General features: G+C 41.2%; 1 protein-coding gene across 1 annotated transcript; it reads right to left on the bottom strand.

The window, feature by feature from the left end:
* Positions 1-28068: 28068 nt before the first annotated feature.
* Positions 28069-60141, bottom strand: LOC124264908. Its single transcript, XM_046699689.1, has 12 exons — positions 59808-60141; positions 43009-43158; positions 42463-42587; positions 41887-42016; positions 40039-40250; positions 38922-39002; positions 37868-37991; positions 34229-34279; positions 32965-33042; positions 32375-32500; positions 31650-31718; positions 28069-30961 (listed from the first exon to the last, which is right to left on the bottom strand). Exons 1-12 carry the CDS (start codon positions 60139-60141, stop codon positions 29925-29927), a joined length of 2517 nt encoding a protein of 838 aa, XP_046555645.1. The 3' UTR covers positions 28069-29924.
* Positions 60142-69584: the final 9443 nt, after the last annotated feature.

Consider the following 69584-nt stretch of genomic DNA (forward strand, 5'->3'; position numbering starts at 1 on the left):
CAGTTTTTGGCCTAGTAACGTTTTTGTAACATTTGTAATTTGAACATCAAATACAAATTTCAAGATTATACTTTACATTTGCCCGGCAGATTAAAATCCTTGTCGGAACCGCCACATTTTGCGACTAATTGGAGTGAGAGAGTCTATTTTTTCGCCGCACTCAGCAATATTCCAGATATATGGCGGCGGTCTGTAAACAATCGAGTCTGGACCAGACAATCAACTGATCAACAGCATGAGCATCGATCTACGCAATTGGGAACCGATGACATGTGTCAACCAAGTCAGCGAGCCTGACCATCCCATCCCGGCGACTAACTGGACATGAGATGGGTAGGCAGCATGTCATAGACAGTTACTCACAATATAATCACTGGATTATGTGGTCCCGATATGTCTTGCGTTCCGCCGTTTTACAGTAAACTATATTCAGTGAGTGAGTGAATGATTTTACGCCTATTTTAGCAATATTCCAGCAATGTCACGGCGGGGGACACCAGCAATTGGCTTCACATATTGTACCCATGTAGGGAATCGAACCCGGGTCTTCGGCGTGACGAGCGAACGCTTTAACCACTAGGCTACCATCCCGTCCCAAACTACATTCAGAATGAACGCGCTTAAAACGAACGGTCGGATATAAGGAGCTGTTGTTTGTCTCGACCAGTTGGTGCATGGACCAATTTCAGACGAAATGCGGAGAACGAAATTCGGTTATAAGGAACTGGTCCTTTCGAGTTCGGTATAACCGAAGTTTATTGTATAACAGGAAGGAAGTGCGATTTGGTGTGTGACGAATATTAAGTTAAATGTCAAACTGTGTCAGTCACAAATGACACACACAAGGCCGTTGTCAGTCAACGATATCCCTGGTGACCCACTGTGAGTACTTTACGTCAAAATGGCGCCCATCCTTCGCGTAAATAGAGGAGTTGTCAGCTCGTATATTTTTTTCAATATCTAAATTGCTTTGAAGATGTAAAGAAATAAGAATTCGATGTTTAATTACTGTGCTGAACTTAATCATGAACTCAATAAAAATTAAAAGACATATTTATAGCACCTCCTTTAGCCATAAATACATCGAAAATCAGTAGGATTTCACAAGCTGAGAAGATCTCAAGCCGTGGACAGAGCGTCATCAGAAGAAACAGCATCATGAAATTCTCACTCGTGTTTGTCGTCCTGCTGGTCGTCTTTACATCATATACATCTGCTCAAGGTAATTCGTTATCAAGAACTTCAGCTAATACTGACTGAGTTTGGTTTTACGCCGCTTTTAGCAATATTCCAGCAACATCACGGCGGGGGACACCAGAAATGGGCGTCACACATTGTACCCATGTGGGGATTCGAATCCGGGTCTTCGGCGTGACGAGCCAACGCTTTGACCACCAGGCTACCCCACCGCCCCCTCAGCTAATAATGATTTCATATTTTAGATGCTTTTCATATGTCTTCCTTCTGCCTGAATAATGCTTGCGATGAAACCACGTTACTTGGAGGGCAACGTTTCCGGTGAAATCTTTCTGGCGAATGTCACCCGTGAAGGTCCGGGTTAGAATGAACCTTCAGTAAACCATGCTCGTCGTAGGAGGCGACTAACGGGATCGGGTGGTCAGGCTCGCTGGCTTGGTTGACATATGTCATCGGTTCCCAATTGCGCAGATCGATGCTCATGTTGTTGATCACTGGATTGTCTGGTACAGACCGCCGCCATATTGCTGGAATATTGCTGAGTGCGGCGTAAAACTAAACTCACTCACTCTGGCGAATGTCCTGTTAACGAATCATGGACATTTTGTCATAGCGATTAGTTTTAAATCCGTTTACACTGATCGATGCTCATGATGACTTTCACTCGATTGTTTGCTCCAAACCGTTTGAAGATAACTGTCACCTAGCATGAATAGAACATATTTAAAATGTGTTTATGAAAAAAACCCTATTTGATTGCAAGATATAATGTGTGGTTGGATCATATATTCGCTGAACCCTTTAAACAGAAATTGCATGTCTTTAAACACAAACCGGTATTTTTATGAACATATCATGCCTGTACCAGAATATCTATTAGTCAGCTTGATGTATTTACAGAATGTATATGTCCTTTTTCCAGGTCTGAGTCGGCTCACGGCTCTGTTTGCTCTTGGAGGAGGAGGGAGTGGTGGCTTAGGGGGAACTGGCGGGCAGACCAGCGCATTAGGAGGTCTCTTCGGGAATACACGTAAATCTTTAATGATATACTATGAAAATATCAAACCCATATCAAAATGACAAACCCATTAAAATCCAGGAATCGAGTTTATCGTAAGCGGCGGCTTTCGGGATCGGGTAGTCAGGCTCGGTTGATACATGTAGATTGTGTGGATCGATGCTCATGATGTTGATCACCGGATTGTCTAGTCCAGACTCGATTATTTACAGACCGCCGTCATATTGCTGGAATATTGCTGAGTGCGGCGCTAAACAACAAACGAAAAACCAATTATTACGTTGCCGGAGTAAACAATGTGAATTACTACTTATATTCGTTCCTATTACTTTAGGGGCGGTGGGGTAGCCTAGTGGTTAAAGCGTTCGCTTGTCACGCCAAAAACCCGGGTTCGATTCCCCACATGGCTATAATCTTTGTAACCCATTTCTGATGTCCCTCGCCGTGATATTGCTGGAAAATTGCTAAAAGCGGCGTAAGACCTAACTCACTCACTCTTATGACTTTAAATCCTTTCTACATGCACACACACACAGAAATGAGTAATTATGTATTAGAAAATACACACCATGAGCCATCGATTGTTTTACTGTTTATAACAAAACCTACAAAGGTAATGCATCAAAATCATGTCTGTATCAGATATCAAATTTTGTTTTCAAATGTTAAAAGTTTCGTACGTCTCTCGCAATTGAGTTTTTATTTATAGTAGGTAATTATAGTAGCTTATTACTAATTTCTGTCAAAACATTACAAATTATGCTTTAACCAAACTGAAATACTTTATTTATAAGAAAGTTATCGTAAGCAGTATTTATTACTAGTTATTGTCTTAAAATATGATTTTGCAAAACTGAAATAGATATTCCTTGTTTGATCGCGTGATCATTGTCATTATACTAAACTGAAGAGCAAAAGAAACTAAGCCAGGCAGTTGATTTTATCATATGTTCTTTTTTTCAAGTTGAACATATCTTGCGTTATCGATGATATATCTGTAAAATGAATTGCACTTTTGCTTAGTCAGCATTCGAAGCACACTGTATTTTCTAATACAATTTGATATGTAAAATTAACGGAATTACAACAAAAATGTCTTCGCGTAATATACATCTGCTGATCTTATTCATATATCTTTGAAAATCAGTAAATTTCCCTTTTTTACCACATATTTACAACGTTTCACACATGTTAGGTGCTGCGTGATTGCAAATTCATTTCATGAGCCTTTTTAATTAATGATTATTAAAGCGCACAATCTGATTATTATTACCTCGGGTAACCCACCGGGTACCCATTTTCTGCTTAACCAATATACATTTTCGCCAAATTACTCAGCCAACCATAACTATTTATAAATGGTTGCATGAGTGAGTAATTGCTATAATACGTAATTAAGTTTGATGTCATTCCGTTAGAATGTTCAGTAACATACAAAAACATGTACTCGGTATACTTTCTTTTCACCGCGTATTATCATTTATAATAGTTAATGCGTTGGAAGGACAAGAGCTCCTTGAGCATTTTTCGTCGATGCTTCTTTCATACGTACCATAAACTTTAATCGAATTGTTTTTAATATTTCATAAGAAAATATTCAGGTATACGTGAAAGTAGGGCTGTGTATTGCCACAAATTTCGGATTGCGATATATTGCGATACACTCTTCTGTATTGCGATACGTATTGCAATATATTGTGAAAGAACAGATATTGAGATCTGTCTACTTGGTAATATTGTTTTACCTTCAAATTGAATCACAGTATGTGTGAGAAACCATTGTGCATTGTATAGCTTCTTTCAAAGTGAAAAAAGGGAAATCCAGAAAATTCCTCTGTTTATATTTTTATTTTAAAACAGCAGAGATCGACACTCACTTAAAATTTAAACTGGCCCTCCGGGCTAGAGAATTTTGTATGTCACTAGTCCTTTCCCAAAAATACTAACCCTACGCTTTACTATGAAAAAACAACTTTCAACAAGTCTTTCTTTTAATTAACTGCTGTCCAATGGAAAGTTAACGCAGATAAATGTATGATTTCTCATTTCATATACTAGTATATGACAAATTCAACTGAAACTAGCTTACACCATGTCCTCCATCGACCCACCCATACTAGTTATATACTTTAACTTCTTTAAACAGCAAAGGATGTTGAATTTCAAATAGTTTAAAGAGTTAAAGAATTTACTGTACACATCTGTATTACTCAAGAAGAATTTAATTGAAGTCACAATCATGTGACATGATCTTGAAGTGCACATTCTAATCAAAACGATGATTTATGCACCTTTGTCTTTGAATAAAAGTAGAATTAACATTTCCTATTTCATGAATGACGTTTGGTTCATATTCACACAAAGAAATGATTTAACAAAACACTCACGATGGGCAAAAATCACTCTGTGTCAGGTAAAGTACACTTTCTTTAGACTGAATAGAATAATGAAAAAAATGAAACATGAGAAACAGAGACTTATAATAAGATAAAAGCCTTCGTTTATCAAGGAAAATATCAGCTCCTGAAGCATTATTGCTATGTCATACATCATTTAATTTTTTTAGGTCTAATCCAACTGTTCATAAATACCAAAGGTATGTTTATCATAATATTCAAATAATACAACTTCAACTTAGATAAATTTATTTCTAATAGTAATACAAATTTACACACTTAAAATGTCCATATAAACCACGAAGGTGACGTAAACTCATCTATTTTAATCCATTTGTAAGATGCCATAATATCATCTTACCTATTTCCTTTATATTTTCAATTTTACGTAATCAGAAAATTATTATATAAAGATTAATTAAATAATATGTATGGACGCGTATTTCCCGATAACCGTGGCTTTTCGCCCAGTAACTGAACACAACATTGGGAAATATTACCTGAATATATCTTTTTCCTCACCATTAAAGTTAAGGGGGTATACGGGCGGAAGTCTTATGTGCGGTGTTGAATGGGTTTAAATTGAACAAGTAAATCTTTGGCGGTTTACCGGTACGTCATAAACGTATCGCGATACGTAATTGTTACACTTTCGTATTGCGGTTTACCGTTATACCGGTAATACTTTGCAGCCCTACGTTAAAGTATGTACAAAACACAGTACCGATGATAACATAATGTTTACTCTTTCTCTTTATTGACAGCTATCGGAAATCAGCTGCTGCGGTGTCGAGTACTGAGCCGGATCTTTCCACTAGAAGCTTAACAGATTCTCGAACCGAATACAACGAACTGAACACATTGGACACATGATAGATGGAATTGATTTTTTATTTTTTTAACACATTATATACTTTATAAATAAACTTAGAAGTTTAGTTTGTTTTATTCATTTCGCTTGAAAAGAATACATCTGTTCTCTTTGAGACGAGCAAACATATATCCTCATAGCATGAAACACCACACTTATACTTATACTGGACTTGTGAATTATTGTCATATCGGTATTACACCTAAAGAAAGGGTTCGTGGTGTTAAACGCTGCAGTAACAGCAAGGCTGTGATAGGTTTATGGTTTATCGATTTTTATGGACAAAAAATGATGGGTGAAACAAAGAACCACGTGCATGACACTATACAACTCCTACATGTGTAGATTCCTCCATCGACTGTTCTTAATAACGTGCATGCAAAGTTCAGCGCAAGCTCTGCTGTACACTCTGACGCAATACAAAGCAAGAGAGGTGTTGTCAAGTTTGAGATACGAAGGACAGCAACGCCGGTGTGAGTGAAAGTGTACCAGCCACAGGCTGGACGGATGTCGGGTTCAGTGACACGCATTCTTTATCTCCAGGTAACGTGTTCGTTGTATTCGGGAGTACATTATTACAAGAAAACAACTGGAAATACTGTTATGTTAACAAATTGTACACTCTTAAATTTTATTTTTTTTAATAAAATATAAAAAAATAAATAAGAAAGAAACGCATAAGCCAATTTTAATAGAATTTATTGCGTTAGATTTGCGTTAGCAGTCATTTCATGTAATTTCAATGGTTAATTCACACGCCAGACAGAGAGTTCGCGAACACAACAGAAGCTTTATATTAGTGTTTCCACAGGAGTCCACAAGATGGCTTTGTATGACCACCATTGGCAGCAATTGTAAGCTGTTTACAATCACACAAAGATGACGTTTTGGAAAGAAATAGTATGTTCAGAAATAGTATAGTTTTTTCCGGCAGCTACATGAGTGAAATATTCTCAAAACCGCTATGCGTTTCTTTTCTTGAAGAGTATATATGTCATAAATCTACATACTGATGCTGTATATGACTGAGGCATTATAATAAAAACATTTCCAAGAGGACAAGAAATATCTGCTAAAAGAAGCGTTGTATAATTCCAATTGCCACCTGTGTTTGTGAATCACTGTCAGGTGGGTGAGATGGGGTTTAGCGTCGTACTTAAGAATATTTCGCTTATATGACGACGTGCATGCGTTTGTACGTGTGGCAGCGTGTACTAGCCCAGACTGTAATATTTTCAAGTCATTCATATTTTCATGCGAGCATATGAAAGAATGAGTGAGTTACTTTGGTGTAAGGCCACGTTGACCATGTCACAACATGATGCTGGTCGCATCACTGGGATTCCTGGTTGAACTGGACCCCCCCTCTCTCTCTCTCTCTATCCCTCTCTCTCTCTTTCTCCTCTCTGTTTCTCTTTCTTACTCTCCCTCTCTCTTTCTCTCCCTCTCCCTTTCTCTCTCTCCCTCTCTCACACACTCTCCCCTCTCTCCTGCCTCTCCCTCTCTCTTTCTCCCCTCTCTCTTTCAATCTCTCCTCTCTCTCTCTCCCTCTCTCTCTGTCACACACACACGCACACACACAAACAAACACACAGACACACAGAGACCCTAAAACACCATTTCAACTGAACTTCGTGTCAGCTGAAAAACACAGTGTAGGTCTCCGATGCTACCACGGAAATAAGGTTGTGGTGCCACAAACCAAACCCAAGATCACGATCTGAGTGTTTAAGATGACATGTGCTGGGTCAATGACAGGTAAGGGACAGGAATTTCAAGGACACTGACCGTTTGCTGGTGCTTCACAGAATGATTTACCTTTGTGGCACATTTGTCGTTTAAGAAGACAAGCAAAATCTTGATTAAATCCCTTTCTGACGCTTGTTATTGTCCGCAATATACTCTTCGAACAATAGACACTGTCCGGGTGGCCTGACATTAGAAACCCTATCCCTGATTACTAATTGTAGTTTTATTGGGTTTGTGTGGTTCTATACGATTGAAAATTTGAATTATCTTTTTGTGATATATGTTTTATAGCTGGAGAGTTGTATTTTTCAAATCTTACGCAAAAAGTGTATAACTTCTATTCACCAACAGTGAGCGAGTTGAGTGAGTTGTTTTTTACGCCGCTTTTAGCAATAATCCAGCAATTTCATGGCGGGGGACACCATAAATGGGCTTCACACAATCGCCCATGTGGGGAATCGAACCCGGGTCATTGGCGTGACCACTCGTAGGATGAGATAGTCATATGACTGTTAACCTCCTAGCGCCACAACTTGGGCTGTAGTGTACACTGATGCTTGAACTGGGTTGATAATGTTAGCGCCCTTTGCGTACACCTTGTGTATCGAAGTTAGCGCAATATAAGTACACACATTATATATTACTGTATCAGACAGTGGATAAAGGAGAATAAACAAAAGAAATATCATCAATACAATAGACAAATTGATTTAGCATGAAATACAAGCACTGCCTGCAGCAAATACAAAAGCCACATTTGTAACGGGGATGGCTCTTTCACAACGACACAACTCCGTTGAGGCTGCAAGTTCCTTGTTTATTACTGTAGTTTGTATAAATAATACAAGTCTGGAAACAATGTATATGAATAAACAAAATATCATCAAAATATCTATTCCATCACATTCATTTCATTGCACATTGTTAAGATAATTAACAATTACAGTACTACCACTGAACATATAAAAGGAGCTCAAACAAATGGACATCACACAATTATTAGTTCAGTTACATATTGAGATCCTTAGGAATTATGGAACACATTTGGCATCTTCAAAACAACAATGAAACATCAACGTGTCTTACCATCTATGGGACAATTTGTTTCAAACTGGCCACATGTTGTGAGGCACCAACAAGGACCTTAAATATGTATGTTTAATTAGTATGGAAATGCTAATTCTCACCAGTAAAGTAAACGTACAATCTGTTTGGACTCAAACATTAATCTTAATCAATTGTAAGTGAAATTATTGACACCAACAATTTCTAACCATAGGTCAAAATATACCTCCACCAAATGCATAAATTCAGCTACAATAAATACTGAATTAACCTTTCAACAATTTAACATATTTTTGTATTTGTTACACAGTTGTATTTGTTACACATTTGTTTTGTACTTGTTACACATTATTCACCAGTTTCATTTCAAGACAAATTGATTTCGACTGAACTGCAAGCACTGCCGGCAGCACATACAAGTGCCATCTTATTATGAGCATTAATTCTGTTTGGGTTAGACATAATCTCTACACAAGGAGTAAGAACGATTTGGTAGAAGACAGAACATCTTAAACATCAGCTGCGGTCATGACCAAACTCGTTTTAGTTTAAATGTATCGAGATGAGATGCAAGTATTGCCTGCAAAAGAAGACGATTAATATGAACCGTTGTTGATCACAAACACATTTAAAAGATATACAATGAAGTGAAGTATTATTGTGAGTGTTGATTTGATTTAAACATTCTACATTCATATAAAGTAAAACAGATTTGGTACAGGTTAAAGCAGCTGAACGTGTCCTCTTGGGTCATGTGGGTTCAACTGAAGACACTACACACTTGTGAGATACATATAGTCTACTTGTCCTCAATGGTGGTCACCAAAGGACAACGTTTGGCGTCTTTGAAAGTTGAACTCTTCACACAACAAACGCCAATAAAACAACATTCTCTTTGTCTCATAAATATGTGCACTCGTAAAGAGATTATCACGTTGTCATCGTGACATTGACATACACCATAAAGGGCGTTCGCCCCCAAAAAACTCCACTAAAGACGTTGTCAATGTGACCTTGCGATACACTGTGAGGGCCATAAGCATACAGAACTCCAATGGACTGGATGTTGGGGTGGGATCTCTATAAATACGAAGGAACGCTGCTTCTTAGCATCAACCCATCCTGACTTTCACACAGAACAGTCGTGTTACCAACTCTCTTGCTTCAACCATGAATTCTTCAGTTTTGATTGTTGTCCTTGTCGCCGTCTTTGTGGCAACAGCGTCAGCTCAAGGTAAATACACATTAGTGTTTAAAGTTGTATTGTTTATAACTGAACTGAATAGAGAGTATGTTCTGCAGTCTGAAAACTAGAATCTTTCTCTCTTTTCACTGGGTATGGATATTCTTTAATGATAGCCTTCTTTTCTCAACCTCTGATGAGAACGAAACCATACATATTCGTATGAATGATACCCACGCTAATACCAATACTGACAACTTTTGTTTTCTACACTGTCGACAAACAAATTCAAATTTGATTTTTACTGAGTTGTCAATGTATTCATTTCATAAATGGTTATATCTAAATATATTTTGTGTCTTCGATCTATGTAGATGACTGGTAAAGTGGTAACGAAAGTAGGATTTGATCACCCTCACTCATCGTACATTACATGTCTGTAATGTTCATGATTCCTGGAACATTTGAACATAATTGCTATTACACTTTGTGAGGAAAGTACAGATTCTCGCACTTCCAGGATTTGAACCCACACTTAGCCAGAAACCTAACCAACAGCACACCCAATCAGTCTTAATCAGAAGAGTACAACATTTCCAACCGACATCTTTGGGATTCCAATACTTAGCATTCATGCTGTGATTCATGTGAATTTCAAGACAGTGTTAAACCATGAGTTGAGTTTTGTCCAATACGTGGCATGCATACTGTGATGTATCTGCATTTCAAAGCAATGTTAAACCATACCACTCAATCATTACATTAACTCTCACCTCTGTTACAGGACTTGCACAACTCCTGGCCCTGAGTGGAGCTTTTGGTGGCACAGGCAGCACAGGCAGCACAGGTACCACAGGTGGCACAAGCGGACTGTTTGGCAGCAGTTCAGGTAACTATTAGGGCTCTTTCTGAAAACATTATAGCGATTCCCAAAGACAGGAGGAACTAAAGTACATGCCAGTGGTATGTCCTCAGCATGACACCTTAACAAAACAACAATGTGTATAAAGCATGCATTTTTGTTACAAATCGGATGATACTCATTGCTTGTTATATTTTATAAAGCAACGCATGGAATGAACATATGGTGACTACCTCTAAATACAGCAATTAAGGTAATGCAGGATAGAATGGTATCGATCGACGTGATGTATTAATGAAGATAACAGAGGTTTAACACGCGGTCTTTATGCTCATATATTGAGAACTAGGAAATCATCACCAGTGCCATAAACCTATAATCAATAGCAAATGCTAGGTCATGTCTTGTTGGTCAAAATACGAGAGAAAGCAATCGTCAAAAGTATGAAATATCTCATGACATGGAACACCTGAAAAACATGTACATCGAATTCTACTTTTATACTGCAATATCTGTGTGTTTCTTTCTAACGTTTCTTACTCCAGTCAGTGCAAAGATCTCTGTATTTGTATGGCGGTGCTGTATCTATTTCTAACCATACAACCTACATACACAACAACCACTTTCTATATGTATGGGTGAGGCAGGATATGCTAACGTTTCGTGCATGACCACCTGTTATCATCAAAATCTGATAGTTATTCATAAGCACATCTTCATCGAAATTGTCGTCGAAATGATACATTCGACTCTGCTCATGTGTGCTTTAGGTGCCAGTGTTAAGCACATTAGGAAACGAATGACTATTACTATCGAGATGATTTTTAACTGGGTGGTTGTATCATGGTTACAACCACAATCCCGCAATATTCGAATATCCTACTTCTGTACTGAATACATGTACCGAAGAGTGTCTTGGTCATATCGATACTCCTTTTCGGTATAGGTTTCTACCTATATTTACACACACGACATGGATGACTTGGTCCATATGGGTGCTGTAATGAGTGAGTTTATTTTTACGCCGCACTCAGCAATATGTCAGCTATATGGCGGGTGTTGTAATGAACAGGTGCAGTTTATCATAGCAAGTGTTTTGCCTAAATATGTGCTTTATATGTGTTTTCTTTCAACAAGCTGTCATTATAAGGCTGTTCGGAAATGGTACTATTTATTTTATCACATCCTCTTGCATTTGACAGGTCTCAGCCAACAGCTGTATCAATGCCGAATCCTGACCCGATTGCTCCAGATAGAACTGTGAAGTAGTTCCTAAAAGTTCTGGAAATGGTTAAATGACAATGATTTAACACGGGTTGCCGAAATTGTAAAATTGTATAAAATATTTACCAATAAACAAAGTATTCGTTAATACCTGCTGTGTTTACTCGTCATTCTTGCACTACTTGTTTGGGTGGGTACTGAGCAGGCTATGTCTTCTATGCAGGTAGACTAATTTAGCAGGAAAGGCTCAACTGGCCATGTCCTTATTTAATGTTTGTCGTGGCAAAATATGCAAGTAATGTTCCTTACGCCATGTTGTTTAAAGAAACAACACACATTCTGTTCATGGTGACAGGTCTTGACAAGACAAGACAAACACATTCAGGTCCTTATGAGAGGTTTGATTTGACAAAATATATATATTAACTAACAGTGCGGCATAAATGTAAACTGGAAACCGATGGATTTTGTGACTTTGATGTATATATTTCGCAAGGCTTGGTTAAAGCGTTGTCTCGTCACGCCGAAGACCCGGGTTTTGTCTTCTAAAGAGGTATTCAGTTAATGTATACGTCTGCGTGTAATATACATGTGATGATGTAAGGAAAAATGTTTGATTACAAACACACACACACACACACACACATGTAAAAATTAGTGATTTCGACTTGGTATCGTTTCTTTTGCCCGTTAGTTTATGACGATATGAACCACACATAAAATGAATAAAACAACATGATAACAAGAGACGATGACTGACGTGTGCAACTCCTTTATATGGAAGATTAGGACCTTTATGTAAACCAAAGGAGCAGAACACAGATATGACGCCTGCATCCCGTGGATCCTTCGGTCAGACTCGGTGACTTTGGTTGATGTCATCCCATTGTGTATCAAGATGGCAATGGCTGTATTATCTTGTACAACCTTGATAAATCATATGGAATGATTACGTCATAAAACAAATAAAAATAAGGCAGTGAATCAGTGAAAGTGAACGACCTTTCCAATTTCAGGATCACCCTTGAAAATTCAGGCAAGAATTGGTTTTCAGGGACATACGCTTGTTGAAATATGTGGCTAACGCGATCGGTCACAATTGCTGACATGGTCGATAAGTCATCGTTTTCTAATTGAGTAGACTGACTCTCATGATGTCAATCACTTGATTGTCTGGTTCAGACTAGATGTTTCTACAGCCTGACGTCATATAGCTCGAATACTGCTGAGAACAGCGTTAAACAACACACAAGCAACGATCTTTCAAACCCTCGATCACACATATTTCTGAAATAAATCTGGAGCATGGCACGCTTTTTTTCTAACACCTGCAATTTCAATATGGAAATACCAGCTAACACAATATGACATGGAAGGCATCGCGGATTAAGAGGAAGGCAAAGGAAAGCATCGTGGATTAAGAGGGAGAACAAAGGGAAGCATCAAGGATTAAGAATGATTCAGTACTGGTTCATTGAATCCCTACCTGTTTGGGACGCACCTCCGTCATGATCAGACATGTCAAGGTTTGTGTCCGGTCAGTTGAGGACACTCACAAGACCATGATGACCCGACCGTGACCTGCATGCCATCTATAGTAAGAGTACAACACGTTCGTGGTGACATCTTGTTTCAAGAAGGTTTTAGTAGGCAAAATATTTTCTCGTTGACGTTTCCGGTCAGGTTTGAAGAAGAACAGCAACAAATATATACAGTATACTGAGTCAAAAAAGAAACTTCACAAAATGTAATTTGAAAAATATCTTTCGACTCTAGAAAAACGTTAGCAAACCACTCAAACCCATCCATTCGTCGTGCAAATGACGTTAGTGCCAAATCAGGTTTTGCACGTGCAGTCTATCACGTGATCTTCACAACGAAGTTTTCTTTATATGCACGTGTTTGCATTGGCCTCAAGAATTGAAAAAACACTTTGAAACCACAGTTCTAACAGTACTTGAAATGCCACGATTGTCAAATGTGCAACGTGAACGTGCCGTTGGCATGTTGCAAGCGGGAAGATCAGTTATGGACGTCGCAAGAGCAACGGGATGCAGCCGTCGTACTGTGTATGACTTGCGAGGTCGTCTACAACAAACTGGCACCACTTCTGATCGCCCAAGGTCGGGTCGTCCACGTGTGATGTCACGAGCAGAACACCGTCAAATCCTCCTACGTCACCTACGTGACAGATTTCTGCCGGCTACACGAACCAGGGCTGAGATGTTTAGAGGTTGACTGTCCTCACAGACCATTCGAAATCGGTTGCGGGCTGCCAATCTCCATTCTCGACGTCCATATTGTGGGCCAATATTGACGCCGTTTCATCAACGTCAACGTCTGCTGTGGGCCCAACGTCACCTCCGATGGACCCAGACAGATTGGTATCGAGTCGTCTTTAGCGATGAATCCAGGTTTACCCTCAGATTCGCGGACGGCAGGCATAGAGTCTGGAGACGACGTCGTGAACGGTATGCCCAATGTTGTGTACAGGAAGTCGACAGATTCGGGGGCGGAAGTTGCATGTTGTGGGGTGCTTTCTGTGGGAACAACCGTTCCCGACTTCTGGTCATCCGTGGAAACCTCACAGCTGCTGCTTACCGCGACCAGGTGCTCACCCCTGAACTCGTTCCTTTCATGGCGGCTCATGGCCCAGGTCTACAGTTCCAGCATGATAATGCTCGGCCACATACCGCGATGTTGACACGACATTTCCTTCAAAACGCTGGAATCAACGTCATGGACTGGCCATCGAGGTCCCCTGACCTTAATCCAATAGAGCACGTTTGGGATGCACTTGGGAGAAGACTTCGTGGTCTTAGGAACCAACCTCAGAATTTGCAGGAACTTGGTCTTGCAAGAGCAATGGCGCAGAATCCCCAATCACGTGTTCACAAGCATCAGGCAGTCGATGAGGAGACGGTGTTTGGCAGTGGTGAATGCGCGGGGCGGCCATACACGATATTGAACTGAGAAATTTCACATTTTTATTCTTGTGACTTGACATTCTGTATACCCATGTTTTGGAACGGCGGTGTAGCCTAATGGAACTGATTATGGCACTGTCAGTGTATCGAGTACATCACACAGATCTCAGCAATGAAATAATAACAATTTAACCATCTTACCATCTCTTGTTCTTTTATAGTGCCCTGAAGAAAGAATGTGAAGTTTCTTTTTTGACTCAGTATATTATGAAAGGATTACACAAATACAGCCGTGTGTTAGTTATGATAAACGTGTTATTGTGAACTTCAGTGACGGTATCTCGACATACTTATTCCTACAGTTTGACCGAAGCATGAAAGCTGATACGAGCATGTCACGAATCTATACGTGACACGTGCATGATTTGACCAACATGGAATATACACATAACCGTACATATAGATAATGAATTGCATTTTGGACTTGTTAGCTTAAGAGATACTTAATCCGGGTTTTTTGTCTTTGCCTGTCACGGCATATTGTACTGACAATGTAATAGCTGGCATTAATATTTCATAATTATATATATGATTGGCGATTGTTGTTTGTTGTTTACCGTGACTTTCTGCAATATTCAAGTTATATGACGGCGGGCTGTAGTGAGTGAGTGAGTGAGTGAGTGATTGATTGATTGAGTGAGTGAGTGAGTTACTATTTAAAGTCACATCGGCAGTATTTCAGCCATATCTTGACTAAGAAAGTTGTAAAGTTATAAATGAATAAAAATAAAGTTATTAAACTAACCTGTCTGCAAAGGACAGTAAAACAACTAGATTATTACAGAAATAATAAAATTAAAACTAGTAATCAAATCTAAAATATTTTAACTATAAATGACAAATAAATACAATATACAGGCTATAACGACTGAAGGTAGATCACCATCCTAGGGCCCGGCGGGTTGTAAAATGTCATGTCTGAACAAGACTATCAAGAGACTGAAATCATGAGCATCAATCTACGTAATTAGAAATCGATGACATACATTGACCAAATCAGCGATTCCGACCACCCGATACCGTTAGCCGCCTCAAAGGGCAAGCGTGCGTTCCTGAAAGCCAAACTAACGCGGATTTTCAAGGGTGGTTTTGAAAGAAGAAAGGCTGTTCAGTTTCACAGATTTTCCATATTGTTCTATCGAGGTTGCACAAGACATCTTTACACAGAATGATATTCGATGACATCGAGGTTGCACAAGACATCTTTACGCAGAATGATATCCTTTGACATCAGCCAAATCACCAAGCCTGACGCCGAAGGCCCGGGTCCGATTTTATGGATAGAACAGAATGCTGTCACGCCGAATTTCAAGGTTCCCCGCCGTGATGTTGGGGAACATTGCTGAAGCCCGGCGTGGTGTCCCCCTCCGTCTCACTAAAACGGCGTAAAACCAAACTCTCACTCACTCACTCACTCACAGAATGCTGGCTATCTAAACTGTCAAGTTAAAAACATATACACCCATGTGTGACCGCTGCTAAAATGATACTAACTACGATGGTTAATCTGTGGTGATGAATCTGATGCCGGCATCCTATGTGAGTTATGGACTTCACGCTTTCCAAATGTCTTATTCTACCTTAAATTGGTATTACACACGTCAGTAATCGTCTCTAGATGTTATTGGTTTGTGGTAGTCGTTCTTATTTAAGCAATCATCGGATTTAAATTATACTGAACAGCCTAAGAAACGCAACGGTAACGTGACAAAAAGCCAGACTTGCGTTTCTTTTGCTGTTCAGTATATTTTGGGCATCGGTCTTTCATCCGTTCGTTTCCCTACATTTTACGTGTGTGTATGTGCGTGTATGTGTGTGTGTTTAACTCAAACAATGTTACTTACTTCATAATCTATAACTACAAACGTCTATAGCACAAATACTTTGGAAGTAAACATACCTCTTAAGCAGACGAAGCGAGCCTTGCAAAATATATGTCAGTCACAAAACTCTGATCTCATTCTCTGTAAAATTTATGTTGTATTATAAGTTTATGTCTATATTCTGTCTACATCTGGCCTAGGTGAACCGAATGTGTCTATTTTGTCAAAAAACATATTAGAGAACAGAATGTGTTACTTTCTTAAAACAAATATGGCGTATAGGTCCTGGTCAGTTTAGCCTTTCCTGCTAAACTAGTCTACCTGTATAGAAGGCATAGCCTGCTCAGAACCAATGCAAACATGTAATGCAATTATTAAAGAACAATGAGAAAACAACAAGTATTAATGAATTCTTTGTTTATTGGTAAATATTTGTTGTTTTTTTGCAACCCTTGTTAAATCATTGTCATCTAACCATCTCCAGAACTGTCAGGAACAACTTCACAGTTCTATCTGGAGCAATCGGGTCAGGATTCGGCATTGATAAAGCTGCTGGCTGAGACCTGTCAAATGCAAGAGGGTGACGATAGGTTAAACAGCATAATTTGACAGCAACCATATAATGACTGGGCACTACATGCCTGCGATGATAATGATGATGATAGCTAGAAATATATATAGCACCGACACATGAAATCTTTCTATTTTTATGAATCATATCCTATATTTAGCGAATTTAAAAGGGTATGAAGTAGCATACAAATATTGAAATTTAAAAGTATAATTCGATGTTTAACACGTTTTGCAGCTGGCCCGTGTCATCAGCTATTTGATAGTACCATTTCGATTTATCTGTCTAATCCTTTGACCAACGAGACATGACCTAACATCTGCTATGTTAGACATTTCTCGAGATGAAGTTAGTAACACTGGTGATGATTTCAATGTTCCCGATATATGGAAGTAATGGGAATTAATGGGAAACTAATATTATCAACAAGAAAATGATTCGATGTTAGAGATGACCAGACCATTCTTTACTGCATTACTTTAATTGCTTTTTAGAGGCAATCATCAAGCGCTCATCCCAAGCGCTGTTTTATAAAATATCATGCGATTTGTAACAAAAAAATGCATGTTTTATACACATGGTTGGTTTTGCTAAAATGGCGTGTTGAGCAAGGAAATGCCACTGGCATGAACATTAGATTTTCCTTTCTTTGCAAATAGATTCATTGTGTTGATTAAGGGCCCTAATAATTACCTGAACTGCTGCCAAACAGTCCGCTAGTGCCACCTGTGGTACCTGTGGTACCTGTGCCACCAAAACCTCCACTCAGGGCCAGGAGTTGTGCAAGTCCTGTAAGAGAGGTGAGAGTTAATGTACTGAGTGTGTGGTATGGTTTAACATTGCTTTGAAATTCACATGCATCACAGCATGCATGCTAAGTATTGGACAAAAGCGATGTTAGTTAGAGTTCCTCTGATCAAGACTGATTTTGTGTGCTGTTGGTTAGGTTCCTGGCTTTACCGACAAAGTTTAATCCAAAATTGTTCCAAATGTCACATGAACACAATAAGGATGCTCGTGTCAAGGCAAAGGGTCATGGCCGGAGATATGAGCACAGCCATTGCAGTTGAATGACATAATACCACTCTGCCGTCACACTAATCTACGTTAAACAGGAACTAAACGAATGGGACAGTACCAGTGAGACCATGAGTGAGTGAGCGGGTTTGAATGTGTGACTGAGTGAATTAACGTCGTATCAGCAGTATCGGGAATCAATACAGACATATGATGTACGGTGAGTCACTGTACGTGTGATTAAATCCTCCTTTCATTAAAACTTTACAAGTCATTTTCAATAAAAGAAGAAATTTATGAGCTTAGCATTGTGTAACGGATACATTGATAACTCAGTAAAAACTATTTGAATAAAAATAATGTTTATCGACATTGTAAAAAACCAAGGTTGCAAGTGTTTTCTGCAACACTCTCTCCCTAAGTGTTATTTTATAGAAATGACGTTGATCTTGAATGCATTGACGTAACGCTGGTATATTTTGGCGTTATGATGAAATGGATGTCAAAAGACTCACTGACATTGCCCCTGCCTGTTGTCTAAATCGAAGATTGTCCTATGAATGTTGAGCGGCGGTGGGGTAGCCTAGTGGTTAAAGCGTTGGCTCGTCATACCGATCCCAACATGGGTACAATGTGTGAACCCCATTCCTGCTGGGTGTCAATATAAATATTAATCGCCGTGAAATTGTTGCATTAGAGTGGGCATCATTGTGAAATTGTAAGGTTTCATTTTCAATCAAGGTTGAGAAAAATGGTAACGCATGATTAAAGAATATCTATATAAGGACAACAATCAAAACTGAAGAGTTCATGGAAAGATTCTAGTTTTCAGAGTGCAGAACATACTCTCTATTCAAGTTATAAACAATACAACTTTAAACACTAATGTGTATTTACCTTGAGCTGACGCTGTTGCCACAAAGACGGCGACAAGGACAACAATCAAAACTGAAGAATTCATGGTTGAAGAAAGAGAGTTGGTAACACAACCGTTCTGTGTGAATGTCAGGATGGGTTAATGCAAAGAAGCAGTTTTCCTTCATATTTATAGAGATTCCACCCCAACATCCAATCCTTTGGAGTTCTTTATGCTGATGGCCCTCACAGTGTATCACAGTGCTGATGGCCCCGCAAGGTCACAGTGACAAAGTGGGGTTGAACGGCCTTACGGTGTATGTCAATGTCACAATGACAACGTGTTAATCTCTTTACGATTGCACATGTTTATGAGACGAAAGAGAATGTTGTTTTATTGGCGTGTGTTGTGTGAAGAGATCAACAAACCGTCAAACATTGTCCTAAGGTGACCCCACCATTAAGGATGTATCTTGCAAGTTTGAACATGGTGCCTGTCGTTGAACCAACATGACCCAAGAGGACACTTTCATTTGTTATTACTTGTACCGAATATGTCTTACTCTGTGCGAATATAGCTCAGAGTACAGGTTAAATAAAATCAAATCAACACTCAAAATGATATTTCACTTCAAGTAATATCTTTTTACATGCCTCTGCAGGCAGGCAATACATGTATCTCATAGCGGGAAATTTCATCATCGTCATCTTTGTTGTTTTCAAATGACCCATTATACATACAAATATGTACAGAAAGACATGCATATGCACGTTACAATTGTTGTAGATGAATCTTTAAAATGTTATATAAGTATTTACCTGACATAAAGTATTTGTATCATTTGAATTCAGTACATTTTTTAAATTATTCGGACGTATGTTACATTGTAAAGAGACAGTTAATTCCATACGGAGACTAATATATAATAGACACTGATAAAATATTTGTTTCTCGTCTTCTAATACATTACATAGGGGCATTTAGCATCATCATTTCAGCATTACAAAAACATTTCTAACGTTTCGTACTCTTAAACGATTAAAATTTGTTCTAAATATATTCATGGAAACGAATAAGGGAACACATGAAAGTACAAGTGTTCCTTTATTTATTTCCAGAATTTCACCCATAGTGCAATACATACCTTGTGAAGAAACCTGGAAAAGAATAAGCGAACAACTGTACTTTCATGTGTTCCCTTATTCTTTTCCATGAGTATATATAGAAGTAATGACCTTCTGAATTTTTGGTTCTTCACAGCATAAATATACAACTCTAAATACAGTTTTAATGGATGAATAAAAGCACAAAGATTTCTTTTCTAATAATTCAGAAAGCCTGTTTTAATTCGCACAGTCGATGACTCTTTGAGTAAACATTTTTATAAATTTCATATATTATACAGAAACAATTTTGGCCATGAGTGCAACTGATTTCTATGATGTTATAACACCATGATGTGAATTATTGCCAAAGTCAAAATGTAGTGTGTGTGCGTGTGCGTTTGCGTGTGAGTGTGCGTGTGTGTGTGAGAGAGATACAGAGAGGGGTTGTCTAATCTCCACAAATCCAATGAGTGAGTGAGTTTAGTTTTACGCCACTTTTAGCAATATTACAGCAATATCACGGCGGGTGACAACCGAAATGGGCTTGACACATTGTACCCATGTGGCAAATCGAACCCATTTCTTTGGCGTGACGAGCGAACGCTCTAAAGACTAGGCTATCCCACCGTCCCCAAAATCCAATGACTGAGGCGGTTATTTCTAAATTTCACAATGTGACTTGGAAGGCTAAGGGAAGCATTAATTTTTCTCACTAACAGCTGGAATTTCAAATGTACAGGCAAGCTAGTAAATCTCCATTACAACAAGACATTGGAGGGCAAAGTGAGGCATCATGGATTAAGAATGGTTCAGTAATGGTTCTCCGAATCCCTACACGTATCTGTGTGTGACACACCTCCATCATGATGGACATGTCAAGGTCTGTGTCCGGTCAGTTGAGGACACTCACAAGACCATGATGACCCAGCCCTGAACTGCATAGTGAGAATACTACATATTCTTGGTGACATCCTCAAGAAGGTTTGAGTCGGCAGAGTATTTTCTCGTTTAGTTCAGGATCCGGTTTGGAAGAAGATTTCCTCGTCAATGGTCGTAGGTCAGACAGATATTGGTGTCGTAGATGTAACGCAATGACGTTTTAAAGAATTTCTGAATTAAAACAAACTATAGACCTCCCCAATAGTATGTATTTTGCATAAGATTGCATTTTTTTTCTCTTACATGTACAAGAGCAGACAGGCAAAATATACATCTTTGAACAAGTATTGACCACACAATGAATACAGCTATACATTTGGCGTCAAAACAAACAATGTGTGTGAATATCCGGAATGCTTAAGTACTTACTCACTAATAGGTACAAAAACATGCACAAAACACATAAGCACAGACAAATCACGGTGACAATAGAAAGGCTACTGATGAACTTTCACCGGAATCAAACTTACTTTCAATAGTCAATGCCAAAGACTGCTTCATATCAGTGTTTACCCAAACCTATGCTGCAGGTACATGGACCTGTCTATGCTGCAGGTGCATGGACCTGTCTATGCTGCAGGTACATGGACCTGTCTATGCTGCAGGTGCATGGACCTGTCTATGCTGCAGGTTCATGGACCTGTCTATGCTGCAGGTGCATGGATCCTGCAGGTGCATGGTCCTGTCTATGCTCTATGCTGCAGGTGCTATGGCAGGTGCATGGACCTGTCTATGCTGCAGGTCCATGGACATGTTTCAAGCATGAGAAACTGCAAAACCTACACGAAATGTTATAAAAGTTATTGTCTGTCATACAATGTGTATATAATTTATTAACTAGAAATGAACACTGAAGATTTGGTGCAATTTAATTCTGCCATGATGATAACATTTTAACCACTCACATACATCGGGTGAATGAATCTGATGGAGCAAGAACTAGCTCTGAAACGTTGTTATAAAGAATAAAAAGAAGTTGTTATACATAAAACGTGTCATGTTTTCATTTTCATCAAGCTTCTAAATGCCTTTCAATAATTTCATCCGCACATACATGGGTGTTAATTGCTTTACTCAAAGTAGGATAAAGTTTAGGTTGTTTATTTGCAAATAAAATCATTCTCATAAACCGTCAGTACAGGCATATGTTGCCGGGCAAAAGTAAATATACACCCATCTTTGATGGTGATGAAAATAGAACAAACAAGAAATGGTTATTAGGAGGTAATGAGTTTTGGACCGTACGTTTATATTGTATCGTGACTGTTTTCAGCTCCAATAGTGTGTACAGCAATGCCTGAAACTCATCCCCAAATCGTTTTCATATATAATATCAAATTTTCCGTTATGACATGCAAGTATTGCCTGCAGGGAATACGATGACCTTATGGTTCACTTATGCATTAAAAACATGTATATGCCTTGAATTGAATTATTCTTTTGAGTGTTGTATTGATTTGATTTAAACACGTTCTATTCAGCCAAAGTATGGCAGACTTAGTACACGCTATAGCAACTAACGTGTCCTCTTTGGTCATGTGAGTTCAACATTCGGCACCATGACATACACATGATCTACTTGTCCTTAATGATGGGGTCGCCTAAGGACAACGACTGACGTCTCGGTAAGATGAACTCTTCACACATCAAGGCATCTTTCTCTTTGTCTAAAAATCATGTGCCATCACAAACAGATTATCACTAAAGACGTAGTCACTGTGACCTTGCGATACACTGTGAGGGCCATCAGCATAAAAATCTCCAAAGGACTGGGTGTTGGGGTGGGATCTCTATAAATATGAAGGAAAGCTGCTTCTTAGCATCAACCATCCTGACTTTCACACAGAACAGTCGTGTTACCAACCCTCTTGCTTCAGCCATGAATTCTTCAGTTTTGATTGTTGTCCTTATCGCCGTCTTTGTGGCAACAGCGTCAGCTCAAGGTAAATACACATTCGTATTTCAGTTGGTATTGTTTATAAGTGAATTAAATAGACAGTGAACTCTGCAATCTGAAAACTGAAATCTTCCACGAATCGTTTCGCATGAAATTATTTTGATACGTGACTTTTTCTATATCCCAAATGTGAATGAAAACCTAGCAATCGGTTTAGCACAATGACAAAGACAATATTTTGAAAAAAATATTTAATTTGATATTTCATTTGATATAAATATTTAGATTTTTCGGGTTCATAAATCAGTGAGGTTTACGACATACATTTTATCATCCAAAACTGTGTTCCACAGGAGATATCGCTTGTGTGAGATCAAACGATATCTCCTAGGAGATATCGTTTTGACAGTAGATTTTGTACAATGCCCTGACAATGCTATGACGTCATGTACTTGATGACGTCACAATGCTATGACATCGCTGCACTGCAAGTCTAATGGCAGTATCATGTTCAGAGATGTACATTTTTCATTGAAAATTAATGAAGAGTGATTTTTAATGATAAGTAGAATCTCACCCTCGTGTCTACTGATACCAAATATATCAACACTCATTGATAAAGTAAAAATATCCTTCGGCAAGCCTCGGATATTTGTAACTTTATCAACTCGTGTTGATATAATTGATATCAGAAGACACTTGGGTGAGATTCTCTATGTATCACGACACGAATGTATTCCACGTCACTAGGTTCAAGGTTATATCAATGTTATATCTGGTAGAGGTCACTGTGTGAAAGGGAGATACAGAAACGTACAACGTGTGTATTCTGCAATGATTGAATTGTCATTGCATTCAATGCATAACCTTTATGTCATTTTCACTGCACATGTTAAATCATTGTGACTCATCGTACATTACATACATGTCATGATCACGAGGCTTGATGTGGCAGAGACACTGCTGATGTGACTGTAACATTTAATTCACTCGCTCATATTCACGAAAATGTCATTAGCCCTGTTGTAATGGCTTCTGTTTCTGTACGAGCGTTACAGGCAATTGTTCCAAGTAGTTCATGTTTAAGATATTTTTGCTGGTGGCATAGTGGACACAGACCCTTCAAGTGCCAGGTTCAAACCTTCGATTAGGATCCATGGTCTGTCATCAGACTACAGATATTGTAAATTTATTCAGACATCGCTTTGAGTTTGTCCCCATGCGGAGCATGAATACTGTACTTAATCTAAATGACCCGTGAAGATCCGGGTTAGAATTGATCTTCAGTAACCCATTCTTGTCGTAAGAGGCGACTAACGCGGGATCGGGTGGTCATACTCGCTGACTTAGTTGACACATGTCATCGGTTCCCACTTACGCAGATCGATGCTCATGCTGTTGATCACTTGATTGTCTGGTCCAGACTCGATTATTTACAGACCGCCGCCATACAGCTGGAATATTGCTGAGTGCGGCGTAAAACTAAACTCACTCATTCACTTAATCTACATTTCAAAGCAATGTTAAACTATATCACTCACTGAGTACATTAAAGATTCCATCTGTTACAGGACTTGCACAACTCCTGGCCCTGAGTGGAGGTTTTGGTAGCACAGGTAGCACAGGTACCACAGGTGGCACTAGCGGACTGTTTGGCAGCAGTTCAGGTAATTATTAATAATGTATTTTCATATTTCAAGAACTTGGAAATATCCACCAATAACATTAACTTTATATCGCAACATGTCTAAGATAGAGCACCGACACCTGCTGTCACGTCACGCCACGTCACACTACGTGACGTCATACCACGTCACTGAAAGAACGAGATAAAGCAACTGAAGTATCAAACAACTGTGGCATTTTGGCCTGTAACATGTTAAATGTTACATAGTTTCTACAATCCAATGTGTGTGTGCTGCTTCACATTGTGAAATAAAGCCAAAAGGAAATAATATTTTTAAATTGGCAATGATACGTTTATAAATGATACTTTTCAACTTATCGTCCTCCTCTTGCATTTGACAGGTCTCAGCCAGCAGCTGTACCAATGCCGAATCCTGACCCGACTGCTCCAGATAGAGCTGTGAAGCTGTAAATGCTTAAATGGCAGCTGTTAACATAGATAGTCAAAAGGAAATATTTATTAATAAACAAACTATTCGTTAACCACCAGTGTGTTTTCTTCTCATTATCTGATACGGGGACAACAGGTTAGAATTGGCCCTGTCCAACACATGCCTGAGTCGACTTAATGTACATTGACTAGTTTTATGAAGGAGGAAGGGTTGACTGATGCGTGTCTTTCACGTCTACCTCTTTGTAGAAACCCACAAGAATGGATATGTGCCTGACAGCGTATGCGTGATGCCAGCTGTACGTGTTACATTTACACTTAGAGAAAGTTGAACTCGTGAGCATCCGGGTTACAACTGGTCTTCAGCAACCCATGCTTGTAAGAGACGACTAACAGAATCGGGTGGCCAGGCTCGCTGACTTGGTTGACACATGTCATCGTATCCTAGTTGAGTAGATCAATGCTTATGATGTTGATCACTGGATTGACTGGTCCAGACTCGATTATTGACAGACCGCCGCCATATAGATGGTATACTGCTGAGTGCGGCGTTAAACAACAACCAACCAGCCAACAGTTGACCAGTATAATCTTCACCTTCGCCGGTAACGTTCACGCTGGTCCACGGACAGTATATCGTTTCCCTGAAACGGCTGAAATAGTTGTTCCATGATTCCTTGATAATCAGATATGACCATGATTGCCTATACTGCAATAGTGAATCACCTCGAAGCGTGGAATCAGCTGATCGTTCATTTCAGGCCATGTTTTGTCGTTTTGTTGACGTTTTGGAATGTAAGTAATTCAAGTCTTGTACTAGATGTCTAGATATTACACTGTTAAACCTGGAGTGTATTTTCATATTATACGTACTCATACTCTTTCATTTTATGACTGATGAGGCTATAGGCATGGAATTCAGTGGTTAGCTGTTGCGAAATGTGAAGGTCTTGTGTTCAACGTGTGGATTTCGTACATACTGGGATTCTTCACAACACACATATTCAGCAGGTATATAACAGAAAGTTGAATAACAAGTGTTCAGGATACTGTATAATAGACAATCATAGACGAATTATGTCAATCATTATCTACCTATTATACAATTTCAACACCGTGGAAATCACTGACATGAGTTTATTGTGTATGGTATATAAAAGGATTGTATGGATGAATAGTGGAGATCCGTTGAACAACTTTACAATGACTGCATTTCATTTATGATAAATTGAGGATATATATTTAAAATTTAGAATAGAGTGAGTGAGTTTAGTTTTACGCCGCACTCAGCAAATATTTCAGCTATATGGCGGCGGTCTGTAAATAATTGAGTCTGGACCAGACAATCCAGTGATCAACAGCATGAGCAGCGATCTGCGCAATGGGGAACCGATGACATGTGTCAACCAAGTCAGCGAGCCTGACCACCGATCCCGTTAGTCGCCCCTTACGACAAGCATGGGTTACTGAAGGCACATTCTAACCCGGACCTTCACGGGTCATTTAGAATAGAAGAAAAGGCTATACTAATCTAAATACATATTCAAGGTTACTTACCAACTTCAGGATTTCATCATATAAATCAACAACAATATATTTCATATTTTATTTCAAAATCTATAATGACACTGTTCAGTGTTGTGAACATCAAATAGTTTATATTTTACTGACCATCACTTGCAGTGTATGCATGCAATTTGCCTTCACAATGATAAGATCAGTATAATTGGCTGGACAAAACCCAAATTTATTTTTAGACTATGTATGTTTCTTTGCTGCAAACTCATTTTTCAAATTCTCACTCAAACAAATCTGTAATGTCAATCTTTTCTCCGTCTTTACATGAATAGATATCTGCATTGTACAATGTTGTAATTTTATTTGATATTTCTACACGCATGTGTACTTACACATTTCAAGACAGTGCTCGACCTTTTAGCAGTCATTATACATATTATTTGTTGAACGTGAAATTGTAAATATATGTATAAAACACACCTGCATAGCATGACTATGGGATTAAATTCGAATTTATGTCATCATAACAATATTGGATCTTAAAACAAATTCCCTGACATATCAATTCCAAAACGGACATAATCCTACAGCTGTGTTTGAGTACTGTTGAATGAAACCGCAATATAAAGCTGTAGAGGTGGTTTGTAAGGGAAAATATAATGCCAATTACATGTTATCCTAACAAAACAATACACATGTTTTTTATGTATCATACACACCCAATGGTGTAGTCAGTATGATATATTCTTTGTTGAGACAGACCTGTGTAAATTTATTATTTATTCTAAGACGTTTAGTTCAGTTTCAGCAAAGGTTGACAGTCCGTTTGATATCATTTGAGACCGATGAATTGCTCACTAACACAAAATCTAATAAATGCAACAAAACCAATTTTTGCATAGTCACATGAAATCGACAGACCAACTCTGTTGCTAATTACCTGGCTGTTCTACCAGCAAGTGGTCCACCTTCGTAAAACATAGCGAAAAGTGGCAACAAAATAATGATCGTTTTTTATTTTATACAACTTTTTATTCAGGTGTCCAAAATTATGAGACAAATCATCAGAGTTGGTCTGTCGATTCCATGTGACTGTGCAAACTTTGGTTTTGTTACAATTATAAGATTCGTTCTATGTTGCTGGTTCAAAGGGGACTCTTAAACCTTTTGTCAAGGCAAATCATTAACCGTAACACTTGATGACACCAGGTGTTCACCGAAAGGTGACCGGTTCCTCACAACATGATAATGTGACAAATGGTCGAAATGTCAATGTGACCAGTGTGACACTTTTTTGCTTGCTTTCGACACCCCACTCAGATTTTTGGCTCCAAGCCGACTGACCAGCAACGAAAGCTGTATTGAAAACCAAAAACTGTTTTATTTCGAAATAGCATCTAATTACATTAATTACATTAATCAATCCCGCTGGGTTTCTGGTTGAGGAGAAAGCCCCGAGGACAGTTCTTGCCTAGTAAGACTGAATTTAGTTTAATGCTGCTTTTCAGCAATATTCCAGCAATATCACGACGGGGGACAACAGAAATGGGCTTCACGCATTGTACCTATGTGGGGGATCGAACCCGGGCGTGACGAGCGAACGCTCTAACCACAAGGCTACCCCACCACCCCTTGCCACATAAGAATAATTGAGTGAGTGAGTTTAGTTGTATGTCTCTTTTTGGGAAAAACAACAGACTGTGGGAAGGTAACAGTGATAATTTATTACATCACGTCATTCATACACTGAAGGCAAAGTGTTAAATGTATGTTTTTGCAGAAGATTTAGTATGTACAAGAACAAAACATTTAAAAAATATAAGATATGCTTTATACAAAGGTTCACAGGATGGAGGGAGTATTGCAGCCCTTACTGACGACACATTCATAAAGGTGAGTGAGTGAGTTTAGTTTTACGCCGCACTCGGCAATATTCGAGCTGTATTCGAGCTGTATGCAAATAATACAGTGATCAACAGCATGAACATCGATCAACGCAACTGGGATACGGTGACATGTGTCAACCAAGTCAGTGAGCCTGACCACCAGATCTCGTTAGTCACCTCTTACGACAAGCATGGGTTGTTGAAGACCAATTCTAACCCGGATCTTCAGGGGTGCTGTGCGATAAGTATAAGGTTTTACATAAAAGGAACCGCTTAACAGTGAATTCCTTTGTTGTGGATATTATGTGACGTCACAGCGATAGGCACCAGACACACAAACCATCTCCTCGATACAATTTATATCCAGTATCTTATGTTCAAATTTATACGAAATGATAAAATTGCACACACGCCCTACTCACATCATACACTTGTGTTCGGTTTTGGCAACCCGTTCGGTCGCTTTCATTATTGCACGAGGCTCCTGAAATTGTAAACTCCCACACACGTCCATCCACCCGTATGGCAAGCCGTTTTCACATATATTAAAAATACGCATGTCTTAAATTGTTTTAAAGATGTCTTGAATGTATATAGAGATATCTTGAATTTAAGTAAAGATATCTCGTATTTAGATAATTATTGATATCTGTATTGAAATTCATGATATCGTGAAAAAAAGTAAGGATATAACGAAGCATAATAATGATATGTTGGAAAGAATAATATTGCTGATATCTTGAAATGAATTGGAGATATCTTTAATTGGATTGGAGATGTCTTGAAATGAATTAAAGATACTGTGAACAGATATTTTTTGCCGTTCGTTCCTGTTACTTGTATTATAGATATCAATAATAGATTTAAGGATATCTTCAAAATTAGTATTGATATCTTTAATTTGATGTTAGATGGCAGTAATGGCCAGAATTGAAGATATTTCTAATTGAATTGAAGATATCTCTAATTGAGTGACACATATCTGTAATGTGTTTGTGGATATGAATAAATTATTTCAGGATATCTTGAATTGAACGGAAGATATCTTGAATTAATTTCTAATACAATTATGTACACTATGATCGTAATTATCTTTAAAGGTATCTTTCATTTCTTAATAAATGTGAAATCGGTGTGCCATACACCAACACTAGAAGAACCCTCCAATATCTTCCAGTACCCTAGCTTTCACAGCCATTCCGCATCCGCTGGACAAAATGTGTAATTTGTAATTTAAGCCTTGAGAAGTGAATACAAATATGACATTTCAGGAATGAGTGCTATTAGCCAAATATGCAATGGCAGTATGAACAATTTTATATTTGGCAACTTTGCTAAGGGATATTAAAAGACTCCAATTTACACCTGCTTATCTCAAAAAGGTGCACATGAGCATGGTATGAACAATGTTTATATGTGGATGACTTTGTAGAAGAGATATTAAAAGCTCCAATTTACACCTGCATATGTGAAATAAGAATCAAATGAACATGATATGAACAATGTTTATAAGTGAATGTCTTTATGAAGTGATATTAACAGGCTCCAATTTACACCTGCATATCTCAAAGCAGAATCACATGGACATAATATGAACAATGTTTATATGTGGATGACATTGCGAAGTGATATTTAAAGGCTCCAGTATGGATTTACAAAACAGCTGCACATGAATAGGATTTTCAAACGTCTCTGCCTGTAATCTTCATGTCCAGTGAACTGTCCAGTCGGAAATAGACGTCCACATCTTCATCCCCGATGCTGTCGACGTCGACGGCGATATCCGTCCGTGTAGTTGACTCACTGGGTGGAGTGAAGCCATAGCTCTCGTATTGCAGCCAGGGGGACGTGCTGCTCACACCTCCGTTGTCCATGTTGATACGCTGAAGTTGCATATTGATGAAGTTTGTTGACGTGTCAGTTGGAACCTCGCTAGGAGCAGCCATATCTTCGAGGTGAGCTGTGGCATAGGCCGTATTATAGGTGACAGCACTCTTTACTTCATCATCATGGTCATATCCTTCGTTGGCATAAACAGGTCTTTGTTTCCAAGAAACAGAGTCCTCTACTTCATCTTCATGTTGGGAGCCGTAAGCTGAATCTTGTCGTTGGAACCTTTTACAAAACCAATCTGGATCCGATGTCTCGAAGTGTTTGGCTTTGGTTACAGCTTCTAAGACGTTGCGGCCTCCTGTTGTGGCTTGTAGGTTGTCCATACCTTCAATCTGTCTCCTGTTCATGGCATTGACCTCATGGATGTGGCACATCAGCTCCTTAAAGTGTTTAGGCAATTTGTACTGAAGACCTGGGCTTATCTCCTTTAGGACGAAATCCTCATTGGTGTACTCAAAGTATACCAGAATGGTCTTCTTGAAGAAGCCAGGTTCTGCTGATTTGGCCATTACATGGGTCATTGCAGGGGAGAAGGTGTCACCTTCAGGGCCTTCGTCGTCGGCCCTGTAGGTGGTGCTGGTGCTCCTGGTATCGAACAGATTGTACGCCGCCTCCGAGCTGATGAGGATCACGTAGTCCGACTGGTCGATATGGGTCATGATCCATTGGTAGACGCCCGTTGTCTGGATGGTGCCGCGGAACCACGGCAGGAAGAACACCTCGCACTTGCAGTGGTCTTTCAGGTAGATGGCCAGATTGGTGATCACATTAATGTGATCTTTGTGATCTTCGGCATACAACAAGTATACCTTCTTCACGGGATGAGCTGGAAGACATGGACGTGAGTGAATGGGTGAGTGAGTGAGTGAATGAGTGAGTAGTGAGTAGACTACCCGACCGCCCTTGGATTAATCGACTGAGAGATACATATATAGAGAGTAGGCTGCCTATTGAATTAACTGCTCTAAAATGAATTAAGAACAGTGTATGCCGTTTAACCTTACTGATTGTATGTAAAAGTCATCGAGATATGTTTCCGCGTTTTTTCGTCTGTTTTGCTGTTTCGTAATAGTTTAATGTGCATCAAAAGGAATTATACTCTGTCAGAATATGAATACGTTTTAATACATAGATAAATTGACAACCAGATTGGATACACAAGGGTTAGAATTGGTCTTAAGCACCGGTATCGGGTGATTTGGTTGACATATGTCATCGTATCCCATTTGTGTATATCGATGCGCATGTTGCTCATCACTGGATTGTCTGGTCCCGATTATTTCCAGACCACCGCCATATAACTGGAATTTAGCTGAATGCGGGGTTAAACAACAAACAAACAAACAAACAAACAAACAAACAGGCTACGGAGCGATATATAACATGTTACCACTCCACAGGAGGACCCCTAAAACATATGGATGTCCCCAGACGGAAGCCAACGCCCTACAGAACAGTCACCAGCCAACTCACTCATTCACTCAGTGTCTTATTCAGTAACGTTTCAAGCATACCATGAGAGTGGTTTTGTTGATTGAGATAGTTCTGGCCGGGCTTCGTGTTGACCTCAAAATTGTTTCCGGCTGAAAATATACAAAATAATTAAATAGCAAACAAATAGTATTCTACTCGACATCTATTCCTTTACATGGAATAAAAACAGTAAGGCCCAGCTTCTACGATAATGAATTGTGATACATGAATGTGTGTGAATGAATCTTTTTCATTGATGTGTGCAGTAACGAAGTTCCTACATATGGCTAGGGATAGTCGCCCACAGTCCTCGCAACTTTAAAGAGTGAGTGAGTGAGTGAGTTTAGTTTTGACGCCGCTTTGCCAACATTCCAGAAATATCCCGGCGGGGGGACATGTATATGTGTGTGTGTGTGTGTGTGTGTGTGTGTGTGTGTGTGTGTGTGTGTGTGTGTGTGTGTGTGTGTGTGTGTGTGTGTGTGTGTGTGTGTGTGTGTGAGTGTGTGTGTGTGAGTGAGTGAGAGAGAGAGAGAATTGACCGGAAGAGATGCATGTCGGAAGAGATGACTAACGGCATCGGGTGGTCAGGCTCCCGCGTAGATCGATGTTCATGATGTTGATCACTGGTATAGACTCGACTATTTACAGACCGCTGCCATATAGATGGAACATTGCTTAGTGCGGCGTAACAAACAAACAAAACCACCGAGTATATCGTTTAGTCGGTCCGGGTCCATTGGACCCATTCTGCAATACATCTGCATACCTGAACGATGTTTTCTCCAGAGCAGGACCACCACCAGAGATACACACACAATGCCGACCAGGCCTCCAGCAAGCGCTGCAACAACCGTGATCACATCCTCTGACGTCAGAAAATCTGCAGCTGCAGCTGAAACATTTGGTCCGGGATCATAATTAGAGAGGTTTCTGACAGGCCGAAGCGAAGCAACTCTCACCACTGCAAATGGAGATGCAGCAGGCGACGTAGACAACCCAGTTATCTCCCTTTTCCGCTTGAAATAATACATTCAATATTCAGTGTTAGCAACGTGTTGCTTTAGACATGTCAGAAAAACTCAATACATCTCCAAACACTTTAGAGTTTTCTCCCTTTGCGCTGGGAATACGTTTTCAGTAATAATGAATTTCATTTCAAATGCTTTCAATAAAATATCATATGGACGTTTTCGGTTTATCTTATACTGACCAGCAATTCAAGAACTCAAAATAATTGTGTTAAAGTATGAAATCCAAACTCCAAAAAAGTATAATTTTCATGAATTCTGAGTTGCGTTTTTATTGCTGGTCGGTATATATACAAGGCCCCAATCTCAGATCCTATCTACACCTTACTTGATGGAGACACAGAATGACTGTCTTGGGTGCCTGTTGTTGTGCCCGTTGTCCCCGTGGGCGCTGTTGGCGATGCTCCTGGATTGTAAAGATACGGAACTTTAGGACAGCTAATAAAATTTACAATGTCATTATCATCAAATGTTATAGTCCCCTCTCTTCCCTAAACCTACATGGATCATGGATCATGGATCATGGATCATTCAAATCTGACAAGCATATTAGATTTCTTCAACTCCAAAATGAAATAGAACGAGTATTTCCGAATGCAAATGATTGAGGCACACGATCTATTGTTATTAATGTTTAATACGCACCGAAACTTCTGAACTGTGCTTTTAACGTTCTGTGATTGAAGAGTTAACAGACGCAACTATTATATGTACCTTAATCGTGTCTTGTAAATATATTGTTGGTTGTATATGTTAGAGGGCTGGGCCTATATCATAGCAGAGGATCATTCAATGCTGTTTAAAGCGGCAGCGAAAACCGACAGTATCGTAGCTTTGATTGGCATTGTGACTAGACAATAGGCAGTAGGCAGTAGGAAGATATGGAGTGCTGTACACTACAGTTCTAGCAGATTAAGCATTTTAAAAATATTGTGTTTAACTTATTTTGAGCAGTATATATTGAATTAGTGGTCGGGCTCCAGTCTTGGCTGATAGTGCTACATCGTATCTGGGTAGCTGGAATCTTTGCTCGTGACTAAACAATTTAACAAGTCATGATCCGGGTTAGAATCGGTCTTCAGTAACCCATGCTTGTCGGGTGGTCAGTCTCTCTGACTTGGTTGACACATGTCATAGTATCCCAGTTGTGGAGATCGATGGCCATGCTGTTGATCACTGGATTGTCTGGTCCAGACTCGACTATTGACAGACCGCCGTCATATAGCTGGAATATTGCTGAGTGGGGCGTTAACCAACACATAAACAGACAAATGAAACAAGTCTCCATGGAAACGCTGTAGGGTAAAAACCATTCACTTCGTCTTCGCCTGATCAAACGTAACAGGTTCTGACCTGTTTGTCCTTGAAATGGATATTTACAGGCCGCTCTAGCAACCCTGAAAAGCTGCCGACTGCGGCTCAAAACTCAATTCACCCACTAAAACACACTAGCAGCCTTAGATAGACCAGGCGTATCATGCTGTGGATTGTTTGTCATTTACAGGCCGATCTGGCAGGGTCCAAATGGTGCCAAAGCGGTCTAAACTACCATTCACTCGCTCACGTAAATAAATACCCATACTCAACCTTACCTGGCTCAGTCGTACGAGGCATTGTTGTTGAGCTTTCGTCTTGTGACCCGCCTTAAAAGGAAGACAGCTTGATCAGTCAACAGCAATCCACTGTACTATACATTGGCCACAGGTAACTCATGTTGAACGCGACTCTGATTGACAGTTAAGTCATATAGTCACATGGACACCTAATGACAAATTCCTACTTGCTTGCTGAGTGAGTCAGTGAGTTTGGTCTTATACCGTTTTTAGCAGAATTCCAGCAATATCACGGCGGCGGGCACCAGAAATAGGTTTCACACATTGTACCCATGTGGTGAATCGAACCCGGGTTTGTGGCGTGACGAGCGAACGCTTTAACCACTACGCTACCTCAGAGGATACTCAGGGTGCTATAAAGCCAATTATCTTGGGACAAATGCCAGATTCGAATTCACGACCATCCTGTCGTGGCTCAAACTAAAGCAGTGGTCGACTTGTGTCCTTAATAACTTAGAACAAATAATTGATTTATGTTCCAAAATTAAATGGTGAGATGAAATAATAACACATAAAAGTTCTCAAAGTGATGTTGAAATGTAATAGTACTGTTACAATTAACGAATTACAATTACATTAAATCACATAATCACACACAATCCCAATTAAAACGAAGATAAACAAGTTATGTAAATAAAAAATAGTTAACGAAAGCAGGGTACACACGGCATGATTGATATGACGAGGAATATGAAAATATGAAATGGTACTGAAACGAACAATATGAAATAACATTCAACAGAAATCTGACGGAAATCACCAGTGATACGAGGATACATGCCCAAGGTGGGAGATTACAAAAGTTGGAACAGGTGCTTCATTTACGGACAGGGATTAATAGAACTGTGATATGTTGGCATGTGAGTATCAGATACAGTCAGATCCCGGGCGGTTCCCGCTAAAAACAAATTTCTAAATTGGCGAATCATCTCTGGACTGTTATTAATATACAGATATCCAAAATAGTCACCTGGATATAAGGGTTTCCAGCTTAACGGGGTCCAAATTAATGAGTTTGACTAATGATGATGATGATGATGAAGATGATGATGATGGGTGAAATGAAAACACGGAAAATACGAAACAGAAACAAATAAACACAGAAATATGAAACAAGACACAACAAAAATACACAGTAGATATAAGTAGGAAATTACTATGAAATCCTAGAATGAACATTGTCGCGGTTAATTAACCAAGGACATTTTGGCCATTTGTTGTATTGACTGTACGCTATGTCGCATTGTCGCATTGTCGCACTTCGAATATTAATAATATTTTTCTATTCATCCAAATGAAGATAATGCGGCATGGCAACACTTTTCAAGGTCAAAATATGTCGCATTGTCCCGTTGTCGCACGTTTTAAGGCTATTTTACACATCTTAGATGGGGCCACAACGCGACAATGTCCCTTCCAGGATTCCATAAATTACACATGGGGTATTTTGACGACTCCTTAAAAATGTCATGACACAGAGATGTGGGGTGGCAGACATTTTGTGCCCCTGTTGTTAACGTGTCATCACCCTGGTTGAGCGGCGTAAAACTAAACTCACTCATTATTCCCTAGTTGAAACATGTCATTGTATCCCTGTTGCGTTTATTGATGTCCACTCCGCAATACTCCAGCTATATGGCGGCGGTCTGTCAATAATTGAGTCTAGAGCAGACAATCCAGTCATCAACAGCATGAGCATCGATCTACGCAATTGGGATACGATAACATGTGTCAACCATGTCAGCGAGCCTGACCACCCGATCCCGTTAGTCGGCTCTTACGACAAGCGTAGGTTACTGAAGATCAATTCTAACCCGGATCTTCACGGGGCAGATCTCTAAAGGACAAACCAAAGGCAGTGAACTAAGTTTGATAAAACTCAAAACAATGACCCAAACGATATTCTATGAATGGCATTGTGGCAAGTGGTTAAGTGTAACTTATTTTTCGGATTACACTTTCCAATCCCGGATTCGAACCCCTATTTTCAGAGTCAGACAGCTAAACGGTAGCACGGTCAGTGATGTAATCCATTCAGCCACCGCGGCTTCTACAAAATGGAAACCCGTGAAGGTCCGGGTTAGAATGAACCTTCAGTAACCCATGCTTGTCGTTAGAGGCGACTAACCTGATCGGGGGTCAGGCTCGCTGGCTTGGTTGACACATGTCATCGGTTCCCAATTGAACAGATCGATGCTCATGCTGTTGATCACTGGATTGTCTGGTCTGACCTATATGGTCTGGTCCGCCATTTAGCTGGAATATTGCTGAGTGCGGAGTAAAACTCACTCACTCACTCTACAACATGGAGTCAGACAACTAGTAGTCTAGATCATCACGGCCGAAAGCAATGCCATTTACAACAATACACTTCCTTAAATAACCAGAACGAAAAAAGGTATTCTCGTCAGCTGAAACTACCAAAGCAGATCCTGAAATGTATTCTACAGCATCAAAAACGAAAATAAAAAATCGCGCCAAAAGACCCCATTTCCACCGAAAGACCTGAGGATATCGCACCACATGTCACGTCAAAACGATTTTAGCAAACTTTGACCAACCATTCAAATGAGTGAGTGAGCGAGTGAGTTTAGTTTTATTCCGCTTTCAACAATGTTCTAGCAATATCACGGCTAGGGACACCAGAAACGGACTTCACACATTGTCCCATGCGGGGAATCCAATCACGATCTTCGGCGTGACCAGTAAATTCCTTTACTACTAGGCTACACCCGCCGCCCCACCAATCAACTGACCAGCTAGACAGTAGCCAGTCGGAAAGAAGCTTTCTCGAACTTTGCAGAGCAACACTCAAGCTGCTGACATGCATTCCTGCCTACTTTTAAAAACAGGCTTCCCAATTTGAAAAATTGAACAAAAGGACATTCTGGAATGTTTCATAGATAGTCTCTTCCGTTTCGACCGCCTCCGTGGTGTAGTGGTTAGAGCGTCCGCCCGGAGGTGAGGTGAGGTGAAATTGGGTTTAACGTCGTGCTTGAGAATATTTCGCTTATATGACGACGTGCATGCCTGTGTATGTGTATGTGCGGCTGCTTGTACTAGCCCAGACTGAGGCTGGTTTTATAGTGCTAGCCCACTGAGATACCATGCCGCAGTGAAGCATGAATACCCAGGATATCTCAGACACAGTATACTGCCTGGCGCTCGGCATTAATGGGTACAACGAGTCGACCAGTCCTTGTTGTACCCATTAATGCTTCACTGCGGCATGGTATCTCAGTGGGCTAGCAATATAAAACCAGCTTCAGTCTGAGCTAGTACAAGCAGCCGCACATACACATACACAGGCATGCACGTCGTCATATGAGCGAAATATTCTCAAGCACGACGTTAAACCCAATTTCACCTCACCTCACCTGACCTCAAATGTTAATCCTTTTGAAGTGATAGATGACGATTTGGATGCTATCAGTCAGTTAGAAGGTAACCGTGCTTCGGAATGCACGAGGGTCGAAATATCACGGCAGGTGATACCAGAAATTGGTTCACACACTGTACCTATGTGGGGAATCGAACTCGGGACTTCGGCGTGACGAGCGAACGCTTTAACCACTGGGCTACCCTCACCGCCCCCAAACATCACAGGTGATAACCTACCTCGCACGGCAATGTCCCCTGTTACGGTAAGGATGCATCTTACACACGAGCGAACAATGCTGGATGTCTTCTCGTAACACAGACAGCGATTGGGATCGTTCCAGTAGGGGTCATCAGGCTCCATCTAGAAGATTGAGATTGAGATTGAGATTGAGATTGAGAGTGAGAGTGAGATTGAGAGTGAGAGTGAGAGTGAGAGTGAGATTGAGATTGAGATTGAGATTGAGAGTGAGAGTGAGAGTGAGAGTGAGTGAGTGAGTGAGTGAGTTTAATTTTACGCCGCTTTTAGCTATCTATCTATCTATCTATCTATCTATTTATCTATCTATCTATCTATCTATCTTGGCTACCTGCCGCCGTAAAACCATACTCACTTACTCTAAAACTTAAAGTCTACAGAATTATGACCCTTCGAAAACCGATCGATAATGATCGTCTACGAATCAGACAATCATGGTGAAATACTTAGCATCCCGTACTGCGCCATTATATATATATAAGGGAAACGTTTTAAGAATGCTATCAGTGGAATCTGTCAAATCAGGACTCTGTGTAATCCGGTTTTCTCCATAATACGAGTGACCGCTTTACAATCCGGACAAATGAGTCGGTCCCATGCCAGTCCATAATAGACAGATTCCACTGTAACTGTGTTATGACATTTACTTCTATTTGGCAACTTAAAACCCTAATGGTAATATATACTGACCGAAAAAAATAAGGGATCACTTGAAAGGACAGGTGTTCCTTTATTTTGTTTCCAAGGTTTCTTCACAAGCTTTGTATCTCATAGCATGATTTATTATTCTCATCCTGATGTATTGCACTCCAAAGCATTTCGTGTCGGGGGTCATCTCAAATTTTTATATATGTATTTTAAAATCTTTAATCCTCGCAAAGACACGAGGGCCTGTGCACTAGAGTTGAAAAGTCAAACTGCACACTCTCGAGCTCATTAAATAGAATGTCATTTGCCTGTCTTATGGGCCGAAGGCCTCTTTACTGAATAAAAACAGTCTGTCTGTCTATTGGTGTAAGGTAAACATCAACTTACCCTAATCCGGTATACGTCCACCACAGTCACAGTGAACGTTATGGTGATCGAGGTAGCATTAGCTGCAGGTTTGTCATAGGTCTGAAAAAAAAGAAAATTTAAGTCATTTCTCGTGTTAAAATTTCATAGTAATGAGCTATGGCAACTGGCCACCATCGAGCTTTCTTGCGGACATGACTTAAAAAAGGAGAGGGTGGGTGAGGTTAGTTTTATGCCGCTTTAAGCAATACTCCAGCAATATGACTGCAGGGGACACCAGAAATGGTCTTCACACAATGTACCCAATGGAGAATCGAATCCGGGTCTTTGGCGAACGAGCGAACGCTTTGACCACTAGGATACCCCGCCGCCCGCCCGGGGTCAGATTGCTAGCCTCAAGAATCGCATTGTAAGTGACTTATTAGGATGAAGATTGGATGGGGCGGAATAATACGAAATAGGGAGGGATTGAATGGGATGGGATGGGATTAGGAGATGACAATTGGATTGTATCTAACTGTCTGGGATATATTCGGGGGTAATCAGGAAATAGTCACAAAAAGGTTGGACAGTCTCTTGGTGAAGGTCCTGAAAAACACCTCCCTGGAGAGGCGTATGTGAAAATGTACATTTTACGATGCAATATAAAATGATTTTCATTCAATCTCTTGGTAATGGTTGGAATTTTCGGCATGTAAGTAATTGTGGTGTTTTTGTTTTGCAACCATAACGTTTGTAACTTGCAAGTCACAAGCAAAACACTTTCCAAAATATTTACGTTGTGTTGTGGAAAATGACCCCAAATCACCAGGCGTGTACTTTCTTTTGAACGTCAGTATATAAAATATATTTTAATAATAAACTTTGACACCCTCCCCTTTCTTCACATCCTCGTAATAAATGACTGTCTGCTTACATGTATTCTTTTTATTATCTGCCCTTAGTGGCCATTGACCTTACCACATAAATAATAAACTACACTTAGATCATGTTTAAACCATCGGTGTAAACTTAAGTAATACACATCTGTGTTTAGATCTGGAAGGGTTATTCAACAAGTCTGCTCAAAAGGAAACTAAAAACTAAAAAAAATATACTTTAAGTAATTAAGGCTTAAAGCGCATGGTCACTGACTTACCTTGCCCTGGCAAGTGGACGCCTGGAAGATGGAAATTTCGCATCTTTCGAGGAAATTAAAGGTATCTCTTTCTCCCATCAGGGTAAAGATGTAATTTGTGAAGTTGAATTCCTTGGGGGCCAGGCTGAAACGGGCTGTAATTGCTGCTGGGACTGAGGGGTAGATGTTTGTGTATGACACAGCGGCTGTCCACCATCCCGGTGAATTGACATCTGTAACAGAACAAGCAACCATACACTAACGCTTATAATCTCTAAAATGCATACTACATTCGACAGAAACAAATAATGTCATTTACACTGAAAAGGGGGTGGTGAGGTAGCCTAGTAGTTAAAGCATTCGATCGTCACGCCGAGTACCCGGGTTCGATTCCTCACATCGGTACAATATGTGAATCTCATTTCTGGTGTCCCCCGCCTTGAATGTTGCTGGAATATTGCTTAAAACGGGACAAACTAAAACCCATTAGCTCACTTGAAGCTGAAAAGGAGCCCAAGTGAGATAGAACCTGAGAAAATTTTAACTTGCTTCCTTTGCAACTTTCGTATTGCAGTAAGGAAAATAATGGCATTGAGGGAGCGTGAGAAAGACTGCCATAACCTACAAACCGAATATGAGTCTCATTAACCTATTCAGACAATGACCTACTTCTCAGCCGATCTGAATGTTTTCATGTGAAAGTGAAACTAGACATCACAAACAACTATGGTTACACTGAATTCCAATTCCTTGTTTCCTAAGAAACTGGTATTTACCAATGAATTTTAATTATGAACTTTAATAACATCGTATTTCTATATTTTATGGCGCGGTGTAGGCAGCATGACCTTAACGAAGACGTCACAGAGGGCCCCTGTTTGATGAGGTCATAACATTATTCACAATGCATCTGGCTCACTGGTTACACCTGTTATCGTTTGTTTGCGCTTATTCAATGTAGTTCTTTAACGTACAATGCAATTGATATAATATTAATTTCGTACCAGACCGCCAACCTTTTCTAGCGACAGAGCCTCGTTTTGAGATTTCCACGATTTCCAGGTTTCTGTTTGTCAGAGCTCGCTGTACGACAGAGCACGCTGCACGACGTGTTTGCAAGGATTAGAAGGGTCGTAGTGTTGCAATATACGAGTGCTTAGATGTATCAAATAATACGGATAAATATTTATATATCCAGCTAAATGAATTGATCTAAAAATTCTGGACTGGTTATTGTACTAAGTTGCGCAATAGGACGGAACCCAGTCAACAGGAAACGCGACTGTTGTGTAATCAATGTTTGGACATTTAACGAACGTACGTACACGTACAGTCGTAGTGCCACCATCACTTTGTGGGACGAGGACCAGGGTCCCCATCCACAAAACGTTCGTAGCACTGCTACTTCTATGATAAATAATAGAGTTACGACAGGTAGTAACGTTACGAATGCTTTGTTGATAGGAACCAAGTGCCTAAATGGAGCCACGTATTACAAAGAGACCTCAGAGTTTTGATGATCGTAACCTCAATGGTTTAACATTGACTTACGACAGTGGAAGATAGAAGATCACTTGGTGAAACTCGCTGCATTGCAGGGCAGGACGTATTTGAGTGTATATACAGTTCGACAGTCGTAGCGTAGACGTCAAGTAGCATGGGGACAATTGAGCTTCGTTTAACCATGCGACCAAAGCACTTTTATGCTGTCGTCACCCAATTTCGTAGATCGATGCTAATGAGGTTGACCACCGGATTGTCTGGTCCAGATTCGAATATTTACAAACCGCCGATATATGGCTGGAATATTGCTGAGTGCGGCGTTAACTCAAACAAACAAACAAACAAACAAACAAACAGTCTGATTACCTGGGGACTGGAGCTTGAAGAACTGGCTTTGCCACTTTGATGCAGATGCAATGGGCAGGGTGTACAGCATCAGATGATAAAGATGGTTGATACCGCCTTCGAAACCGAGCATCTTCTTCCTGAACGTCAGCTGAAATTGAAATTTGCTTTCAGTTAGTTTAATGTTGTAGTCCGAAAATAATTTTGCTGTAAGTCAGAAATCTTTTAATCAAACTTTAAACAATAAATATGTTATAAAATATTAAAAACAACAGCAATCAAAACTGTCTCACGATGACTTTTAACAGCAGACAATACGTTTTTTCAACAGCTTGAAGCATAAATATTTCTTGGACAGTGTATTGTTGTTGTGTTTTTCACAAAATCGCTTAGCGAAATAAAATGTATCCATATTTTGTAAAATTAGCCTCCCCATGATTGTCCCCTTGAGTGGAGTCAAGGCCAAAACAGATCCAAGCACATTCTCATTAGTTCCCTTTCCATGGTTGCATTCTCTCACTTTTCCATATTTAGCTTTTTACCAAAGGTCGAGATCACGAGATTGTCACTCATAGTATTTCATATATTCATGATTACCTTATAGTCCTCCGAAGAAAAAATGTTCTGGGAGAAGTCAAACACCCGACAAACTGGCATCGGATATCCTGCAATGACCCTCTGAATCTTCACATAGAACCCCTTCAGATTCTTGAATCCGGAAGCTACAAAACCAATGAATAACATAATAGAGGATAGTATTTTTAGAATCCAATGAAACTATTATAACAGGATATATACGACACCAAACTTTCACACAGATTTCATTTAGCTAACAAACGTAGCTATTGCAAGCTTTAACTTCAAAGGAGAAAAAAACTTTAAAGGCGTATGTATTTATTAAATATAATATGTACCCACTAGAGAATAATAGTTCTCGATTTTGGTGTGATGTGTGTGGTTGGGTCTGTGTGTACGTATGGGGCTGAGGTGGTGAGTGGGTGAGTTGGTTGAGTGGGTGGCTGGGTTAGTGAGTGAGTGGGTAAGTGAGTGAGGGTGGAACCCCAAGTGATGAAGCAAGGATAGAGCTTATTAGCCATAATTAAAATATAACTGAAGATGGTCACACGCTACGTTGAAGCATACCTGTTGCCGGCGGTGTCCAAGTGATCACCACTTGAGAGTAGCTAATTCCAAGTGTCTCGTTTCGGTAAAGAGCCCCTTCAACCTCCAAAGTCTGCGGTGGTCCCATGAAGTCTCCTCCTACGTTCGGGGGCAGATCACTGTCGTTACAGCCTTGAAAAACAACGTCAGTTTCGGTTATATCGAAGTCGTTATAACGAATAGCCGATTATCTCGAACCGAGTTTATGTCTACATCATGCTTGACGTTGATATGTGATATCACCACATATTTACCGTTAATCATCCACAACTTGCATGCCATAGACAAATGACACTACTTATTATTCACTGTGGAGATCTAAAAGACGCTTACCGATGAAATGTTAAAAACCCTATATAGCCCCTGTGATTATCCAACATATGCTTGACGTTAATATGTGATATCCCTGTATAGTCACTGCCAGTATCCAACATATGCACGACGTTAATATGTGATATCTCTGTATAGTCACTGTCAGAATCCAACATATGCATGACGTTAATATGTGATATCACGTTATAGTCACTGTCAGTATCCAACAGATGCATGACGTTAATATGTGATATCTCTGTATAGTCACTGTCAGTATCCAACAGATGCATGACGTTAATATGTGACATCTCTGTATAGTCACTGTCAGTATCCAACAGATGCATGACGTTAATATGTGACATCTCTGTATAGTCACTGTCAGTATCCAACAGATGCATGACGTTAATATGTGATATCTCTGTATAGTCAGTATCAATTGTCGTTAATATTCATCTGTATAGTCACTGTCAGTATCCAACAGATGCATGACGTTAATATGTGACATCTCTGTATGTTCACTGTCAATATCCAACAGATGCATGACGTTAATATGTGACATCTCTGCAATGCAACACAGTGGAGTTTAAGGTGCCAGTTCAAGTACTTTGATAGAGTTGCCCCCACCCCAACCTTTATATATGTTCACATTTCTATTGGCATAATATGCTGCAGTAAATACACAGATACACACACATACACACATATACTCACACACATACACACATATACTCACACACATACACACATATACTCACACACACACACATATACTCACACACATACACACATATACTCACACACATACACACATATACTCACACACATACACACATATACTCACACACATACACACATATACTCACACACATACACACATATACTCACACACATACACACATATACTCACACACACACACACATATACTCACACACATACACACATATACTCACACACATACACACATATACTCACACACATACACACATATACTGATACACATATACTCACACACATACACACATATACTCACACATATACACACATATACTCACACACATACACACATATACTCACACACATACACACATATACTCACACACATACACACATATACTCACACACATACGCACATATACTCACACACATACACACATATACTCATAAATAAACAAACATATTCTCACACACATATACACATATACTCACACACATATACTCATATACTCATAGACACATATACTCACACACATACACACATATACTCATAATAAACACACATATTCTCACACACATATACTCATAGACACAAACATATATACTCACACACATACACTCATAAATAAACACACACATATGTCACACACACACACACACACACACATATATATATATATATATATATATATATATATATATATACACACATATATACATATCCGCATAAATATAATATATAAGATGTTTTGTTTTGAAAATGCAATTAAAATGTTACTGCTAAGAGAATCTCTCGTCTCTCGCCCCCTTGCCCACAACCCATTCCACTGACATATTATCATTCTCTATATTTAACCAGTATGGCAGCGTAATGGTACGGAGATACCAAACAATCTTCATGGCCAGAGTTGCGTACAGCCTTCCTACGTCACTATTCCACATCCTCCACTTGCCTCCTCACTCGACAGACTGCTCAGCTAGATCATTATCGTAGGGATGGACATTTTTACAATCCATTCAGCTCAAATAAGAATGATGACCCTAACACAAAGAACCTCATAATCCGTATTGTCTTATCACATATCCACCAGTTTAATGATATATATCGCATCGCATCGTGTACAGCTTGTATAGACAAACTATTGAGAAGGATACAAAACGCAGCTTCTACTGAACTTTCTACTCCACCTACTTCCAAGACTCTAAATAACATTAACTTAGCACGCCCCATTAAGATACCTTGTGGATAGTGGAAAGAGAGCAGGTTGCATTGGCCCTTCTCATTTCTGATAAATCACACACACTCATTGGTTCTGCCCAATAAGTAGGTCAAAATGGTGGAATGCTTTGTGTGTCAGATGACTTAGTCTTGTACCATACCAAACTCAGACTTCGTAGTGGAAGACCTTCAAGGCATTCTGCTTGGTCTTGACTTCCTACAGCAACACACTGCTTCAGTACAACAACTTCTGCTTCTGTCCTGGTTTAGTTGAAGCACCTGGGCCCCAGCACAGATAGTCTATTGTTCAGATGTCCAAACATATCACTATTCGCCCAAGGTCAGAACTTTGTTTTGAATTAGACATGCCAATTAACACCCCATAGACTAACTTAGTACACTGCAGCCACTTATAACTTAAACCAGAAGTCATCAGGTCATGGGTATTCATGGTGTAGTGAGATATGTCGACTCAGGTCCCTTACATATTACTCAACCGTACCAGCTTTACATTCACCTTACCAGCAAATGCACCTGTTGCTATGTTTGAGTCACCTGAACCACACTTTGGCCTGAGCCCCCTTCAGTATACACCCGTGAAGATCCGGGCTAGAATTGATCTTCAGTAACCCGTGTTTGTCGTAAGAGGCAACTGACTTGATCGGGTGGTCAGGCTCGCCGACTTGGTTGACATGTCATCGTATCCTAATTGCGTAGATCAATGTTCATGCTGTCGATCATTGGATTGTCTGGTCCAGATTCGATTATTTACTGACCGCCCCATATAACTGGAATATTGCTGACTGCGGCGTGAAACTAAACTCACTCACTCACTATATATGTGTGTACATAGTTCTCCAGTTTGGACTGCCTTTGTGTGTAACGTGTTTAAAACATACAATATCTATGTGTATGGTCCTCTTCATGCTACTCAAATACAAGTCCCGCTTGGAGACGTATAAAGATATAAACTGCCGGGTTAAAGTTTTCTATTTAAACGTTGGATTTTAAAAAAAATCAACAAACGTTTTCGAAACACTTTCCGGAACATTGCATGCTTAAGACCTTAAAAACAACTTATAGTTTCAAACACATCAACACAGGTAAAGATTTCTCGTTTGTTTCATTCTACTTCACCATCAAACATTCCTGTATACTTTCTTTCACAGTCAGTACACGTAAAACTAGAAGTACTCACGGAAATAGAAATAAAATGTTTTTTCGTTTCGTAGTTTTGAACACAACTATAGTTTCATTGTAAAATATTCTATGACTATCGTTTTTTGCATATCATACAATGTGAAATATCAAATTTAGGTGTTTAGCATACATTTGTAGGATTACATAGAAATATGTTTCATTCTGTTACTCAGTGACTGTAATCTCATGAGCTTGGGACATTTGCAAATCGCTTAACACTATAAGTCTGTGAGAACAGTAACCCCACTTGACCTAGGAAACCGAATTGATACCTTCCGTGACAAGGGCGCTGGCTTAGATAACTGTGTCAATGACAATGCTCCCAACAAGTCCCCTTCAACACCACAAGGCCACAAAGCCCTTGCCAAGCTCGAATCCATTCCCCAAAATATCAGTTGGGACAGGATGATATTCCACTCGCGGTACTTCAAGGGAAATGGAATACCCAAACCAAATCCAACCTGTCATTGACAAAGTTGAGGAGTGAGTTATTGAATGAGTTTACTTTTACGCCGCACTCAGCAATATTCCAGCAATATTCCGTCTGTCTGTAAACACTCGAGTCTGGACCTTTCAAAGTATGCAATCAGTGAAGAGTCTACCAAAACGAAAGTCCTGTAGCTGAGTTAGTTAGATAGGACTCTCATTTCCGTAAACACTTTCAGTGTTCGTACACAGTAGTGACATTGGAACATCCGTGATTATTCAGGGACATCCCATTCGAAATATTCAACATATCAGCCTTAAGAGCCACTTTGATTGAATCTGAAGCTATACAGAGGGGCAAAAGAAACTTTCTCACTTCAAAATGATATTGCAACAACTTAAAACACAAGTTCAAACTAAATAAATGCAAAACACAACGTCCAAACACAACAATGGTCTTTATGTTGAAAGTGTGGGTAATGGCACGAGATTAATCCAGGCATCAATAATGAAATGACAATGGCTGAAATCAAAATTTCAAATTTTTGAAATAAACTTAAAGAAAGGAGTAAATACTCAAAGCAACGAGAAATTAATCGAAACAATGAAACATTTACTGAAGCAATTGATTGCAACGACTGTATTTTTATGCAATTGGTGTCTTGTCAGCCTGAAAATGCTTGAATATATATTTTCATTCTACTCACATGGACGACATATGTTTGTCTTAGCTTCGAATTTATGTTTGTCTTAGCTTCGAAGTGGGGCACCTAAACGCCATACTAGTTTAGATCACAGATTCAAACTATCCCATCAGCTAGCACTCTCATTTCCGTAAACACTTTCAGGACACACCTTCAGTGTTCGTACACATCCGTAACTATTCAAGGACATCTTATTCGACATATTTAACATATCAACCTTAAAAGTCACTTCGATTGAATTTGAAGCTATACAGAGGGGCAAACAAATTTACCACTTCAAAATGAAACTGCAAAAAACTTAAAAACACAAGTTCAAACTAAATCAATAGAAAGCACAACGTCCAAACACAACAATGCCTTATATAGAAAGTGATACACTTCCAACATACGTTTTCTTGTAAACAAATATGCGAATATATACAAGGGAAACCAAACTACAATTGCAATCAAGGTATATGAATGATACGGACGGCATGTGAGACACTCAAACTGATAGAAATCACCACTGAAATGCGACGACTAAGACTCGAACAGCGCGACCTGGCCCTGGGTGTGATACAGATGGAAGCCACCAATGCCTATACTGCTGGAACGTTTGGCTGCTCTTGTATTGCTGTGACCTGGTGCAGCGTTACAGGCAGTCCGGGCAGACATCAGACAGACCACGAACAGGCAGACCAAGAGAAACTAAAAGGCCACAAACTGACAAAACCAGAGAACGTAAAGGCCACGAACTGGCAGACCAAGAGAAACTAAAAGGCCACGAACTGGCATAACCAAGAGAAACCAAAAGGCCACGAACTGGCAAAACCAGACAATGTACAGGCCACGAACTGGCAGACCAAGAGCAACTAAAAGGCAACGAACTGGCAAAACCCACAGAACGTACAGGCCACGAACTGGCAGACCAAGAGAACGTACAGGCCACGAACTGGTAGACCAAGAGCAACTAAAAAGCCACGAACTGGCAATACCAGAGAATGTACAGGCCACGAACTGGCAGACCAAGAGAAGGCCACGAACTGGCAAAACCAGAGGCTACGAAGTGGAAGACCAAGAGAACGTACAGGCCACGAACTGGCAGACCAAGAGAACGTACAGACCACGAACTGGCAAACCCAGAGAACGTACAGGCCACGAACTGGCAGACCAAGAGAACGTACAGGCCACGAACTGGCAGACCAAGAGAACGTACAGGCCACGAACTGGCAAACCCAGAGAACGTACAGGTCACGAACTGGCAGACCAAGAGAACGTACAGGCCACAAACTGACAAACCCAGAGAACGTACAGGCCACGAACTGGCAGACCAAGAGAACGTAGAGGCCACGAACTGGTAGACCAAGAGAACGTACAGGCAACGAACTGGCAGACCAAGAGCAACTAAAAGGCCATGAACTGGCAACCCAGGGAACGTACAGGCCACGAACTGGCAGACCAAGAGAAAGTAAAAAGCCACGAACTGGCAAACTCAGAGAACGTACAGCCCACGAACTAGCAAACCCAGAGATCGTACAGGCCACGAAATGGGACACCAAGAGAAAGTAAAAAGCCACGAACTGGCAAACTCAGAGAACGTACAGGCCACGAACTGGCAAACCAAGAGAACGCAAAGGCCGCGAACTGGCAGACCAAGAGAAACTAAAAGGCCACGAACTGGCATAACCCAGAGAACGTACAGGCAACGAACTGGCAGACCAAGAGAAACTAAAAGGCCACGAACTGGCAACCCAGAGAACGTACAGGCCAGGAACTGGCAGACCAAGAGATAGTAAAAAGCTACGAACTGGCAAACTCAGAGAACGTACAGGCCACGAACTGGCAGACCAAGAGAACGTACAGGCCACGAACTGGTAGACCATGAGAAACTAAAAAGACACGAACTATGAGACCAATAAAACCTAAAAGGTCAGGAACAAGGAATACCAAGAGAAACTAAAAGGCCACAAACTGGTAGACCAAGAGAAACTAAAAGGCCACGAACTGGCAACCAAGAGAACGTACAGGTCACGAACTGGCAGACCAAAAGATAGTAAAAAGCCACGAACTGGCAAACTCTGAGAACGTACAGGCCACGAACTGGCAGACCCAGAGATCGTACAGGCCACGAACTGGCACACCAAGAGAAACTAAAAGGCCACGAACTGACAACCAAGAGAACGTACAGGCCACGAACTGGTAGACCAAGAGAACGTAAAAAGCCACGAACTGGCAAACTCAGAGAACGTACAGGCCACGAACTGGCAAACCAAGACAACGCACAGGCCGCGAACTTGCAGACCAAAAGAAACTTAAAGGCCACGAACTGGCATAACCCAGAGAACGTACAGGCCACGAACTGGCAGACCAAGGGAACGTACAGGCCACGAACTGGTAGACCATGAGAAACTAAAAAGCCACGAACTATGAGACCAATAAAACCTAAAAGGCCACGAACAGGCATACCAAGAGAAACTAAAAGGCCACAAACTGGCAGACCAAGAGAAACTAAAAGGCCACGAACTGGCAACCCAGAGAACGTACAGGCCACGAACTGGCAGACCAAAAGATAGTAAAAAGCCACGAACTGGCAAACTCAGAGAACGTACAGGCCACGAACCGGCGGACCAAGAGCAACTAAAAGGCCACGAACTGGCAAAACCCAGAGATCGTACAGGCCGCGAACTGGCAGACCAAGAGAAACTGAAAGGTCACGAACTGGGAACCCAGTGAACGTACAGGCCACGAACTGGCAGACCAAGAGAAACTAAAAGACCACGAACTGGCAACCCAGAGAATGTACAGGCCACGAACTGGCAGACCAAGAGCAACTAATAGGCCACGAACTGGCAACCAAGAGAACGTACAGGCCACGAACTGGTAGACCAAGAGAAAGTAAAAAGCCACGAACTGGCAAACTCAGAGAACGTACAGGCCACGAACTGGCAAACCCAGAGAACGTACAGGCCACGAACTGGCAGACCAAGAGAACGTACAGGCCACAAACTGACAAACCAAGAGAACGTACATGCCACGAACTGGCAGACCAAGAGAACGTACAGGCCACGAACTGGCAGACCAAGAGAACGTAGAGGCAACGAACTGGCAGACCAAGAGCAACTAAAAGGCCACGAACTGGGAACCCAGAGAACATACGGGCCACGAACTGGCAGACCAAGAGAACGTACAGGCCACTGACTGGCAGACCAAGAGAACGTACAGGCCACGAATTAGCAGACCAAGAGAAACTAAAAGGCCACGAACTGGCAACCCAGAGAACGTACAGGCTAGGAACAGGCAAACCAAGAGAAACTAAAAGACCACGAACTGGCAAACCCAGAGAACGTACAGGCCACGAACTGGCACACCAAGAGAAACTAAAAGGCCACGAACTGGCAACCAAGAGAACGTACAGGCCACGATCTGACAGACCAAGGGAAAGTAAAAAGCCCGAAGTGGCAAACTCAGAGAACGTACAGGCAACGAACTGGCAAACTGAGGGAACGTACAGGCAACGAACTGGCAGACCAAGAGCAACTAATAGGCCACGAACTGGCAAACGCAGAAAACGTACAGGCCATGAAATGGCAGACCAAAAGAAACTGAAAGGCCACGAACTGGCAACCCAGAGAACGTACAGGCCACGAACTGGCAGACCAAGAGAAACTAAAAAGCCACGAACTGGCAGACCAAGAGAGACTAAAAGGCCACGAACTGGCAACCAAGAGAACGTAAAGGCCACGAACTGGCAGACCAAAAGAAACTAAAGGCCACGAACTGGCAACCCAGAGAACGTACAGGCCACGAACTGGCAAACCAAGAGAAACTAAAAGGCCACGAACTGGCAATAAACGTACAGAGAACGTACCAAGAGAAAGTAAAAAGCCACGAACTGGCAGACCAACAGAAAGTAAAATGCCACTAACTGGCAACCCCAGAGAACGTAGAGGCCACGAACTGGCAGACCAAGAGAAACTAAAAGGCCACGAACTGGCAACCAAGAGAACGTACAGGCCACGAACTGGCAGACCAACAGAAAGTAAAATGCCACTAACTGGCAACCCAGAGAACGTACAGGCCACGAACTGGCAAACCAAGAGAAACTAAAAGGCCACGAACTGGCAACCAAGAGAACGTACAGGCCACGAACTGGCAGACCAACAGAAAGTAAAATGCCACTAACTGGCAACCCCAGAGAACGTAGAGGCCACGAACTGGCAGACCAAGAGAAACTAAAAGGCCACGAACTGACATAACCCAGAGAACGTACAGGCCACGAACTGGCAGACCAAGAGAATCTAAAAGGTCACAAACTGGAAACCAAGAGATCGTACAGGCCACGAACTGGTAGACCAAGAGAAAGTAAAAAGCCACGAACTGGCAAACTCAGAGAACGTACAGGCCACGAACTGGCAACCAAGAGAACGTACAGGCCACGAACTGGCAGACCAAGAGAAAGTAAAAAGCCACGAACTGGCAAACTCAGAGAACGAACAGCCCACGAACTGGCAGACCAACAGAAACTAAAAGACCACGAACTGGCAACCTAGAGAATGTACAGGCCAGGAACTGGCAGACCAAGAGCAACTAATAGGCCACGAACTGGCAACCAAGAGAACGTACAGGCCACGAACTGGTAGACCAAGAGAAAGTAAAAAGCCACGAACTGGCAAACTCAGAGAACGTACAGGCCACGAACTGGCAGACCAAGAGAAACTAAAAGGCCACGAACTAGCAAACCAAGAGAACGTACAGGCCACGAACTGGTAGACCAAGAGAAAGTAAAAAGCCACGAACTGGCAAACTCAGAGAACGTACAGGCCATGAACTGGCAAACCCAGAGATCGTACAGGCCACGAACTGGCAGACCAAGAGAAACTAAAAGGCCACGAACTGGCAACCAAGAGAACGTACAGGCCAGGAACTGGCAGACCAAAAGATAGTAAAAAGCCACGAACTGGCAAACTCAGAGAACGTACAGGCCATGAACTGGCAGACCAAGAGAACGTACAGGCCACGAACTGGCAGACCTGAGAAAGTAAAAGCCATGAAACTAAAAAGCCACGAACTATGAGACCAAGAGAACCTAAAAGGCCACGAACAGGCAGACCAAGAGAAACTAAAAGGCCACGAACTGGCAACCAAGAGAGACTAAAAGGCCACGAACTGGCAACCAAGAGAACGTAAAGGCCACGAACTGGCAGACCAAAAGAAACTGAAAGGCCACGAACTGGCAACCCAGAGAACGTACAGGCCACGAACTGGCAGACCAAGAGAAACTGAAAGGTCACGAACTGGGAACCCAGTGAACGTACAGGCCACGAACTGGCAGACCAAGAGAAACTAAAAGACCACGAACTGGCAACCCAGAGAATGTACAGGCCACGAACTGGCAGACCAAGAGCAACTAACAGGCCACGAACTGGCAACCAAGAGAACGTACAGGCCACGAACTGGTAGACCAAGAGAAAGTAAAAAGCCACGAACTGGCAAACTCAGAGAACGTACAGGCCACGAACTGGCAGACCAAGAGAACGTACAGGCCACAAACTGACAAACCAAGAGAACGTACAGACCAAGACTGGAGACCAAGAGAACGTACAGGCCACGAACTGGCAGACCAGAGAGAACGTACAGGCAACGAACTGGCAGACCAAGAGCAACTAAAGACCTACGAACTGGGAACCCAGGAACATACCCTGAACTGGCAGTACAAGAGAACGTACAGGCCACTGACTGGCAGACCAAGAGAACGTACAGGCCACGAATTAGCAGACCAAGAGAAACTAAAAGGCCACGAACTGGCAACCCAGAGAACGTACAGGCTAGGAACAGGCAAACCAAAGAGAAACTAAAGACCACGAACTTGCAAACCCAGAGAACGTACGTACGAACTGGCACACCCAGAGAACTAAAAGGCCACGAACTGGCAAACCAAGAGAACGTACAGGCCACGATCTGACAGACAAGCGGAAAGTAAAAGCCCGAAGTGGCAAACTCAGAGAACGTACAGGCCACAACTGGCAAACTGAGGGAACGTACAGGCAACGAACTGGCAGACCAAGAGCAACTAATAGGCCACGAACTGGCAAACGCAGAAAACGTACAGGCCATGAACTGGCAGACCAAAAGAAACTGAAACGCCACGAACTGGCAACCAAGAGAACGTACAGGCCACGAACTGGCAGACCAAGAGAAACTAAAAAGCCACGAACTGGCAGACCAAGAGAGACTAAAAGGCCACGAACTGGCAAACCAAGAGAACGTAAAGGCCACGAACTGGCAGACCAAAAGAAACTGAAAGGCCACGAACTGGCAACCCAGAGAACGTACAGGCCACGAACTGGCAAACCAAGAGAAACTAAAAAGCCACGAACTGGCAGACTAAGAGAAACTAAAAGGCCACGAACTGGCAGACCAAGAGAATGTAAAAGGTCACAAACTGGAAACCAAGAGAACGTACAGGCCACGAACTGGTAGACCAAGAGAAAGTAAAAAGCCACGAACTGGCAAACTCAGAGAACGTACAGGCCAGGAACTGGCAACCAAGAGAACGTAAAGGCCACGAACTGGCAGACCAAGAGCCACGAACTGGCAGACCAAGAGAAACTAAAAGGCCACGAACTGGCATAACTCAGAGAACGAACAGGCCACGAACCGGCGGACCAAGAGCAATTAAAAGGCCACGAACTGGCAAAACCCAGATAACGTACAGGCCGCGAACTGGCACACCAACAGAAACTAAAAGGCCACGAACTGGCATAACCCAGAGAACGTACAGGCCACGAACTGGCAGACCAAGAGAACGTAACACGAAAAAGACCAAGAGAAAGTGGCCACGAACTGGCAAACTCAGAGAACGTACAGGCCACGAACTAGCAGACCAACAGAAACTAAAAGACCACGAACTGGCAACCTAGAGAATGTACAGGCCAGGAACTGGCAGACCAAGAGCAACTAATAGGCCACGAACTGGCAACCAAGAGAACGTACAGGCCACGAACTGGTAGACCAAGAGAAAGTAAAAAGCCACGAACTGGCAAACTCAGAGAACGTACAGGCCACGAACTGGCAGACCCAGAGATCGTACAGGCCACGAACTGGCAGACCAAGAGAAACTAAAAGGCCACGAACTAGCAACCAAGAGAACGTACAGGCCACGAACTGGTAGACCAAGAGAAAGTAAAAAGCCACGAACTGGCAAACTCAGAGAACGTACAGGCCATGAACTGGCAAACCCAGAGATCGTACAGGCCACGAACTGGCAGACCAAGAGAAACTAAAAGGCCACGAACTGGCAACCAAGAGAACGTACAGGCCAGGAACTGGCAGACCAAAAGATAGTAAAAAGCCACGAACTGGCAAACTCAGAGAACGTACAGGCCACGAACTGGCAGACCAAGAGAACGTACAGGCCACGAACTGGTAGACCATGAGAAACTAAAAAGCCACGAACTATGAGACCAAGAGAACCTAAAAGGCCACGAACAGGCAGACCAAGAGAAACTAAAAGGCCACGAACTGGCAACCAAGAGAACGTACAGGCCACGAACAGGCAGACCAAAAGAAAGTAAAAAGCCACGAACTGGCAAACTCAGAGAACGTACAGGCCACGAACTGGTAGACCATGAGAAACTAAAAAGCCACGAACTGGCAGACCAATAAAACCTAAAAGGCCACGAACAGGCATACCAAGAGAAACTAAAAAGCCACGAACTGGCAGACCAAGAGAAAGTGAAAGGCCACGAACAGGCAAAGCAAGAGAAACTGAAAGGCCGTGAACAGGCAGACCAAGAGAAACTACAGGCGACGAACAGGCAGACCAAGAGAAACTACGCCCTAATAGAGACTAGCACTTTGCATCTCTGGAATTCATATATGACATCAGCGACGAATGCCTAGGGGTATATGGTCAGTGGACTGACAGTGGCCAGGCGACTCAGGTAGGTAGGACTTGCAGACCTGACAGTTGTTGACAATGTAACATAAGCCTCAGAGATTGAGATGAGCTCGGACTGAACATCGTTGTAGCGATGTGACTGACGGGGGACCGCTTTTGTCTTTACACAGCTGATGGAAGCGTGTTACCAGTGAAGGGGAGAACAACGGCGGCATGTTGCGTTCTGAAGGTGGGGGTATTTTAGAGGCGATGTTATTGTTTGGGTACGAGAGAAAACCGCTGGTCATCATTAACAAAAACAAATTGGTTGACATTGTTCGTCTAATTGACCTACCATTGCTAAAACAGTTGCCACGAGGTGTCCTTTATCAGCATGACAGCCAGACTCCATACAGCCCGAACTGTACAGATTTTCATCACTGCCAACAGCGTCAACGTCAACACCCCTTGAAGACATGACAGGCGACAACTGCCGTACAACAAAGTCACTTCAGAAGGACTGTTGGTCAAAGTGCCTCTCAAAGTGGAGACGGGCTACATAGAGCTACACTCGTTGAGTGAGTGTATAGACGATCTGTAATCAGGTGTACAGACGGAACCTGCGTGCCCAACAAAACTCAATCACCCACAGAATGATAATGAAAGATAATGTTTGTAAAGAAACACTTCAAACTATTTTATAATGAGCTGGTTGATAGCCATGGTCAAAGTGAGTGACTGAACGAATAGAGTGTAATGCCGCTCTTGACTTAGTACCCGTTAAGTATATGAGAAAATAAGTATGAGGAATAACCCTACATTGCATCCACTACGACCTCCGCCCGCCCCCTCCTTTGTAGCATCAACCCGAACAGCAGAACTCATAATGTCAACCCTACTTTTAATTTTAATTATAACTCCTACCCCCAACTAACCCATCTGAAGATCTTAACAATCGGTGAGCGCCGTTTTACAGCTGTACAATGATGTTTGTAAATAATCGAGTCTGTACCAGATAATCCAGTGACAGAACGACAGAGCATGTTTTATTGAAACACTATGGAAAAGTCTCGATAATAGGTGTTCGCGAAAAGGTGAGCGTATCCTGCCCCACCGGTGGCACCCGTCATAACCATATGCTACGTCTAGTCAATTGTTCCGGTGAAATAATTTGGGAATGTCTGGTCAATATTTTGAAATCTTTGAAATCTTTACTGTGGCCTTTAATTGTGTAACCTTGATCGAGCATATGTGTGTGTGTGTGTGTGTGTGTGTGTGTGTGTGTGTGTGTGTGTGTGTGTGTGTGTGTGTGTGTGTGTGTGTGTGTGTGTGTGTGTGTGTGTGTGTGTGTGTGTGTGTGTGTGTGTGTGATAGCCGGGATGAATGTGTGCACGCACACCTGTCTGCCACATTTACCAATGACACATTATTTTTGGGGGGTAAGAAAGACGGCCGTTGCGGTATCCTCCAGATTAACTGGGTGTCACTGTATCAACAACGAAATTACTGATGCATGGCATGGTCTCACATTAGTACGTGGGGGTGTAGTGGGCGAGCTGGCTAAGGCGCCAGGCTAGAGATCCACCGAGTTTGAGGTGTCGGGATCGAGCCCACCTGTGACCGGGTGTAAAAACATTGGAGTCAACTTTGTGTGCAGGCTTTGTCAGTGTTGTCACAACCCCTAGTGTACAGTACACAACCCTGTGCACTTAAAAGAACCTACGAATCCGCTGGTATATTACCACATGGTGGCCACATGAATACGTGCAAACACCTTGTTTACTGCACGTTGCAGTAAACTCGGGCAAGGTACTGTGACTATGTGTCCCAGTCCACCCAGCTGTTAATGGGTACCTCTTAAGGATGGGAAAGCCACAATACCTCGGTGCGCCTAGTGGCTGAAAGAGTTGTATGCTCCCCAGGGAGTTGAGATTGTTGACACTGACATCCAATGATCGACGGGAAAAATACCAGCGCCTTGAGCATGTACTAGTTGCGTGGATATGAGCGGTATATAAATATCCTATAATAATAAATAACGATGGCCATGTGTCTGGGTGTGTCGTTAGATAACTATGGTGGCTGATTAGGACCATCGCTTTCTCGCCTTAAAATTCGGAGCCACCATAGAAAACAGACAGAAACAGAGTTTCAGTTTAGCAAGGTCCGAATGGAGGCGCTTTTACACATCAATCTCACTTCGGCTATCGTTGAGCGTATTTACTTTTCCGATGCTTTTAGAAATATTAGGACACAAGCAATGGGCTTCACAAACTGTACCCATGTGGAGAATCAAACCCGGGTCTTCGGCGTGACGAGTGAAGACTTTAACCACAAGGCTACCCTACCGCCCGTCAGCTATTACGTGCACCTTCTTAACATATTACCTAGACACAATGCATACACAGCATCTGTTACTGGTGGTAACCTTAGACGCTTCACGTTACCCCCTTACCACCACCCCACACCCCTCCCATGTGGGGAATCGAACCCGGAACTCCGGCGTGACGAGTGAACGCTATAACCACTAGGCTACTCGACGATTACTCGGCTATTTCATGCAACGTCTTGACATATAACCTCAGCGTAATGCAAACACAGTACCTATATTGGTGTTAGCCTTATTCGTTTCACGTTACCCCCCCAAAAAAAACAAACAACGCGTTATGACTTACCTCAGTTCCCCATATTTCCAAAGAATCTGTGTCATCGTTCGAACAGTTCCCAGTGATGCCAATCCCCTGAGAGAACACCACAGGCAGAAATACCACACAACACGTCCACGTAAGGGTAGCCATGCTACAGGGAGAGGGAGTTGCTCGGTGTAACATCATAGCCTCTGATCACCGTGTACACGTTCAAACCAAATATTGACTTCAGCTGAGAAGCGTCGAATACCACTGGGGTCAGAATCTATATTAGCCTCGCGCGATTAGAACAGCGGCATGCATCCTGTTCATAGTCACTGGGGCAACAGCCAACAATACTATATGCGTTTAAAGAAAATACTGAAATACTGATGATATGTTCCCCAGGAACTCATTGCTATCCTGGAGGAAAGTTGGGTGGGTTTGTTCGTCTATTATTCAACGCCGCACTCAGCAATATTATAGCGATATGACGGCGGTCTGTAAATAATGGAGTCTATACCAGACAATTAGGGGATAACTGTACTGTGTTTGACGAATTGGGGACGTATACCGGTGGTTATATAGCCGCAAATTTAACGTTATATCGGCGACGCCCGATATAACGTTAAATTTGCGGCTATATAACCACCGGTATACGTCCCCAATTCGTCAAACACAGTACAGTTATCCCCATTCTAATTCATAATAACGTTAAATTTGCGGCTATATAACCACCGGTATACGTCCCCAATTCGTCAAACACAGTACAGTTATCCCCATTCTAATTCAACTCGTTTTACGTTGTTTTTTCGTGAAAGAAATTCATTATTTAAACCAGGTCAAAGTTCCTCTAGGTCAATGGTTAATCATATCACTCCTTCAACTTACACCATCGCCAGAGAAAGTAGTTCCCTTTTCAAACTACACACGTTTATTATGTGCACACAGACTAAATTTGACAATGATGAATAGATCATAGTATTAAAGATAAAATGGACGGTATTATGATGAAACCGCCCTCTAGTTACAGAAATGATTCCTCAACTACGCGCCATTATCAGTTCTGTTGTCAAATGACGTCATAGCAGGTGACGTCACGCTCCATAATGACGTCATAAACCTTGTTTCATGATCTAACAGTGTTGGGTCAACAGCCCGTTGCGAGTAAGTTGTTTGAACTTAAAATTAAATTTATGATACTGTTTTGTCTTTTTTAATACAAATTCCACCCATTTTAGCTGGATAAGGGAGTTAATTGACCAATGGCTTCTGCAAATGACAATGTCCTGCGAAACAGCGTTACCCCAATAGTGTAGGGATACATTCAAAGGTTTCGGTGAATCGGTTTTCAAATTGCGACCGTATATGCTGATTATACGGTCGGAAATTTATAGCATTGACCAATCAGAACTCGTGTTACATACTTAGTTGAATGAGAATCCAGTGATCAACAGCATGAGAACCAATGGAACCGATGGAGTGATATGGTATTGTATTTTGTAAAAATAGTAATGATGATAATACGAATCATAATAACAATAGTGCCCGATGATGTATGCCTCTCTGTGTTGGGCATAGATAGGGGTATTTTATATTCCCTGAACTATACGTACTTTACCCAGTAAAGGCTGACCACCGGATCTGGGTAACAACTGAGTTACACACAGACAGGGAGCAAACCATCTTTCAACTCCATAACCCTGTAATCACAACCAACCATACTGGAGATGGGACTTGCTCCAGGGGAAGGCACAAAACCCGACCAAGAATATCTTGATCAAACCATCTTTCAACTCCGCAGTCCAATCAGCCTTCTTCCAGCAATTAAGCCAATCATACTGGAGATGGGACTTGCTCCAGGGTAAGGCACAAAACCCGACCAAAAATATCTTGGTCAAACCATCTTTCAACTCCGCAGGCCAATCAGCCTTCTTCCAGCAATTAAGCCAATCATACTGGAGATGGGACTTGCTCCAGGGGAAGGCACAAAACCCGACCAAGAATATCTTGATCAAACCATCTTTCAACTCCGCAGGCCAGGCAGCCTTCATCCGGTAATTACACCAATCATACTGGAGATGGGACTTGCTCCAGGGTAAGGCACAGAATGTCGTGGTCAAACCATCTCAAAAACACAGTACTTGAGTGTGCAAAGGAGACAGGATATTCTGAAAATCCACACATGAAGTACAAGTCGCTTAAGCTGCTTAGGAACATGCCTAGCCACTGTGCCTGACGGAGCAAAATCTCCGAGACCCGCCAGGAACCTTTGCATGAGCAGAATGCTCACGTGTCAGCAGACCAGAAACTTCAAATGGACGCCAGCGTCCATCCCATTCCTCTTTCAATTGGCTCGAAATTTCTGAACCCCATTCTTTTTCTTCTTCACTTGCAGTTCTCTCTGAAAATACTGTTTATATTTGTTTTTATGCTAGTTATGATGAAATATCTGATTTACTTTAAGACATTAGGCCACATACACAACTGAATATGTCTTTGAAATTTATTTCCTTTATGAAGCTAAATATTTAAAACGTTCTGCGGACTGTTCATTGCCTGAAATTAACTGCAGTGTATGCTACCGCTCGAACAGTGGAGGCATTATAGACAGTTTCAAACAAAAAAAGCATCTAATGAATAAACAAAGAAAACCCCAACAGGTTTCAAATATAACTACCGGAAACTAAAAATACATTTCCTTGACTGAGCTTAAATTCAGATCATCGGGTAATGATGTCAAGAAAGCAAAAGTCAATTTGGAGAAAATTAAAAATTAATGGAAATATACTGAGTCAAAAAAGAAACTTCACAAAATGTAATTTGAAAAATAATGAATAATTTTTCTCTGATGATCTGACACCTATGTATCCGAAATGGGATCCCTATCTTTCGACTCTAGAAAAACGTTAGCAAACCCCACTCAAACCCATCCATTCGTCGTGCAAATGACGATAGTGCCAAATCAGGTTTTGCACGTGCAGTCGATCACGTGATCTTTGCATCGAAGTTTTCTTCATATGCACGTGTTTGCATTGGCCTCAAGAATTGAAAAAACACTTTGAAAGCACAGTTCTAACGGTACTTGAAATGCCACGATTGTCAAATGTGCAACGTGAACGTGCCGTTGGCATGTTGCAAGCGGGAAGATCAGTTATGGACGTCGCAAGAGCAATTGGATGAAGCTGTCGTACTGTGTATGACTTGCGAGGTCATCTACAACAAACTGGCACCACTTCTGATCGCCCAAGGTCGGGTCGCCCACGTGTGATGTCACGAGCAGAAGACCGTCAAATCGTCCTACGTCACCTACGTGACAGATTTCTGCCGGTTACACGAACCAGGGCTGAGATGTTTAGAGGTCGACTGTCCTCACAGACCATTCGAAATCGGTTGCGCCTGCCAATCTCCATTCTCGACGTCCATATCGTGGGCCAATATTGACGCCGTTTCATCAACGTCAACGTCTGCTGTGGGCCCAACGTCACTTCCGATGGACCCAGAGAGACTGGAATCGAGTCGTCTTTAGCGATGAATCCAGGTTTACTCTCAGATTCGCGGACGGCAGGCGGAGAGAGACGACGTCGTGAACGATATGCCCAATGTTGTGTACAGAAAGTCGACAGATTCGGGGGCGGAAGTTGCATGGTGTGGGGTGCTTTCTGTGGGAACAACCGTTCCCGACTTCTGGTCATCCGTGGAAACCTCACAGCTGCTGCTTACCGCGACCAGGTGCTCACCCCTGAACTCGTTCCTTTCATGGCGGCTCATGGCCCAGGTCTACAGTTCCAGCATGATAATGCTCGGCCGCATACTGCGATGTTGACACGAAATTTCCTTTAAAACGCTGGAATCAACGTCATGGACTGGCCATCGAGGTCCCCTGACCTTAATCCAATAGAGCACGTTTGGGATGCACTTGGGAGAAGGCTTCGTGGTCTTAGGAACCAACCTCAGAATTTGCAGGAACTTGGCGCTGCCTTGCAAGAGCAATGGCGCAGAATCCCCAACCACGTGTTCACAAGCATCAGGCAGTCGATGAGGAGACGGTGTTTGGTAGTGGTGAATGCGCGGGGCGGCCATACACCATATTGAACTGAGAAATTTCGCATTTTTATTCTTGTGACTTGACATTCTGTATACCCATGTTTTGGAACGGCGGTGTAGCCTAATGGAACTGATTATGGCACTGTCATTGTATCGAGTACATAACACAGATCTCAGTAATTTAACCATCTTACCATCTCTTGTTCTTTTATAGTGCCCTGAAGAAAGAATGTGAAGTTTCTTTTTTGACTCAGTATATACAAGACAATGAAGAAAAGGTATTTCTCCAAACTGTTGATCCCCTTTCGGAAACATTGAAGGTTATTACGGAGAGAAAGAAAACAATGGGAAAAGAAAATGAATTTATCAAACAATATAAACTCTTTATAAATAATGAAAAGCACTTTTACAGGCAACTCAAAATAAAGGATGTTGGTGATAGAGACCATAGAAAGGTTCTGGAAACAATTGTAGTCTGTATCCGGCAACTGCAACCCTGATGCACCATGGGCCCGTCATTATGATCATGCAATGCACGAGAAAATAACTGCACCGTTATTGCGTTACTTCTCACCAGATTGCCAGAAAAGCGTTATTAAAAGGTTAAAATCTAATACAGCACCGGGGCCTGATGGCATTCGAAACCGGGACTTGAAGGTGTGTGTTTCTGGTCATACTATACATAGCAACATAACGATTTTAGATGTCACCATAGGCTCAATATCGTGTCCATCCGATACCCATTCGTCGGTTCCAAGTGCAGTACTGGGATCACTGGGTTCTGCATCGGAAACAATGAGTTGCGAAGCCATGTTTTTTTTATCTGTTTGTGCATTGTCCTGAAATGTTAACTACAACACAACAATGTATTACATTTTGCAGGAAATGTATGAACGCCCCACGTTGACCGGCTGCGATGTGTCATTTTTTAGAAAAGCTTAACAATAGTAAATGCTGCAAAATTGTGAAAAACTTTCGACGCTTAATGTTAAGTGATATGCACGAACGTTAGTGTTTGCTCGAACCACCTGCAGGGCTGTTACGGTCAGATCAGGTAAGCGGTGTGGGGGCATAAAGAAATTTGTAGTTAACAGTCAAGCCAATCAGGAACTTCCCACCCGTAGAGGCTCCCGGATGTTTATGTTGACAAATGTGGGGAGGTTATTATTTTCCTTCTTCCACATCCGGTATGTGGTGAGTGTAATGTTTCTCGATGGTGTGTTAGGTTACGGGTTGTAAATCAATTCAGTTTCAATTGAGCGGGGCGGAGGAGGGAGGGTGGGGTGGGGGTGGGGTGGGTTAGTAACGTTGTGGTTAAGCGTTTGTTCTTCACGCCGAAGACCCACGTGGATACATTGTCTTAAGTCCATTTCTAGTGTACCCAGACATGATATTGCGGATATAAAAGCGGCGTAAAACTATACTCACTCACACATGAAACAGTTTGTTATAGATACCCATCAGGCGAGGCACACACACACACACACACACACACACACACACACACACACACACACACACACACACACACACACACACACAAAGCAAGCATACACACAAGCAAGCATACACGCGCATAAACACACCGCATGAGCACACACATGCACAGACATACACACAGAAGCACGCACAGACACCCAGCCACACACTCACACACACGTAACAGCACTGGAACAAACAAGGCACGCCTTGCAGTGGCTATTAGATGACGGGGAGAAAACTGGGAATGGATCCAATAATACAATAACTGTATTGACTACGAGTCCTATGACATTAGTCATGACACACTGTACAGGTAAGTTAACACTGACATGAACTACAAGTAAACAACGGTTATAACGAACTCAAAAGGACCACGAATTTTAGTTCGTTATAACCGTAGTTCAATATACGCATTCGACTACAGTACATGTACACAGCAAGAGGCCGAGACCGACCAACAGTTCGTTACATCCGTCAGTTCGTTACAAGCGTGTTCGGTATAAAGGTAGTTTACTAGAATTCACATTGAAAAACAGTTCTTGAATTATCTTAACTGCAACCATTGGGTACCATTTATGGATGTCAAGATCTGTATTATGTGCTGTTGATCACTGGATGGTCTGCTCCAGGCTTATTTACAAACCGCCGCCATATAGCTGGAATTTTGCTGAGTGCGGCGTAAAACTAAACTCACTCACTCACTGCATTATGAGGAACACACCGTTTCCGTTTCGAAGTAAGGTCTTACTACTCCATCGGGTGCGTGAGTGAGTGAATTTAGTTTTACGCCGCACTCAGCAATATGGCAGCCGTATGTTCCATCAGATGAATATACCTCGGAACGTTGTCGTCTTCATATTATTTACAAAGGGTTAAATCCATATTTTTCCACCTTTAAGTGTATAGCTTTTTAATGACTTTCGAAGAGACCGCCTTCGTGGTGTGGCGTCCGCCCCGGGAGCGACCCCAGGGCGAGTCATACCAAAATAAGTTAAAATATGGTACTTGTTGGTCCCTGCCTGGCGCTCGGCATTAATGGGTACAACAAGGACTGGTCGGCTCGGAGTCAGTATAATGTGTCTGAGTGGGGTATTCATGCTTCACTGCAGCATGGTATCTCAGTGGGCTAGCACTATAAAACCAGCTTAAGTCTGGGCCAGTACAAGCAGCCACACATACACACGCATGCATATGAGCGAAATATTCTTACGTACGACATTAAACCCTATATCTCCTCACCTCACTTTCCGATAATCTAGACCTTTCAAATATTATAGACTTGTATGGGCTGTATTGGATATATTTAGTTCAAGGTGGATTAAGGTCTGCAGGGGTGGAAGGGTGGCCTTGCAGTTAAAGCCTTTGCTAGTCACGCCGAAGACCCGGTTTCGATTCCCCACATGGTAACACTGTGTGAAGCCCATTTTTGGTGTCCCCTGTCCTGATATTGCTGGAATATTGCTAAAAGCGGCGTAAAACTAAACTCATTCAGTTAAAATCTCGGTTCACGTTCATGTGATGCAGCTGTTTCCGTCACAAGGCCAACAATCGACTAATTCACAAAGCACGCACCTGTCAGACAGCTCATAAAAAGGGCCACTTGTTCGTGACGGGTAATAACATTGTAAACCACACTTGTAAATCAACACCGAGCTATAACGTGCATTCGACGATACGGATTTACTTCTATTTTGACACGGTGGTTAAAGCAATGCAATTCATTGGCAGATTTGCAGTAACGCTGTTGGTTGAGGCCTTTGAGTGCAGGAGAGCTTGTCAGTCCGTTTTTATGTCTTGGTCATATTCTTAGTTCATCCAAACATAAATAATCCTAGACGTTTCCGTGGGCACTACGGAAAGTGCCGAGTACTAAATGTAAGGTAATACCGGCAGCAAAAGCCTAGTGGAACCACAGTGCTGTCATAAATGTATTTTTGCAATCCCACAGTTTCCGTCATTTCAATTATATGTCTATCGTTTCAGAACTTTTTCTTATTTTCTTGTTGCTTTGTGTTGAATTCTCCATCATAAGGGATAAATATTTCAATATCAAAACAGTAAAGGACCTTTTTAATAAAGTTTATTATCAGTTAATCATTGATTTTTTAAAAGAGATAGATTTGTTAAATGAATTTTGATATATGTTTTGTAAATAGATAAAGTTTTTAATTGGTAGTTCAGATTATCAACTTAGATTGTTAGTGACTGTATCCTCAAAGGGGGGTGAAGTAGCTTTAAATTATTGTCCTGAGAGGGTACGTAAGTCCCGAAACTTTCAAAGTAAAATTTAAACATACCAAATTTTTTAAACGTAGCATTTTTGTTATTTTAATCTTCGGCAAAATTTTCCTATAATCTCCAGTGGCTGAGGGGATGGTGTAAATCCAACTAGGGTCCATGCAGGTAGCAAAGGTACTGTAAGTCCCCATGGTCCCTAGTATGGTGATCTACATTCAGTTGTTGGCGATCTATAGCCCATTTTTACATTGTATTGTCAAACACTAATTTTTCTACTTTTACAGATATATGCTAACTAGTTTTAACTCAATCTGTGCTAATCTAGTGGTTTTACTGTCCTTCGTTGACAGGGTTTTATATATTATATGTGTGTATTATGAATTTAGAACTAGTTTTAGTCACGATATTGCTGAAATATTGCCGATGTGACTTTAAATCTTAACTAACTCACTCACTCTTGTTGCTTTGTTGCTATATTTTCGATTATTTTCTCGTTGCTTCCATTACTGTTTCCTTAATTCAAACACATTCCCGTTTGTTCAAGTCTATTTTGAAAATTCTACAATTCGAGAAAATAATCGAAATTACGAAAAACAATCGATGTAACGTGAAAATAAGCAGATGTCAACACACCCGATGAAACAATCGATTATGCAAGATCACCTTGTTGACATCTTGTCCTCTTCTCGATGACAGTCTAAAAATGCCACTGGAGGCATAGCAACATTCATTATTTCATTACGTTTATAGGCTTATTGCGTGTACATACCCCTACCTACACAGACTTCAGCAAGTGCCTTAATTATACTGTAATGGAGTGCCTGTGTATTGTGGAGCGCCTGAGTATTTCCTACTGTCTGAAGACAGATACAAGCATTTATGTCCAACTGTCTGAAGACAGATACAAGCATTTATGTCCAACTGTCTGAAGACAGATACAAGCATTTATGTCCAACTGTCTGAAGACAGATACAAGCATTCATGTCCAACTGTCTCAAGACAGATACAAGCATTTATGTCCAACTGTCTGAAGACAGATACAAGCATTCATGTCCAACTGTCTCAAGACAGATATAAGCATTTATGTCCAGCTGTCTTAAGACAGACACAAGCATTTATGTCCAACTGTCTGAAGATAGATACAAGCATATATATCCAACTGTCTGAAGACAGATACAAGCATTTATGTCCAACTGTCTGAAGACTTATACAAGCATATATATCCAACTGTCTGAAGACAGATACAAGCATTTATGTCCAACTGTCTGAAGACAGATACAAGCATTTATGTCCAACTGTCTGAAGACAGATACAAGCATTTATGTCCAACTGTCTGAAGACAGATACAAGTATACATGTCCAACTGTCTGAAGAAGCATATATGTCCAACTGTCTGAAGACAGATACAAGCATTCATGTCCAACTGTCTGAAGACAGATACAAGCATTTATGTCCAACTGTCTGAAGACAGATACAACATTTATGTCCAACTGATCTGTCCAAGACAGATACAAGCATTTATGTCCAAAGACTGTCTGTCTGAAGACAGATACAAGCATTTATGTCCAACTGTCTGAAGACAGATACAAGCATTTATATCCAACTGTCTGAAGACAGATACAAGCATTTATGTCCAACTGTCTGAAGACAGATACAAGCATTCATGTCCAACTGTCTGAAGACAGATACAAGCATTTATGTCCAACTGTCTGAAGACAGATACAAGCATTTATGTCCAACTGTCTGAAGACAGATACAAGCATTTATGTCCAACTGTCTGAAGACAGATACAAGCATTTATGTCCAACTGTCTGAAGACAGATACAAGCATTTATGTCCAACTGTCTGAAGACAGATGTAAGTATTTATGTCAAACTGTCTGAAACCAGATACAAGCATTTATGTTCAACTGTCTGAAGACAGATTCAAGCATTCATGTCCAACTGTCTGAAGACAAATTCAAGCATGTATGTCCAACTGTCTGAAGACAGATACAAGCATTTATGTCCAACTGTCTGAAGACAGATGTAAGTATTTATGTCCAACTGTCTGAAGACAGATAAAAGCATTCATGTCCAACTGTCTCAAGACAGATGTAAGCATTTATGTCCAGCTGTCTGAAGACAGACACAAGCATATATATCCAACTGTCTGAAGACAGATACAAGCATTGATGTCCAACTGTCTGAAGACAGATACAAGTATTCATGTCCAACTGTCTGAAGACAGATTCAAGCATTTATGTCCCACTGTCTGAAGACAGATACAAGTATTTATGTCCAACTGTTGAAGACAGATACATTTATGTCTGAAGACAGACAGATAAGTATTTATGTCCAACTGTCTCAAGACAGATATAAGCATTTATGTCCAGCTGTCTGAAAACAGACACAAGCATTTATGTCCAACTGTCTGAAGACAGATACAAACATATATTTTCAACTGTCTGAAGACAGATAGAAGCATTTATGTCCAACTGTCTGAAGACAGATACAAGCATATATATCCAACTGTCTGAAGACAGATACAAGCATTTATGTCCAACTGTCTGAAGACAGATACAAGCATTTATGTCCAACTGTCTGAAGACAGATACAAGCATTTATGTCCAACTGTCTGAAGACAGATACAAGCATTCATGTCCAACTGTCTGAAGACAGATACAAGCATTTATGTCCAACTGTCTGAAGACAGATACAAGCATTTATGTCCAACTGTCTGAAGACAGATACAAGCATTTATGTCCAACTGTCTGAAGACAGATACAAGCATTTATGTCCAAATGTCTGAAGACAGATTCAAGCATTCATGTCCAACTGTCTGAAGTCTGGAAGACAGATACAAGCATTCATGTCCAACTGTCTCAAGACAGATATAAGCATTTATGTCCAACTGTCTGAAGACAGATACAAGCATTTATGTCCAATGTCTGTCTGAAGACAGATACAAGCATATATATCCAACTGTCTGAAGACAGATACAAGCATTTATGTCCAACTGTCTGAAGACAGATACAAGCATATATATGTCCAACTGTCTGAAGACAGAAGACAGATCATTTATGTCCAACTGTCTGAAGACAGATACAAGCATTTATGTCCAACTGTCTGAAGACAGATACAAGCATTTATGTCCAACTGTCTGAAGACAGATACAAGCATTTATGTCCAACTGTCTGAAGACAGATACAAGCATTTATGTCCAACTGTCTGAAGAAGACAGATACAAGCATTTATGTCCAACTGTCTGAAGACAGATACAAGCATTTATGTCCAACTGTCTGAAGACAGATACAAGCATTTATGTCCAACTGTCTGAAGACAGATACAAGCATTTATGTCCAACTGTCTGAAGACAGATACAAGCATTTATGTCCAATTCATGTCCAACTGTCTGAAGACAGATACAAGCATTTATGTCCAACTGTCTGAAGACAGATACAAGCATTGATGTCCAACTGTCTGAAGACAGATGTAAGTATTCATGTCCAACTGTCTGAAGACAGATGTAAGTATTTATGTCCAACTGTCTGAAGACAGATGTAAGTATTTATGTCCAACTGTCTGAAGACAGATACAACTGTCTGAAGACATTTATGTCCAACTGTCTCAAGACAGATACAAGTATTTATGTCCAACTGTCTGAAGACAGATACAAGCATTTATGTCCAACTGTCTGAAGACAGATACAAGCACAGATGTCCAAGTATACAAGCATTATGTCCAACTGT

This window comes from Haliotis rubra, unplaced genomic scaffold (assembly GCF_003918875.1).
Source record: "Haliotis rubra isolate DU_JTF1 unplaced genomic scaffold, ASM391887v1 Scf95, whole genome shotgun sequence".
Lineage (NCBI taxonomy): Eukaryota > Metazoa > Mollusca > Gastropoda > Lepetellida > Haliotidae > Haliotis > Haliotis rubra.

Bases quoted from the DNA above. Each gene is read 5' to 3' on its own strand.
- LOC124264908 (XM_046699689.1), bottom strand. From the start codon at position 60,141: ATGAAGGCTGCCTGGCCTGCGGAGTTGAAAGATGGTTTGATCAAGATA. The intron at 34,280-37,867 runs GTAGGTTATCAC...CTTCCTTTTAAG, and splicing joins AGGGGACATTGCCGTGCGAG to GCGGGTCACAAGACGAAAGC. The intron at 32,501-32,964 runs GTAAGGTGTAGA...CAAATGTTTCAG, and splicing joins TCATTCTGTGTCTCCATCAA to CTGCAGCTGCAGATTTTCTG.